At 43.7% G+C, this 72089-nt stretch overlaps 3 protein-coding genes and 1 long non-coding RNA gene across 4 annotated transcripts; 3 read left to right on the forward strand and 1 right to left on the reverse strand.

Moving 5' to 3' along the window:
* Nucleotides 1–3297: 3297 nt before the first annotated feature.
* On the reverse strand, nucleotides 3298–5419 carry LOC149979848 (uncharacterized). Its single transcript, XR_016484683.1, has 2 exons — nucleotides 4011–5419; nucleotides 3298–3907 (listed from the first exon to the last, which is right to left on the reverse strand). It is a non-coding gene; the product is annotated as an uncharacterized LOC149979848 (long non-coding RNA).
* On the forward strand, nucleotides 3603–22001 carry LOC110536339 (serine/threonine-protein kinase NIM1-like). The gene is made up of 5 exons (XM_036936246.2): nucleotides 3603–3829; nucleotides 3993–4105; nucleotides 19744–19863; nucleotides 20151–20299; nucleotides 20749–22001. The coding sequence occupies exons 1-5, from the start codon at nucleotides 3603–3605 to the stop codon at nucleotides 21502–21504; spliced, it is 1365 nt and encodes a 454-aa protein (XP_036792141.2). The 3' UTR covers nucleotides 21505–22001.
* A 5502-nt stretch (nucleotides 22002–27503) lies between these two features.
* Nucleotides 27504–34570, forward strand: LOC110536340 (cyclic AMP-responsive element-binding protein 3-like protein 3). Its single transcript, XM_021622081.3, has 10 exons — nucleotides 27504–28113; nucleotides 29281–29418; nucleotides 29672–30062; nucleotides 30517–30623; nucleotides 30897–30989; nucleotides 31408–31514; nucleotides 31708–31776; nucleotides 31904–31988; nucleotides 32666–32759; nucleotides 32987–34570. Exons 2-10 carry the CDS (start codon nucleotides 29281–29283, stop codon nucleotides 33406–33408), a joined length of 1506 nt encoding a protein of 501 aa, XP_021477756.3. The 5' UTR covers nucleotides 27504–28113; the 3' UTR covers nucleotides 33409–34570.
* Nucleotides 34571–36758: 2188 nt separating this feature from the next.
* Nucleotides 36759–39259, forward strand: LOC110536341 (growth arrest and DNA damage-inducible protein GADD45 gamma). The gene is made up of 4 exons (XM_021622082.3): nucleotides 36759–37707; nucleotides 37837–37938; nucleotides 38065–38275; nucleotides 38490–39259. Exons 1-4 carry the CDS (start codon nucleotides 37649–37651, stop codon nucleotides 38601–38603), a joined length of 486 nt encoding a protein of 161 aa, XP_021477757.1. The 5' UTR covers nucleotides 36759–37648; the 3' UTR covers nucleotides 38604–39259.
* Nucleotides 39260–72089: the final 32830 nt, after the last annotated feature.

A 72089-nucleotide genomic window follows, 5' to 3' on the forward strand; every position in this document is an offset into this window, starting at 1 on the left:
GTCAGATTTGAAATATTAGAAATGCACCTGTCCCACCCAAGCTCTGCGGAGTCTAGCATGTTTGGCATCACAGATGTGTGTCTCTTGAAATAGCGCAATGTCTGATTTTTCCTTTTTGAGAGCATATTTTATATTTTTCTGTTTAATTGCATGACCGAGCCCATGGAAGTTCCATGTCAGTAGATTTAAGGTACTAGTCAACGTCATCGTACAGTATTCAAACTTTAGTGCAAGTCAGCTCTGCGTATTCGTCGATAATAGTTACAGCTGCGATCACATAAAATGTAAATAAATGGTGTACATAAAATAGCAATCTCTGAACACCCCAGCCGAGTTCCCAACAACTCAGTCACAATTCGGTGTTCCAAAAAACGGGAACAGTTCGCCACGCACAAGAGAGAGAGTAAAAAAGTATCATCCTCTGCATTAAATGAGTGACAATGTAGCCTCCGTCCAGACCACACGAAAAAAGAGAGGGAGGAATAAAGTACATAAAATCAATATCCCAGCCTACAAATACATCCCCCATATGATATAGGCCGAATCATTTGGACTTAAAACACAGAAATTTGTGAGCAAAGATTTAATAGAACACAGTTATTCCTTCGCTCCGATATTCAAGGTCCTCTGTTTTCTTATCCAGATGCTCTATTTGCTATTGTTTCCATGGCATCTGCCAGTGAGCCTCATCCAGATACTGCACATGTATGGTTATCTTGTTGTTGATGTCAGGCAAGGCATTTTCCAGGGTTGTCACCTTGCCCCCAATCACACTGAGCTGAGAGTTAATGCCCTCTAGTTTGATGTTGAGTTCTGTACGTTGGGGTCTCAGCCCAGAAAGGATGTCTTCAAGAGAGGATTTTTTTTTAAAGGCACACGTAGCCTACATCTCAATACATACACACAAACTATCTAGGTCAAATAGTGGAGAGGCGTTGTGCCGTGAGGTGTTGCTTTATCTGTTTTTTGAAACCAGGTGGGCTGTTTATTTGAGCAATATGATATTGAACTGAGTTCCATGCAATAATGACTCTATATAATAACTTAATCCAGAATAGAGACAAACATGCTCACTGTCCATCACCAAGCAACCAAGTGGAGTTGTCAACCATACTCTAAACACAAACATTTCCAATTGATTTACTGAGGTGACTTTTTATATAATCTGTACTCTCCAGTGTATTAGCTGCTAAATAAAATGCATAAACAACTCATTTTCAGTGTGTGTGTGTGTGGGTGTGTGTGTGTGTTTGCGTGTCTGCCTATGTTTTGCACCACATGTGCCATGTCTGCACGCTCACATAAAAGGCTAATTTGCAGAACAGTGTTCGCTTTGTGCTGTAAAAGCGGAGGCCTCTTCTCTCTTGGCGAGTCCTTTTAGCCTCCCTCAGATCAATGGCTAGATATTCATGCCAGAGAGACACAGGAAGGCAGGGAGGTGTTTGAAGGTTGGGCAGACGGGAGAGCTCACAAAAGGAGGAATCACTTTGATTTGCTATGCTCCACCTCCACTACTCCCCTTCAGTCGAAACAAGTGATATCCTGTATTGCGATATCACTCATTATAATGAGGTGTTTATATAAGATTATTATTATTTAGATTTAGATTGGTTATGAATGCGGAATTGTACGACAGTTGTATATCCTCGAAATTCAAACTAAGATAGTCAATGCCGAGGATTGGACTGAAAACCTTCATATACAGGCATCCCTCATCTATTGACTTGGTGATTCCGCTTTGTTTTCTCTGTCTTCCCTCAGCAGCCTCCACTGACATTTAGGTAAGGGTAAAAGTGACTAGGCAATCATGATAGACAATAAACAGAATATCAGCAGAAAATAGTGAATATAAAGAAAATCCCTTGAATGAGTAAGTGAGTCCAAACTTTTGACTGGTACTCTATGTACTCCTAAACAAACTAATTATGCACATGCACTTATACTGTTTTGTTTGCTCAAACACCCCACCCCTGCTCACACACATGATTAACAAAGCCGGGATTTAAAGATGTAGTAATTGTCTTCATTAATCCCTACAGTGTGTCAGAGAGAAGAGAGGAGAGAGTGGGAGAAAAGTTCATTATTCAACTGACTTCATTGTTCAAGAGAGGGTTAACCTCATGGGGCATTTAAGGCAGTACCCCATGACAGCACCTTAACGTCAGTCATATCCCCTTACTCCATCCTCCCCCCTCCTTCCCCTGCCTCCCCACTACTCCCCCAAAAGTGGGCTATATATAGAATCAAAGAGCCAATTAAGAGCCAATGCAGCAGCACTGATGTGAGGGCCAGTGGACTGAGAAACTGTTGCTCGCTCTCGAACAACTAACAGTCTTTATTAAGCCATCCTCTGTTTCAAGGAACTGTCAGGGGTTCACCTTGAGGTCATGATAGGGGCTGTACCAAATGTTTGATGTATTATAATAATTGATTATGCTTATTTTGTATTAATAGAAGGGGAGGGGGTAAAATACCCCTCCCTCCTTACATTTATAGGGTCCTAGACTACAGATTAACAATATATATATTCATTAGAAAGGTTTAATATTGTTCCACAGTCTTTTCTAATCTCTGCCTCTTATAAAGAAACTGTCTGAGAAATGTGTGACTGTGAGACAGAACCATGCAGGGGAGTGTAAGAGATAAGAGACTAGTCAGACATTCCACTATAAATCAACTTGGACATTTACTGCTGAGCTTTTAGATAACACTAAAACTATTGTTTATATAGCTGTGTAGGCATGATTTTGGTCTCATGAGTGGAAGGTAATGACGTAGGCAGTGATATCACTAAGATATATGACTGTTGGAATAATAAAACAACTCGGACCCTTTTCTATTTTGCAGAACTTACTCGGAAACATGCGTGCTATGTTCCTGTTGTCAACTTCTGTCTGCAATTGCATTAATAAAGGTTTTTGAATGATTTAATTAAAGATATTGTCTGAATGCTAATTTCACCAATGAGCCAATGATTGACAAGGAACAAGGAACGAACCCCAAAATAATGATTTTGAGGAACAAGCTGTGCTTACAAACATTCTGGAGATACCTTCCTTGAACATTCTTGAGCTACGGATCAAAAACCAACATCAACTGCCTTGGTTAAGGCAGTATTTTCATACTGCAATCCATTGAAGGTCTGGAGAAATAGACTAGTAGCCTCTGTTTTGGGTTGGATCCTGGCTGTGACCCCATTCACCCTAGGGTTTCTTCGGGAGAGTTGGGATATGCAAGAAACACATTTCCAATTCACACATGAATGAAATAGGACAAATATAAGCACCCGCCAAATTATCATAAATGATTTATTATCTGTCATTGTATGGACACTCGGTGAAGCAGCAAAGCTCTCTACATGGACCCTATGTATAAAGGTGAGATTCCCACATTTAACATGTTTTTGGTGCGATCGTGAATACAATACAAGAAATTTGCATTTTGCAGCGCAGATAATGGGTTTGACAGGATGAATTGAACAGGGCTCTGGGTATTTCCCTCATCAACACAACAAGTTATTGTCTGTGTCTTCATCCATAGGTGCACCAGAACCCCTTCCAGCCATGAGCTAAGCCCTCCCTATCCTAGGCATCCTGGGTAGGATGACGGCTGTGTGCCCCGCTGGGGTGGGACCTGCTGGGGCTACAGTGGTGTGCTCCAGGGGGTCTGGGGCTGGGGTTTTGACTGGGAGCACAGCGGGTCAGGACAAGAGATACGCACGCTGGAGCCGCTTGGAGAGCTCGGACATCACTACAGATGACGAGGGGGTCCCTGGCCACCGCATCACCCCCCTGGAGAGGCTAAACCTGGACATGTGCCAGGACGACAGGTAGGGCAAGGATGACAGGTAGAGGAAGGATGACGGGTAGGAGCAGGATGACGGGTAGGAGCAGGATTACAACGCTCTCTAAGAAAAAAACATGAAAGAAGATTAATTACCACATGTATTGTTATTCTGGATCCTTTGTAAGTGCTGTTTATTTTATTAACAGGGTGGTCCGTGAGCTTACCTTGGGCCGGCGTATCAGCTTCTACAAGGTCCGTGGAGAGATCGGATGTGGAAACTTTTCCCACGTCAAACTGGGGATCCACGCCCTCACAAAAGGTAAGGAAGACACCTGCCAGGCAGGAAACACATTAACTGATATTTAACATAACACACACAGCCCTGCTATACTACAGATGCTCACCAAACCTTTGAATCTTCGAATTATGCATTCATGGACAATAAAAAAGTGAAAAGATATGTAGGCCGCTTGGCCAATCTTCACTAAATATGCTGGCTTGAGTTAAATATTTATTGGAATACCCAGCTCCTCTGCTGCAGCAAAATCTCAAAGCGTAGTGATGACTGACAAGCTGTTTTCATCAATGAGCTAATAATACATTTCCTTGGATAGCTGTTTGCTAATGAGCCAGTGGTTTGCCACTGGGCACAGACGTAATTTCAACATCTAGTTTTGATTTAGTTTTGGTTGAGTTGTCTACTAACGTGTATTCAATATGAAATCAACAAAAAAAATCTACGGATTTGGGTTAAAACGTTTTTAAAAATACTAAATTCCCTTACGTTGATAACTTTTTGGAATACAATCAGTTTTCCACATTAATTCCATGTCATAACATAGATTTTTTTAATGATGTGGAAACACTTGATTCAACCAGTTTTTGACCCAGTGGCCTGTAGTCTGAATCTGCCACAGAAAGACAGCCTGTCTGACTGCTGCCCTGGAAAATATGGATTGATTAGAGATCTTGTGTTTGCCTAGGTATGGATGGAATTCCTGCATGCTTCATCAAAGACTGAAGTGTGTTTTGTGTGTGTGCGTGTCACGACTTCCGCCGAAGTCAGTTCCTCTCCTTGTTCGGGCGGTGTTCGGTGGTCGACGTCACCGGTCTTCTAGCCATCACCGATCTACCTTTCATTTTCCATTTGTTTTCCCACACACCTGGTTTACATTCCCTCATTACTTGTCATGCATTTAACCCTCTGTTCCCCCCATGTCTGTGTGTGAAATTTTTTGTTATATAGTGCTTGTGCACTTTGACTGGTTCGCGACGGCTTATTTTGTACCCATATTTTGTTGTTCTGTGTGCTGTTGGTTTTGCTTATTAAACTGCTCCGGTTATTGCCCAGTTCTGCTCTCCTGCGCCTGACTTCCCTGAAGCCAGTCACGAACCCCTTACAGAATTTCACACCCGAATATGGAGTCAGCAGGAGCTAACTACCCACAAAACCCATGTGGCCAAGACCTACCTAAGTATGGTTCCCAATCAGAGACAACGATAGACAGCTGTCCCTGATTGGGAACCATACCCGGCCAAAAACAAAGAAATACAAAAACATAGAAAAAAGAACAAAGAATGCCCACACGAGTCACACCCTGGCCTAACCAAAATAGAGAATAAAAGCCTCTCTATGGCCAGGGCGTGACAGTACACCCCCCCCCCCCCCAAAGGTGCGGACTCCGGCCGCAAAACCTGACTCTCAAGGGGAGGGTGGGCCCTCTTTACGGCGGCGGCTCTGGTGAGGGACGGAGACCCTCGCAGCGGGCCCCGGACAGAAGGGCGACTGGCAGCTCCGGACAGGAGTGCGACTCTGGCAGCTCCGGACAGGAGGGCGACTCTGGCAGCTCCGGACAGGAGGGCGACTCTGGCAGCTCAGAGACAATGATAGACAGCTGTCCCTGATTGAGAACCATACCCGGCCAACAACAAAGAAATACAAAAACATAGAAAATGAACATAGAATGCCCACCCTAGTCACACCCTGGCCTAACCAAAATAGAGAATAAAACCCTCTCTATGGCCAGGGTGTGACACAGTTCGACACATACAACAACACAGAGTTACACATGGAATAAACAAACATACAATCAATAATACAGTAGAAAATTAGATATACAGCATGTGCAAATTAGGTAGGATAAGGGAGGTAAGGCAATAAATAGGCCATGGTGGCGAAGTTATTACAATATAGCAATTAAACACTGGAATGGTAGGATGTGGAGCCCTGGAGCCAGTGGGTTTGGCGACGAGTATGAAGCGAGGGACATCCAACAAGAGCGTACAGGTCGCAGTGGTGGGTAGTATATGGGGCTTTGGTGACAAAACGGATGGCACTGTGATAGACTGCATCCAATTTGTTGAGTAGAGTGTTGGAGGATATTTTGTAAATGACATCACCGAAGTCAAGGATCGGTAGGATGGTCAGTTTTACTAGGGTATGTTTGGCAGCATGAGTGAAGGATGCTTTGTGGCAAAATATGAAGCCGATTTTAGATTTCATTTTGGATTGGAGATGTTTAATGTGAGTCTGGAAGGAGAGTTTACAGTCTAACCAGACACCTAGGTATTTGAGGTTGTCCACATATTCTAAGTCAGAACCGTCGAGAGTAGTGATGCTGGACAGGCGGGCAGGTGCGGGTAGTGATCAATTGAAGAGCATGTATTTATTTTTACTTGCATTTAAGAGCAGTTGGAGGCCACGGAAGGAGAGTTGTATGGCATTGAAGCTCGTCTGTAGGTTAGTTAACACAGTGTCCAAAGAAGGGCCAGAGGTAATCAGAATGGTGTCCTTTGCATAGAGGTGGATCAAATAATCACCAGCAGCAAGAGCGACATCATTAATGTATACAGAGCAAAGAGTCAGCCTGAGAATTGAACCCTGTGGCACCCCCAATGCTGATGGAAAATGCAACAGGGACAACCAGGCCACTTCAACCAGAGAAAAATCTGCAGATACTCTCCATTACGTACGTACCCCAACCAGAAGCCATGGATTACAGGGTAGAGGGTAGAGGGTATAGCTGCCACTTTCAATGTGCGTCACTCTAACCTGGAAGCTTATAAGAAATCCTGCTATACCATACGATGATCCATCAAACAGGCAAAGCACCAATACTGGACTAAGATTGAATGGTACTACACCGGCTCCGACGCTCGTTGGATGTGGTAGGGCCTGCAAACTATTTCAGACTACAAAGGGAAGCACGGCCGTGAGCTGCCCAGTGACACAAGCCTAACAGATGAGTTAAATTACTTCTATGCTCGCTTCGAGGCAAGCAACACTGAGGCATGCATGAAAGCATCAGCTGTTCTGGACGACTGTGTGATCACGCTCTCTGACGTGAGTAAGACCTTTAAACAAGTCAACATTCACAAGGCCGCTGTGCCAGACGTATAACCAGGACATGTGCTCCGGGCATGTGCTGACCAACTGGCAAGTGTCTTCACTGACATTTTCAACATGTCCCTGATTGAATCTGTAATACCAACATGCTTCAGGCAGACCACCATAGTCCCTGTGCCCAAGAGCACTAAGGTAACCTGCATGAATGGCTACAGACCCGTAGCACTCACGTCCATAGCCATTAAGTGCTTTGAAAGGCAGGTAATTGCCCACATTAACACCATTATCCCAGAAACCCTAGACCCACTCCAGTTTGCATACCGCTCAAACAGATCCACAGATGATGCAATCTCTATTGCACTCCACACGGCCCTTTCCCACCTCGACAAAAGGAACACCTATGTGAGAATGCTATTCATTGACTACAGCTCAGTGTTCAACACTATAGTGCCCTCAAAGCTCAGCACTAAGCTAAGGATCCTGGGATTAAACACCTCCCTCTGCAACTGGATCCTGGACTTCCTGACGAGCCGCCCTCAAGTGGTGAGGGTAGGTAGCAACACATCTGATCCTCAACACTGGAGCCCCTCAGGGGTGCGTGCTCAGTCCCCTCCTGTACTCCCTGTTCACCCACGACTGCATGGCCAGGCACGACTCCAACACCATCATTACGTTTGCGGGCGACACAACAGTGGTAGGCCTGATCACCGACAACGACGAGACAGCCAATAGCAAGGAGGTCAGAGACCTGGCCGGGTGGTGCCAGAATAGCAACCTTTCCCTCAAAGTAATCAAGACAAAGGATATGATTGTGGACTACAGGAAAAGGAGGACCGAGCACGCCCCCATTCTTATCGACGGGGCTGTAGTGGAGCAGGGTGAGAGCTTAAAGTTCCTTGGTGTCCACATTACCAACCAACTAGAATGGTCCAAACACACCAAGACAGTCGTGAAGAGGGCACAACAAAATATATTCCCCCTCAGGAGACTGAAAAGATTTGGCATGGGTGTCCCTGCACATAGACTCTGTACCGGTACCACCTGTATATAGCCTCGCTATTGTTATTTTCTCTGTCATTTAAAAAAAAATGGTTGTTGTTTTCTTTACTTATCTATTGCTTACGTAATACCTATTTTTTACTTAAAAATTGCACTGTTGGTTAGGGCTTGCAAGTAAGCATTTCACTGTAAGGTCTACTACACCTGTTGTAATTCTGCGCACGTGACAAATAAACTTTGATTTGATTTTATCTGAATCTGGGTTAGTTTGGCAGCTGGGGTGAAAAAGGTGCGATTACGATAGAGGAAACCAAGTCTAGATATAACTTTAGCCTGCATCTCTGATATGTGCTGAGAGAAGGACACTGTACCATCTAGCCATACTCCCAAGTACTTGTATAAGGTGACTACCTCAAGCTCTAAACCACATATGTCAGAGTCAAGGCCCGCGGGCCACATCCGGCCCGCAAGAAGGTTTTTTACGGCCCCTGGGATGATCTTGATTTATTATTAGAACCGGCCCGCAGCAAGCCGGCAGCCCGCAGATCTTTTACACGCACCAATACTACATTTCCCACAATGCAAAGGTGACGCACCGAGCAGTAGGCTGCTTCATTTCAATATTTATTGGCACAGCAGTCGTCAGCATCACAGTAAAATTAACTTTCAGATACCCATCAAAAATGGCAAAACGGAAGGTGGATACTGAGAACCGGGGGTTTCAAACAAGGTGGGAGTCGGAGTATATGTTCACGAAGGTAGCTGGAAAACCTGTGTGTCTTCTGTGTGGAGAAAGTGTGGCGGTACTGAAAGAGTATAATCTGAGACGACATTATGAAACGAAACACGCGGACAAAAACAAGAATATGGACATGGAACAAAGGCTACAAAAGGCAGAGGAATTAAAACGAGGCCTCAAATCTCGACAGGCTCTGTTCAAAAAAGCCAAATCACAAGGCCAGGCTGCTGTCAAGGCCAGTTTTATTTTGGCAGAAGAGATCGCTAAATCAGCCCGGCCATTTACGGAGGGGGATTTCATCAAAAACTGCATGATTAAAGTTTGTGACGAAGTTTGCCCAGAAAAAAGGCAACTCTTTTTAAATGTGAGTCTGAGCAGAAACACCATTGCCGAGAGAGTAGACCAGTTGTCCATCAATCTAAAAGAGCAGCTTGTGAAAAAGGGAAAAGATTTTATTGCATATTCCTTGGCTGTGGATGAGAGCACCGACATTTCTGACATTGCCCAGTTGTCAATTTTCATCCGCGGAGTGGACTCCAACCTAAGCGTGACAGAGGAGTTTTTGGCTTTACGTCCTATGCATGGCACAACTACGGGGCATGATTTGTATGAAGAGGTGTCAAGATGTGTAAATGAGATGGAGCTGCCTTGGGAAAAACTCGTGGGTTTGACAACCGACGGAGCACCTGCGATGTGTGGACACAGGAGCGGACTGGTGGCGAAGATACGGGAAAAGATGCAAGAGGAAAACGCGACAGGTGAGCTGACAGCTTATCATTGTATCATACACCAGGAAGCGTTGTGCGGTAAAGCCTTGAAAATGGAGCATGTAATGAGCATCATCACGCGCACAGTTAACTTTATCAGAGCCAAAGGTTTGAATCACCGCCAGTTCAAGGCATTTCTGACGGAGTTAGAAACGGAGCATGGTGATTTGCCTTATCACACAGAGGTGCGATGGCTAAGCCAGGGAAAGGTGCTTCAAAGATGTTTCGAGCTTCGTGAGGAGATTTGTCTGTTCTTGGACAGCAAAGGGAAAGACACAACACAACTCCGAGACGAAATGTTTCTGTGTGAAATGGCTTTTCTGTGTGACATTACGAGTCATCTGAATGCAATAAACTTGCAGCTGCAGGGTCGGGATCGTGTCATCTCTGATATGTACAGTACAGTGAAGGCATTTAAAACCAAACTGACTCTGTGGGAGACGCAGATGCGGAAAGAAAATTTGAGCCACTTTCCCAGCTGCCAGACCATGAAAGAGAAGCTCTCTACCAGTGCGTTCCCGAGCACACAGTTGGCTGATAAAATAGGTATGCTTGCCGCTGACTTTCGACGCCGATTTGCTGACTTTGAAGCACAAAAAAGCAGGTTGGAACTGCTCGGTAACCCATTTGCTGTTGACGTGGAAAGCTCACCACCAAACCTCCAAATGGAGTTGATTGACCTCCAATGCAATGATGCACTGAGGGCAAAATATGCGGCAGTGGGTGCTGCGGAGTTCGCCCGTTTCCTCCCCGGCACAATGCCCCAGCTGCGCATCCAGGCTGCTCAAACGTTGTCTATGTTTGGCAGCACATACCTGTGTGAACAACTGTTTTCTTTGATGAACCTGAACAAAACATCACACAGAAGTCGACTTACTGCTGAACACCTCCACTCAATTCTGAGGATTTCTTCAGCTCAGAGCCTTACCCCGAACATTGATGAACTTGTGGAAAAGATGGGACACCACCAAGTATCACCCTCAACCTCAAACAAGTGAACATTACTGTGCAATCACATATTTAGAGTTTTTACTCAGTTCAAGTTTAAAAGTTAAAATGTAATATTTGTTTTCACTGCATGTTACTTCTCCTTAAACAAAGTGTTGTTTTTGATTAATAGATTTTTGCACTTTATTTTTTTGTATTTCAATCCAATTATATTTTAAAAATATTTCAGTTGAGTGGATGATAGAAAATTGCTATTATTGTTTTTTCTTTGAAGTAAATTTAGCCCACTTTTGCTAAAATAGAAAATATAGTCAGTCTACTGATGGTGCCTTGAATACCGGTTTCTTTCATTTAATGTTCATGTTATGGGGATATTTATATAAAGGAAATTTGTCTTTTGTGTCTGTTGAAAATTAAAGATTACTGACAGAGCCATAAGAAAATATTGCTTTATTTATCTGATCATATTGTAATATATTTGTTAGGTTTTCAGTAGGTTCAATTAGGTTCACTAGACTATATGCGTCATTTAAAAATTTTTCAATGAACATTCGAACAGTCCGGCCCTCGTCTTGTAGCTGATTTTTTTATTTGGCCCTCCGTCCATTTGACTTTGACACCCCTGCTCTAAACCCTCAGAGGTAGTAATCACACCTGTGGGGAGAGGGGAATTCTTCTTACCAAACCATAGGACCTTTATTTTGAAGGTGTTCAGAACAAGGTTACGAGTAGAGAAAGCTAGTTGGACTTTAAGAAAGCTTTGTTGTAGTGCATTTAACAGAATACCCGGAGAGGGGCCAACTGAGTATAAGACTGTATCTGCATATAAATTGATGAAAGAGCTTCTTACTGCCTGAGCTATGTTGTTGATGTAAACTGAGAAGAGTGTGGGGCCTAGAATTGAGCCTTAGGTTACTCCCTTGGTGACAGACAGTAGCTGAGACAGCAGATTTTCTGACTTTATACACGGCACTCTTTGAGAGACGTAGTTAGCAAACCAGGGCAAAGACCCCTCAGAGACACCAATACTCCTTAGCCAGCCCACAAGAATGGAATGGTCTACCATATCAAAAGCTTTTGCCAAGTCAATAAAAATAGCAGCACAACATTGTTTAGAATCAAGGGCAATGGTGACATCATTGAGGACTTTTAAGGTTTCCATAACCTGAACGGAAACCAGATTGCACACCAGAGAGAATACTATAGACATCAAGAAAGCCAGTCAGTTGATTATTGACAAGTTTTTCCAACACTTGATAAACAGGACAAAATAGAAATAGGCCTATAACAGTTAGGATCAGCTTGATCTCCCCTATAAATTATTGATGAACCGTGGCTGCCTTCCAAGCAATGGGAACCTCCCCATAAAGGAGAGACAGGTTAAACAGTTTGGAGATGATATTGGCAGCAACCTTTGTTACGGTGCGTGAATGAGGACCCAAAAGCGAATTAACGTAAACAGAGCTTCTTTAATAACAAAACAAAACGTAGGCTCAGATGGACCGGCAGGTTCCGACAGGACAGGACAAGGTTGCAGCAAACATGACGATAGTCTGGTTCAGGCATGAACAACACAAACAAGAATCCGACAAGGACAGAAGCAGAAACAGAGAGAGATATAGGGACCTAATCAGAGGGAAAAAAGGAACAGGTGGGAAAAGGGGTGACGAGGTAGTTAGGAGGAGACAAGGCACAGCTGGGGGAAAGAGGGGGAGAAAAGGTAACCTAACAACGACCAGCAGAGGGAGACAGGGTGAAGGGAAAGGACAGAAACAAGACACAACATGACAGTACATGACAGTACCCCCCCACTCACCGAGCGCCTCCTGGCGCACTCGAGGAGGAAACCTGGCGGCAACGGAGGAAATCATCGATCAGCGCACGGTCCAGCACGTCCCGAGAGGGAACCCAACTCCTCTCCTCAGGACCGTACCCCTCCCAATCTACGAGGTACTGGTGACCACGGCCCCGAGGACGCATGTCCAAAATCCTGCGGACCCTGTAGATGGGTGCGCCCTCGACAAGGATGGGGGGGGGGGGGGGGAAGACGAGCGGGGGCGCGAAGAACGGGCTTGACACAGGAGACATGGAAGACCGGGTGGACGCGACGAAGATATCGCGGAAGAAGAAGTCGAACTGCGACAGGATTAATGATCCGAGAAATACGGAACGGACCAATGAACCGCGGGGTCAACTTGCGAGAAGTGGTCTTAAGGGGAAGGTTCTGAGTGGAGAGCCAAACTCTCTGACCGCGACAATATCTAGGACTCTTAGTTCTACGCTTATTAGCAGCCCTCACAGTCTGCGCCCTATAACGGCAAAGTGCAGACCTGACCCTCTTCCAGGTGCGCTCGCAACGTTGGACAAAAGCCTGAGCGGAGGGGACGCTGGACTCGGCGAACTGAGATGAAAACAGCGGAGGCTGGTACCCGAGGCTACTCTGAAAAGGAGATAGCCCGGTCGCAGACGAAGGAAGCGAGTTGTGGGCGTATTCTGCCCAGGGGAGCTGTTCTGACCAAGACGCAGGGTTGCGAAAAGAAAGACTGCGTAAGATGCGACCAATAGTCTGATTGGCCCGTTCTGCTTGACCGTTAGACTGGGGGTGAAAGCCGGAAGAGAGACTGACGGAAGCCCCAATCAAACGGCAAAACTCCCTCCAAAATTGAGACGTGAATTGCGGACCTCTGTCCGAAACGACGTCTGACGGAAGGCCATGAATTCTGAAAACATTCTCGATGATGATTTGTGCCGTCTCTTTAGCAGAAGGAAGCTTAGCAAGGGGAATAAAATGAGCCGCCTTAGAGAACCTGTCGACAACCGTAAGAATAACAGTCTTCCCCGCTGACGAAGGCAGTCCGGTGACAAAATCTAAGGCGATGTGAGACCACGGTCGAGAGGGAATGGGAAGCGGCCTGAGACGGCCGGCAGGAGGAGAGTTACCGGACTTAGTCTGCGCGCAGACCGAACAAGCAGCCACGAAGCGACGCGTGTCATGCTCCCGGGTGGGCCACCAAAAGCGCTGGCGAATGGAAGCAAGCGTACCCCGAACGCCAGGGTGGCCGGCTAACTTGGCAGAGTGAGCCCACTGAAGAACGGCCAGACGAGTAGGAACGGGAACGAAAAGAAGGTTCCTGGGACAAGCGCGCGGCGACGGAGTTTGAGTGAGTGCTTGCTTTACCTGCCTCTCAATTCCCCAGACAGTCAACCCGACAACACGCCCCTCAGGGAGAATCCCCTCGGGGTCAGTGGAGGCTACTGAAGAACTGAAGAGACGAGATAAAGCATCAGGCTTGGTGTTCTTAGAGCCCGGACGATAAGAAATAGTTTATGTGTCGGGGGGCTAGGGTCAGTTTGTTATATCTGGAGTACTTCTCCTGTCCTATTCGGTGTCCTGTGTGAATCTAAGTGTGCGTTCTCTAATTCTCTCCTTCTCTCTTTCTCTCTCTCGGAGGACCTGAGCCCTAGGACCATGCCCCAGGACTACCTGACATGATGACTCCTTGCTGTCCCCAGTCCACCTGGCTGTGCTGCTGCTCCAGTTTCAACTGTTCTGCCTTATTATTATTCGACCATGCTGATCATTTATGAACATTTGAACATCTTGGCCATGTTCTGTTATAATCTCCACCCGGCACAGCCAGAAGAGGACTGGCCATCCCACATATGCTCTCTCTAATTCTCTCTTTCTTTCTCTCTCTCGGAGGACCTGAGCCCTAGGACCATGCCCCAGGAATACCTGACATGATGACTCCTTGCTGTCCCCAGTCCACCTGACTGTGCTGCTGCTCCAGTTTCAACTATTCTGCCTTATTATTATTCGACCATGCTGGTCATTTATGAACATTTGAACATCTTGACCATGTTTTGTTATAATCTCCACCCGGCACAGCCAGAAGAGGACTGGCCACCCCACATAGCCTGGTTCCTCTCTAGGTTTCTTCCTAGGTTTTGGCCTTTCTAGGGAGTTTTTCCTAGCCACCGTGCTTCTTCACCTGCATTGCTTGCTGTTTGGGGTTTTAGGCTGGGTTTCTGTACAGCACTTTGAGATATCAGCTGATGTACGAAGGGCTATATAAATAAATTTGAAAAAATAAATTTGAAATCACGAACTCGAAACGAGCGAAAAACAGCGCCCAGCGCGCCTGACGCGCATTAAGTCGTTTGGCAGAACGGATGTACTCAAGGTTCCTATGGTCAGTCCAAACGACAAAAGGAACGGTCGCCCCCTCCAACCACTGTCGCCATTCGCCTAGGGCTAAGCGGATGGCGAGCAGTTCGCGGTTTCCAACATCATAGTTACGTTCCGACGGCGACAGGCGATGAGAAAAATACGCGCAAGGGTGGACCTTGTCGTCAGAGAAGGAGCGCTGAGAAAGAATGGCTCCCACGCCCACCTCTGACGCGTCAACCTCGACAATGAACTGTCTAGAGACGTCAGGTGTAACAAGGATAGGTGCGGATGTAAAACGATTCTTGAGGAGGTCAAAAGCTCCCTGGGCGGAAACGGACCACTTAAAGCACGTCTTGACAGAAGTAAGGGCTGTGAGAGGGGCTGCCACCTGACCGAAATTACGGATGAAACGACGATAGAAGTTCGCGAAGCCGAGAAAGCGCTGCAACTCGACGCGTGACTTAGGGACGGGCCAATCAATGACAGCTTGGACCTTAGCGGGATCCATCTTAATGCCTTCAGCGGAAATAACAGAACCGAGAAATGTGACGGAGGAGGCATGAAAAGAGCACTTCTCAGCCTTCACAAAAAGACAATTCTCTAAAAGGCGCTGGAGGACACGTCGAACGTGCTGAACATGAATCTGGAGTGACGGTGAAAAAATCAGGATATCGTCAAGGTAAACGAAAACAAAGATGTTCAGCATGTCTCTCAGGACATCATTGACTAATGCCTGAAAGACAGCTGGAGCGTTAGCGAGGCCGAAAGGAAGAACCCGGTATTCAAAGTGCCCTAACGGAGTGTTAAACGCCGTCTTCCACTCGTCCCCCTCCCTGATGCGCACGAGATGGTAAGCGTTACGAAGGTCCAACTTAGTGAAAAACCTGGCTCCCTGCAGGATCTCGAAGGCTGAAGACATAAGAGGAAGCGGATAACGATTCTTCACTGTTATGTCATTCAGCCCTCGATAATCTATGCAGGGGCGCAGGGACCCGTCCTTCTTCTTAACAAAAAAAACCCCCGCTCCGGCGGGAGAGGAGGAGGGGACTATGGTACCGGCGGCAAGAGCTACAGACAAATAATCTTCGAGAGCCTTACGTTCGGGAGCCGACAGAGAGTATAGTCTACCCCGGGGGGGAGTGGTTCCCGGAAGGAGATCAATACTACAATCATACGACCGGTGTGGAGGAAGAGAGGTGGCCCTGGACCGACTGAACACCGTGCGCAGATCGTGATATTCCTCCGGCACCCCTGTCAAATCACCAGGCTCCTCCTGTGAAGAAGAGACAGAGGAAACAGGAGGGATAGCAGACATTAAACATTTCACATGACAAGAGACGTTCCAGGAGAGGATAGAATTACTAGACCAATTAATGGAAGGATTATGACAAACTAGCCAGGGATGGCCCAAAACAACAGGTGTAAAAGGTGAACGAAAAATTAAAAAAGAAATGGTTTCGCTATGATTACCAGAAACAGTGAGGGTTAAAGGTAGCGTCTCACGCTGAATCCTGGGGAGAGGACTACCATCCAGGGCGAACAAGGCCGTGGACTCCCTTAACTGTCTGAGAGGAATGTCATGTTCCCGAGCCCAGGTCTCGTCCATAAAACAGCCCTCCGCCCCAGAGTCTATTAAGGCACTGCAGGAAGCTGACGAACCGGTCCAGCGTAGATGGACCGACAAGGTAGTGCAGGATCTTGAAGGAGAGACAGGAGTAGTAGCGCTCACCAGTAGCCCTCCGCTTACTGATGAGCTCTGGCTTTTACTGGACATGAAGTGACAAAATGACCAGCAGAACCGCAATAGAGACAGAGGCGGTTGGTGATTCTCCGTTCCCTCTCCTTAGTCGAGATGCGGATACCTCCCAGCTGCATAGGCTCAGCACCCGAGCCGGCAGAGGAAGATGGTAGTGATGCGGAGAGGGGGGCAACGGAGAACGCGAGCTCCTTTCCACGAGCTCGGTGACGAAGATCAACCCGTCGCTCAATGCGAATAGCGAGTTCAATCAAGGAATCCACGCTGGAAGGAACCTCCCGGGAGAGAATCTCATCCTTTACCTCTGCGCGGAGACCCTCCAGAAAACGAGCGAGCAAAGCCGGCTCGTTCCAGCCACTGGAGGCAGCAAGAGTGCGAAACTCAATAGAGTAGTCTGTTATGGATCGATTACCCTGACATAGGGAAGACAGGGCCCTGGAAGCCTCCTCCCCAAAAACAGATTGATCAAAAACCCGTATCATCTCCTCCTTAAAGTCCTGATACTGGTTAGTACACTCAGCCCTTGCCTCCCAGATTGCCGTGCCCCACTCACGAGCCCGTCCAGTAAGGAGAGATATGACGTAGGCGACACGAGCAGTGCTCCTGGAGTAAGTGTTGGGCTGGAGAGAAAACACAATATCACACTGGGTGAGGAACGAGCGGCATTCAGTGGGCTCCCCAGAGTAACACGGCGGGTTATTGATTCTGGGCTCCGGAGATTCGAAAGCCCTGGAAGTGGCCGGTGGATCGAGGCGGAGATGGTGAACCTGTTCTGTGAGGTTGGAGACTTGGGTGGCCAGGGTCTCAACGGCATGTCGAGCAGCAGACAATTCCTGCTTGTGTCTGCCTAGCATCGCTCCCTGGATCTCGACGGCTGAGTGGAGAGGATCCGAAGTCGCTGGGTCCATTCTTGGTCGGATTCTTCTGTTACGGTGCGTGAATGAGGACCCAAAAGCGAATTAACGTAAACAGAGCTTCTTTAATAACAAAACAAAACGTAGGCTCAGATGGACCGGCAGGTTCCGACAGGACAGGACAAGGTTGCAGCAAACATGACGATAGTCTGGTTCAGGCATGAACAACACAAACAAGAATCCGACAAGGACAGAAGCAGAAACAGAGAGAGATATAGGGACCTAATCAGAGGGAAAAAAGGAACAGGTGGGAAAAGGGGTGACGAGGTAGTTAGGAGGAGACAAGGCACAGCTGGGGGAAAGAGGGGGAGAAAAGGTAACCTAACAACGACCAGCAGAGGGAGACAGGGTGAAGGGAAAGGACAGAAACAAGACACAACATGACAGTACATGACAACCTTAAAGAAGAAAAGGTCTAAACCATCTGACCCAGATGTTTTTTTAGGGTCAAGATTCAGGAGCTCCTTTAGCACCTCGGAGTCAGTGACTGCCTGCAGGGAGAAACTTTGTAGCGGGGCAGGGGAAAAAGAGGGAGAAGCATCGGTTGATAGTCGCAGTAGAAGGGGTGGGAGATGAGGAAATGTTGGACAAGCAAGGAGGCATGGCTGAGTCAAATAGGAATCCTGACTTAATGAAGTGGTGATTAAAGAGCTTAGCAATGTGCTTCTTGTCAGTAACAACCACATCATCAACATTAAGGGACATGGGCAGCTGTGAGGAGGAGGGTTTATTCTCCAGGTCTTTAACCGTTTTCCAGAACGTCTTGGGGTTAGACCCACAGAGGGAACTGCTCCTTAAAGTAACTAACTTTGGCCTTCCGGATAGCCTGAGTGCACTTATTTCTCACTTGCCTGAACGAGATCCTGTCAGCCAGAGTATGCGTGTGCCGAGCCAAGCGTCTTCGACAGAGGGGATGAAACTGATTCTATACCATTTTACAGAAGCCAGTTCATGAACGAAGGCTTTCTCATTCAAGATTTTTAGCAAGCGTCTAAAACAAATCAGGACAGGTCGTTTCACTGAGCAGCCATTACGAACACAGGCTAAAACAGTGAGCACTATGATCATTACAGAAAACACCAGACTGATATATATCAGGATTATTTGTGAGGATAACATCACAGGCTCCCGAGTGGTGCAGTGGTCAGAGGCACTGCATCTCAGTACATAGAGGTGTAAGTGTCACTACAGTACCTGGTTTGAATTCAGACTGTATCACATCGGGCTGTCTCATAGGGCAGCGCACATTTGGCCTGGGTTTGGCTGGGGTAGGCTGTCATTGTAAATAAGAATTAGTTCTTAACTGGCTTGCCTGGTTAAATCAAAAAAGGAGATTATAATCTTTGGAGTTATATTTTGTGGGATTGGTAATAGTCTGAGAAAGATTTTAGGGAGTCCCATTGCTCTAGGACTTGGTCAGGTGGTTTAAGCATGTCCCAGTTTAGGTTACCTATTAGGACAAATTCAGACTTAATGTAAGGGGCCAGGAGAGAGCTTAGGGCAGGTAGGGTACAGACCAGACCTGATGGAGGACGATGGCACCCAGCAACAGTCAACAAAGAGCTATTTGAAAGTTTAATGCTTAAAAAGAGCAAATCAAATTGTTTGAGGACAGACTTGGTGGAGATAACCAAGCACTGAAGCTGATCCTTGGTAAAGATTGCCACCTTTGGAAGATTTGTCTTGTCGAAAAAGTTTATAACCAGAAAGGTTAAAATCAGTATTCAAAACACTCTACCACGTCTCAGTAATGACCAACACATCTGGATTGTAGCTGTGAACCCACACTTTCAATTGATGCATTTTAGGTAATAAGCTTCTAGTGTTAACATGCAGAAAATCCAGGTTTTTACGAGAGCAAAAATCAGTGAAGCAGATATGATAACAAGTCAGAATTGGGGCTAGCAACAGTAGATGGGCCAGGGTGTACATACACGTTTCCAGATATCATCAACAGTAATATTATGACATGTGGGTATTTATGTTTGGCTTGAAACGTTATAGAATGGAAATGTTTTATCAGCCACATAGCTTGCTAATGCATAGAGATATATAAATATGAAGTGTGTGTTGACATCCACAAAATATTGAACCGTTTTATCTATAGAGAATAAAACACCATAAGATAAAACAGGAATATCTCTTTATTTTTGCCTAACTCTTCTCTCAAGGCCTGCCTTTTATTTCTACATTCTATGTTGACCTTAGGTATATAACAAAGGCTTAACGCTGACCCCAGGGAGAGTAGCTGCTGCATCAGGAACAGCTAATGGGAATCCTAATAAATAAATTAACATTTCCCTTTGTCCTCCCTCAGACAAGGTGGCCATTAAAATCCTGGATAAGACCAAGCTGGACCAAAAGACCCAGAGGTTACTATCCAGAGAGATATCCAGCATGGAGAGACTGCAACACCCCAACATCATACGCCTTTACGAGGGGGGTCACACGCACGCACGCACGCACGCAAACACACACACACACACACACACACACACACACACACACACACACACACACACACACACAGCCTCCCAGACCTTGTTAAACATCTATTACTGATAAGTAATGAGTTACACAAAGCATGGTCAGAAACTAATGCCATCAGTGCAGTGCACTTTTAAACAGAGTAGTGTCATTAAACAGAGTAGTGTAATTAAACAGAGTAGTGTAATTATCAGTAGATGCCTTGATCATCCTCTCTGTTTCTTCCTGGTGGGTGGCAGGTGGTGGAGACATTGTCACGGTTACATCTGGTGATGGAGTATGCAGGCGGAGGCGAGCTCTACACCAAGATCAGCACAGAGGGGAAACTGTCCGACATAGACAGCAAGATCGTCTTCTCTCAGATCCTCTCAGCTGTCAAACACATGGTATTTTTCTGGAAACCACGTGTTTGATATCATTCCACTGATTCCGCTCCAGTTATTACCACAAACTTGTCTTGTCTTGTTTTCTTACACACCTGGTTTTCATTTCCCTCATTAATTGTTGTGTATTTAACCCTCTGTTCCCCCCATGTCTTTGTGTGGAATTGTTTGTTGTAAGTGCTTGTGCACATGTTTACTGGTGGGTGTCAAGTTTTGTACCCATGTTATCTATTTCTTTATGCCGTTGGTTTTGCGATTAAACTGCTCCGGCTATTACCCAGTTCTGCTCTCCTGCGTCTGACTTCCCTGCCACCGGTTACGCACCCCTTACACCTGTTCTCCCAAATTAAGGTGCCACCAACCTCCTGTGATTGAATGTCATTTAAAGAGTGAGATGTATTTACAGTATATACCGGTGTATTAACCAGATACATCTTTGACCTGCCCCACAGCATGACAACAGCATCATTCACCGTGACTTGAAGGCAGAGAACGTCTTCTACACCTGCAGCACCTGTGTCAAGGTGGGAGACTTCGGATTCAGCACGCTAAGCCGCCGCGACGAGACTCTCAACACCTTCTGCGGCTCCCCGCCCTACGCCGCGCCAGAGCTCTTCCGGGACGAACACTATCTGGGCATCTTCGTAGACATCTGGGCCCTGGGCATCATGCTGTTCTTCATGGTGACAGGAAGCATGCCCTTCAGGGCGGAAACGGTTGCCAAGTTGAAGCGCTGTATCCTGGAGGGGGCCTATGTGCTGCCCTCCTGGATACTGGAGCCCTGCCAGAGGCTGATCAGAGGCATCCTCCAGCCTCAGCCCTCAGATCGCTGCAGTGTAGAGCAGATAATGGGCTGTGAGTGGCTGCTGTGTGTAGACTTCCCCCGGGCCATGGAGCCCTTTAAACTGGACCCGTCCTATCTGGCCGAGAGCACACCTTCAGAGTTGGAGGAGGATGAGGCGGAGGTGAGGGGGGCACTGGAGACACTAGGGATCACCACGGAGCATATCTTGAATAATCAGGGGAAGGACTGTAGGAGTTCTATAACAGGTGTTTATAGGATTCTGTTGCACCGTGCGCACAAGAAGCGGGCAGTGGAGAGCATGCCTGCAGTTATGCATGTGGTCGGGGCCAGAGTGAGTAAAAAGGACCGGCTGAAGGCGTACCGCAGCTTACAGCACACCTCCAAGCTCTGTGTGATTCTGTGATGAAAAGCCTTTACTCCTATAGTTGAACTTTATTGTATTTTTTGTCAAACGATTAGAATGTATGTTACTGTGAATGAGGAATGAGATGGTGAATTTTAAATCACTTTGATTTCTGCCTTGAATGTTGATCGGCAAAACATTCATCTCAGATACGCTAAGAAAGACAAAAAAAGTTTTCAAGTTGGGATTCAAGTGAGTATTTGTCTTTGTGAGAATATACTTTAGCCTGGGTGCCAGTCTTTCCCTAATTTATCTCACAAGAAAAGGCAAACATGTAACATATGGTTATCCAGCAGACATTTTTCTCCAAAGGAACCTGGGCGATTCCAGCATTATGTTCATAATACTTGCTCACAAAATCACAACTTAAATGTCTCACAGAATGGACAAACTAAATATAAATACAATTTTGATGTGTGTGTCTATATTACCCACCAGGGGGAATGTACAGTGCCTTGCGAAAGTATTCGGCCCCCTTGAACTTTGCGACCTTTTGCCACATTTCAGGCTTCAAACATAAAGATATAAAACTTTATTTTTTTGTGAAGAATCAACAACAAGTGGGACACAATCATGAAGTGGAATGACATTTATTGGATATTTCAAACTATTTTAACAAATCAAAAACTGAAAAATGCGTGCAAAATGATTCAGCCCCTTTACTTTCAGTGCAGCAAACTCTCTCCAGAAGTTCAGTGAGGATCTCTGAATGATCCAATGTTGACCTAAATGACTAATGATGATAAATACAATCCACCTGTGTGTAATCAAGTCTCCGTATAAATGCACCTGCACTGTGATAGTCTCAGAGGTCCGTTAAAAGCGCAGAGAGCATCATGAAGAACAAGGAACACACCAGGCAGGTCCGAGATACTGTTGTGAAGAAGTTTAAAGCCGGATTTGGATACAAAAAGATTTCCCAAGCTTTAAACATCCCAAGGAGCACTGTGCAAGCGATAATATTGAAATGGAAGGAGTATCAGACCACTGCAAATCTACCAAGACCTGGCCATCCCTCTAAACTTTCAGCTCATACAAGGAGAAGACTGATCAGAGATGCAGCCAAGAGGCCCATGATCACTCTGGATGAACTGCAGAGATCTACAGCTGAGGTGGGAGACTCTGTCCATAGGACAACAATCAGTCGTATATTGCACAAATCTGGCCTTTATGGAAGAGTGGCAAGAAGAAAGCAATTTCTTAAAGATATCCATAAAAAGTGTTGTTTAAAGTTTGCCACAAGCCACCTGGGAGACACACCAAACATGTGGAAGAAGGTGCTCTGGTCAGATGAAACCAAAATTGAACTTTTTGGCAACAATGCAAAACGTTATGCTTGGCGTAAAAGCAACACAGCTCATCACCCTGAACACACCATCCCCACTGTCAAACATGGTGGTGGCAGCATCATGGTTTGGGCCTGATTTTCTTCAGCAGGGACAGGGAAGATGGTTAAAATTGATGGGAAGATGGATGGAGCCAAATACAGGACCATTCTGGAAGAAAACCTGATGGAGTCTGCAAAAGACCTGAGACTGGGACGGAGATTTGTCTTCCAACAAGACAATGATCCAAAACATAAAGCAAAATCTACAATGGAATGGTTCAAAAATAAACATATCCAGGTGTTAGAATGGCCAAGTCAAAGTCCAGACCTGAATCCAATCGAGAATCTGTGGAAAGAACTGAAAACTGCTGTTCACAAATGCTCTCCATCCAACCTCACTGAGCTTGAGCTGTTTTGCAAGGAGGAATGGGAAAAATTTTCAGTCTCTCGATGTGCAAAACTGATAGAGACATACCCCAAGCGACTTACAGCTGTAATCGCAGCAAAAGGTGGCGCTACAAAGTATTATCTTAAGGGGGCTGAATAATTTTGCACGCCCAATTTTTCAGTTTTTGTTTTGTTAAAAAAGTTTGAAATATCCAATAAATGTCGTTCCACTTCATGATTGTGTCCCACTTGTTGTTGATTCTTCACAAAAAAATACAGTTTTATATATTTATGTTTGAAGCCTGAAATGTGGCAAAAGGTCGCAAAGTTCAAGGGGGCCGAATACTTTCGCAAGGCACTGTAATCCCCAAAAAATGGACTTCTAAATATTAGCATGTTGGAGAAATAAAGCAAATAAGAAGTGTTCTGGATGTTACATGAAACGCACAACCCACTGGGTACAGACATCAATTCAACATTTATTCCACGTTGGTTCAAAGCCATTTCTTTGAAATGATGTGGAAACAACATTGATTCAACCAGTGTGTGCCCAGTGGTAAGCTTCTTGGAAAGATTAAACACATTAGCAAACTTCTGTGAGTTTGTAAGTCTTAGGTCAAAACATGGTTAGCCATTTTGAAGGAAAGGTTTGGCTGAACATAAAAACAATAATTTTGAAAATATTACAATTTTCATGATTAGCTTAGGGTGGAAAACGTATCGTTATGGATGTTACAGAGTCTGAAGTAGACATTCAAATCTTAAAGATTTCTTGATCAAAATCTATCCCAACACATTTGTTGTCATATGGAATGTTTTTAAAATGTCAGCAGAAGGCATAGTACATTGGGATTGCGTAATTACAGGTAACTTGAATAGTATAGGCAGCACCACACCCTAAATGTAATTATTTTAAGGTAGTTTAAAAGAATACCCTTTCTGGTAATTGTGTGTATATATATATATATATATATAGTCGATATGTGTTATTTCATAGTTTTCATGATAATTCTACAATGTAGAAAATAGTAAAACTAAAGAAAAACGCTGGAATGAGTAGGTGTGTCCAAACTTTTGGTTGGTACTGTATATATATATATATATGAAAGCAGAACTAGGTAATAGCCGGAGCAGTTTAATCGCAAAACCAACGGCATAAGGTTACGGCATAAAGAAATAGATAACATGGGTACAAAACTTGACACCCACCAGTAAACATGTGCACAAGCACTTACAACAAACAATTCCACACAAAGACATGGGGGGAACAGAGGGTTAAATACACAACAATTAATGTTGTAACCAACGGTTGGTTACTTTACCAGTATGAAAACTATGAAATAACACATATTGACTCATGTCGTAACTTAAAACAATTTTAACAAATCAAAATACATTTTATATTTGAGATTCTTCAAAGTAGCCGCCATTTGCCTTGATGACAGCTTAGCACATTCTTGGCATTCTCTCAACCAGCTTCATGAGGTAGTCACTTGGAATGCATTTCAAATAACAGCAGTGCCTTGTTTAAAGTTCATTTGTGGAATATATTTTCTTCTTAATGTGTTTGAGCCAATCAGTTGTGTTGTGAGAAGGTAGAGGTGGTATACAGAAGATAGCCCTATTTGGTAAAAGACCAAGTCTATTATGGCAAGAACAGCTTAAATAAGCAAAGAGAAACGACCGTCCATTATTACTTTAAGGCATGAAGGTCAGTCAATCTGGGAAATGTCAAAAACTTGAAAGTTTTTTCAAGTGCAGTCTCAAAAACCATCAAGCGCTATGATGAAACTGGTTCTCATGAGGACCACCACAGAAAAGGAAGACCCAGAGTTACCTCTGCTGCAGAGGATAAGTTCATTAGAGTTACCAGCCTCAGAAAATGCAGCCCAACTAAATGCTTCACGGAGTTCAAGTAACAGACACATCTCAACATCAACTGTTCAGAGGATACTGCATGAATCAGGCCTTCATGCTTGAATTGATGCAAAGAAACCACTACTAAAGGACACCAATAATAAGAAGAGACTTGCTTAGGCCAGGAAACACGAGCAATGGACATTAGACCGGTGGAAATATGTCCTTTCATCTGATGAGTCAAAATTTGAGAGTTTTGGTTCCAACCGCCGTGTCTTTCTGAGTAAGTGAACGGATGATCTCTGAGTGTGCGGTTCCCACCGTAAAGCATGGAGGAGGAGGTGTTATGATGTGGGGGTGCTTTGCTGCTGATACTGTCGTGATTTATATAGAATTCAAGGCACACTTAACCAGCATGGCTACCACAGCATTCTGTAGCGATACACCATCCTATATGGTTTGCGCTTAGTGGGACTATCATTTGTTTTTCTACAGGACAATGACCCAACACACCTCCAGGCTGAGTAAGGGTTATTTGACCAAGAAGGAGCGAGATGGAGTCCTGCATCAGATGACCTGGCCTCCACAATCACCCGACCTCAACCCAATTGAGATGGTTTAGGATGAGTTGGACCACAGAGTGAATGAAAAACAGCCAACAAGTGCTCAGCATATGTGGGAACTCCTTCAAGACTTTTAGAAAAGCATTCCAGGTGAAGCTGGTTGAGAGAATGCCAAGAGTGTGCAAAGCTGTCAACAAGGCTACATTGGCTATATTGAAGAATTTCAAATATAAAATATATTTTGATTTGTTTAACACTTTTTTGGTTACTACGTGATTCCATATGTGTCCAAACTTTTGACTGGTACTACATACATATATATACACACACACTACTGGTCAAAAGTTTTAGAACACCTACATTAGGTTACTACCTAATTCCATATGTGTTATTTCATAGTTTTGATGTCTTCACTATTATTCAACAATGTAGAAAATAGTAAAAATAAAGAAAATCCCTAGAATGAGTTGGTGTTTTTGACCGGTAGTGCATATCAAAAGTAACCTTTACCAGTTGAATGTAGAATATTTTCTGAAATATTGCAATACAATATGCAAATGTAACAATATACATGTGCCAATCCACTTTTCTGAACACTTGATGAAGTCAGTATTTTTGGGTGACTTTCATTTGAAAAAGACACCAAGACTATTCATAGATTTTTGCTAAATTCTTCTCATCTTTCTATCTAGAAAACAGTACTGAAATGTATGAGAAATGCACTTTAGAATATATTTTCAGAGAGAATCTTAGCTAGAACACATCATTTTCAAGATCATTTTCGACAACAAATGCTTCAGTAAAAATCTGAAGAATACATCTGAGAACAAGCACACAAAATGTGGGATATGCACAAGCTTCTGAAGCTAAGACAATGTACATCAATATTCATCACATCCACAACAGTTACGTATATCACATAATGCTAAAAAAGGATACTGACAATGATGCCGCAATCAACCCCATAAATCTGATGCTGCAATTTCATAAATATATACATATTTTGACTTAACTAGGCAAGTCAGTTAAGAACCAACTCTTATTTACAATGACAGCCTACCCCAGCCAAACCCAGACTCCCAATCACAGACAGATGTCATACAGCCTGGATTTGAATCAGGGTTGGTAGTTACACCTCTTACACTGAGATACAGTGCCTAAGACCACTGCGCCAATCGGTAGCCCAATCAACTACATGAAGTGACTGAGCCTTGGTAACCCAGATGTAGCATTGTTGAATGCAGAGTCCAAGCTAATGAGAATGAAGAATGTGATGATTTCTGTCTTGAATGTTCTATTGCACATTTCCATGCCTTTGTTTTTCTATCCAGTTACATTAAGCCAGCACCATGACTCAATAGAAAATGTGATCTTCTATTTCATAAATGCATGTCAATATAATGCTTTGCACTCATTTTCCAGGAATCATGATATAGCCTGAGTGCCGGTCTGTTTGCGCTAAAATGCTTTGGCTTGACGATGAATAATGTAGTTGCCAAGAGCACAAACAGATCTGGGACCAGGCTAGAGAACTCCAGGTCAATGGTTGAAATTAACACATTGGCCTATTGGCCTGGTTGGGTTGAAAGTTACTTCGTACACCATACCTGTCAACTCCAAGGATTAGATTTTTTGATTGTCATTATGCCATATTGTTGCCCTATATGTCTTGTTAAAATATTAAATACAATTATGAAATGCTACGTTTGTTCTCTTGTAATGTTTTGATAAACTTCACTTGTGTTTTTTACTAAACTTTTTGTAAAGTTCCTCTGTGGTTAATGGGTTTATATTATGGAAAATAAAGATGCTGTACGTACCGAGATAAGAAACGACCCTTGTCTTACTTTCACTTTAATAACCACAACAGGCCTTAGTCGAATTATGTCGGCTGTAACCTGTGAATGAAACTGAGGAGGACATGAAGCATAAGGACAAGGAATGTGATGATTTCTGTCTTGAATGTTCTATTGCACTTTTCCATGACTTTGTTTTTCTATCCAGTTACATTAAGCCAGCACCATGACTCAATAGAAAATGTGATCTTCTATTTCATAAATGCATGTCAATATAATGCTTTGCACTCATTTTCCAGGAATCATGATATAGCCTGACCATCGATTCTCCATAAGGACAAGGGCGAAATCTTACGCACGCTAATTTGTATGCCCTCTTCAAACATTTCAATATTTTCTGAAGAAACTAAAATGTCGAACATGAGAAATGGCATTGTGTCATATCAACATCAAATTCATGAGCAGCACACACCATACTACATTTCCCATAAGGACAAGGGCGAAATCTTACACACGCTAATTTGTCTTTACTGATGACGCAATATCTGTCTTGTTGGAAGGTGATTTAATCTGGAAGAGTGTACGAGACAGAAATTTGGAAGAGACAACAACAAAAAAAAATTGCACTGACTCACACGAATGCTATCCTCCTACCTTATCAGGCTGTATATTGAGAAAGGTAAGAACATTTGAGGCATGAGAAATGAATGCTTTTTATTTGATTCGTAAACGAAAACATACAACGACCACGCCCTCTAAGCAACATTTGTTCATAGGAATCTATCGTGTTTGCTATCTAGCTAAATTAACGCGTTAGCTGCTGTCTGATTTTTTTTTTCTTAAAACAAACCATCTCATTGTTATATCTGTGGCGGAGGTGTGCAGTTAATTATGACCATCGATTCTTCATATTTAATGGAGATGTAATTTATCAAATTGGTTGGCCATGGAGGATGTATTGCATTGGCTGGTCAGCTATGCAGAAAATCATATTTTTTCAAACAAACTCTTGATTAGCTACATTAGCTATCTTGCTAGCTAATCTGATTGCCCAGTGCCTACCTACTAGCTAACTACTCATCCTTGTGTCTGTCACTGTCAGTGCATCGTGTCTGTGCAAACAATGCTCTTGTAGCTAGCTAGGTAACGTTAGCAAGATAAACTACCAGGACAATGACAATGTAACGTAAACTGGATACCCAGCTAGCTAACTTGCTAACCTCCAGCCTACTGGGTACAGAAACTGGTGTTACAATAGTTTACTAGCTCGATTGACAGCATTATGGTATGTAGCTAATTAACTTGAAATGTAACTACTTTGTCTATATTTGAAGTGCAGTGTTCTATACTAACATTTGAGCTCACTCGGGCTTGTTTTGTTGATTCTCGTGTGACAAAAGGGGAAAGTGGGCGGGGCGAAGTATAGGAATGAGCTCGTTCATGGCGTGATGTCTAGAAGGGATACAGCTTTTGTCAAAATGTACTTTTCGTAGCAGGTTTAGGAGAATTTACGCAGCAGGTTAGAAAAAGGGTAAAGAGTTAGCGAAAATGTATAAAAACAACGTTTGACGTAAAATTTGACAAAAGCTGTATCTCACCTAGACATGACCCATTCATTCATCTGCTGTATACTGTGTGGCAACTGCCAAACGCTAGGACGTGGCAACTCTCAATGCAATCTCTTTTAAAAATACCTCCTGACCAGAAATTACATGTAACGATAGTTATAATTCATTTATATGGTTTAGGGTATTCCTATTTACCTATTACTTTAACAAATAAATTAGTTCTGTCTCAACATTGTTTTTCCAGAATTAATTTATTTATTGCTGGTTGTGTTTGCCAGATGTCAGTCACTGAGGATGTTCCTGATATGGATGGGGCGGATCTTCTGGGGATCCTGTTCCAGGAAGGAGAGCCGGGAGCTAATGACCCCTTCTTCCCATATGGAAGTGGGCTAGAAAACTGGCTCTCTGAGCAAGATGTATGTCTCCCACTCAGGAATAACACTGTTTTATGTTTACTAACCGATAATAGTTTGATGATTGGCAGGAAACAAACCTTTAATTTAATTGCATGTTGTACTAGTAAAGCAGAAGTAGTTTATTATCAAATTACATCAAAATGTGACATACTTCCTTATTTTATAGCAGGTAAACTCTATTTCACAATTGTTCTTTGTGGGATAAACAAGTAATCTTGAATCGAATGGACACTAACTTCCTGCTGTATTGTAGATGCTGACAGGCATGGACACTGAGGACTTCCTGTCCAGCTTGCTTGAGGGAGAAAACAACATTGCCACCTCCTGTCCCTCCCAATCTCCACTGGGCAGCGATAGCGGCATCTCTGACGACAGCAGCACTGGCGGCATAGTCGGACAGAATTTCCTGGCCTTCACCAGCTCCCATGGGAGTGACGGTGACCCTGCGCCCAGCCCAGGGTACTCCCTGTCCAGCCCAGACTACTCCAACAATCCCCTGATGGCCCTGGAGCTCCAGGCTGAGTACCCTCAGGCCCTGACTGTGCAGACAGACCACAGCTACTATCTGCTCCAGGAAGAGGACGTGGATGCTCTACAGAGCGTGAGGGCAGAGAAGCTGGATATGGATGTCTTTATTGATCTGGGTAAGTGTTGATCTAGACCTTTACACTTGGCTAACAGGTTCATAGCTTTGGGTGGTATGAAGGAGTAGTTGCATGACAATGAAATGTCTATTGACAGTTCAATTAATTGGATAGTTTGTTGGTAGTTTGAGCATCTGCAGACTAACTCTAGGGGGCTACACATGACATATGAAGGGGTTCCCAGGTGTCTAACCTTACACCGCCCCCAGCCCAGCTGGTCATGAATCCTGAAGAATGTAGCACGCCAGCCAATCAGCAATCAGATGTTCAGTTAGGTGGTGCCGGTCTTTATTTTCCCCATGCTTTTGAGATTAAGTTCAGACGATTTGAGTTCAGAGTCACTTGACTCATCCTTGGATTAGAACATTTCACAGAAATATCCTTGTAATGTTCCATAACTTTACTGTTCATGTGAGACCATAAAGATCTGGTGTTGTTCTCTCGTGTTCATCAGACGACCTGGACAGTGAGGGGATGGAAATGGAACAGGATTATTCCAGTGAAGAACTACCCTGCGCTTTTTCCATAGGGGACTCGACACAGGACAACCAAGCGGATCTGGTGAGTTTCACATCATCATATGGGTATTATAGATGAGAAAAGCAGAAGCACTATTGTCAAACCCAAAGATCAAACAAGTATTTAATAGGCTTGTCAAACTTATTCTCATTGTTTTAATAAGAATGGCATTAACTGTGCTTGAGTTCATGAACAATTAAAATTTCACAAGACATAATCGTAGTTTTGTCGGCACCCAGTGGCAAAGTTATGTAACTGTGCTGAAGATCTGTTGAAGGCCTCGTCTCTGAAAAATGTCTGTTTTCTTCCCTGCAGTTCCAGTTCAAGAAGATCGTCCTGACTGATGAGGAAAAGAGACTTCTTGCTAAAGAAGGAGCAGCCATACCGTCTTGCATGCCTCTTACTAAGGTAATTTCCTCCAGTTATTACAAGTGGTTGTTGACACTGGAGACCACCGAAACCATTGAGAACTTTGGTCCAAATGCCATACACTCCTTAAGAATGACAATGCCAGATTCTGGTGTTATCCAAGGACAGGGCAGACAATGACTAATGACGTTCACAACGGAGATGTGACACTAGCTACTTTGTAGCTACCTTAGTACTGAGGCTGCTAATATCAAGGGATAGCCAATGACTAGTGAACAGAAGATGTCTTTTTAAATTATTCAAATGACTCCTGTCTCCTGCAGAATCAATTCCAATCACACTAAATGAGAAACCTTCCCAGACAACTTGTTTGTCTCTAGCAGTGAGACTGCAGACTGCTCCTCAGCACTGTGTACATTACCATGTCAAGTGAGTAGTCTGTCTCTCGCTGTCTCAGACTGAGGAGAGGACACTGAAGAGGGTGAGGAGAAAGATCCGCAACAAGCAGTCTGCCCAGGAGAGTAGGAAGAAGAAGAAGGTGTATGTGGATGGCCTGGAGAACAGGTCAGAGAGAATGGATGGAGAGATCTCTGAAAATGAAATCAAAGGCACACGCAGTGCATTAGTCATTATATGATTTAAACTATTTCACTTCACCAATGTTTAGCCTGCTGTGTCTTCATTGGGTCAAAAGGTGTTTGTTTTAAATAAAGTTTGGTTGGTTGACTGAGTGTATTGCTGATTGATTGGTCCCTAGGGTTTCCATCTGCACTGCTCACAACCAGGATCTGCAGAAGAAGGTCCAACTGCTGCAGAAACAAAACATGTAAGACGCCACTACTGCCATTACCATGATTATGGAACCACTATTCGTATGTATGATGCACATCTGAGAATGAATGAATGACGTTTGTAGACGATTCTGATGGTTATTATTATTCTCCCCTGTCTAGGTCTCTAATAGAGCAGCTGATGAAGCTGCAGGGCATGATGAAGATGTCTACCATGAAGACAACAACCACCAGCACATGTGTCATGGTAAGAGGACTAACACACAGAGTAGAGCTTAACCCTCACACCACTTCATGGCCCCTGTTTTGCATGCTGGGAATTATAGCTTGTAGTAATTTACTGGTACTGAAAGAATCTCACACAAGTTTGTCTGCAGATGTATTTGGTTGTCAATATTTTCCAAATTGAAGTTAAACCTTGTTAACTGAGGTGGCTTGCTACATCCCGTTCTTTCAGGGTGCCAGCCCAGCCTGTATGGTGACATTATTATAACTGATTTGGACATTATAGTAATATCAACCCTGATTGAGGCTTGATTATGTTTTCATATGATGCTCCAGATGGTTGTAAGTGTCTCCCTCTTTAGGACCAGGAGAGCCTGTACTGTACTAGTGTACTATTGAGGCTAAAGCCATTATTGTCCCACTGCCAAATAATGGTATGTTGGAACAATAAACCAACATGTACTTATGCTTTAGTTAATGAAGACTGGAGCCTTGCTTGGGTCTCTAATGAGAATAATGATATTCTTATACAAGACAATGTTATTTTAGCATAAAAACGAATGGAAGATATAAAAAAGTTACGCAAATACGTCTTGCATAATTATTTGTAGACGGATGTATCTCATGTATTGGGTTTGTAAGTCTAGGTTGCACACACATTTGTCAGCTTTCTTACAGTTTTCTCTTCTCTCTGCTCAGGTGTTCCTGCTGTCTTTCTGCCTCATCGTCTTCCCCTCTGTCAACCCGTTTGGCCGCAGCCCTGGACAGAAGGAGATATACACCCCCTCCTCCGGTAAGTTAAAAAAACAAGGATGGTCTGAAATGATAAAGCTATTTAATAATAATATGAACAAAATGTTATTCTGTTCAAAATAGCTCTTCTTTTTTCTTTAAAGTAATGTTATGTACACAACAATAAATAACATCTAAAATTCATCAAATATTCCCTTTCTCTTCCCGTTATTAAGACGAGTAATGTATTTAAGATTGGAGCAGATGTTAAACCTTTCCCCTCTGTAGTTGTCTCCAGGACCCTGCGCTCTGTTGCTGTTGATGACACCCCAGACCCTCTGCCCCTGGATTACTCTGAGCCTGGAGAGGGAGTAGATGACGCTGAGCCTCGCAGTCTCCTCCTAGTGGCCAAGGTGGAGAACACCAAGGCCATGTTCACTGGCGGGCAGAACCACACACCAGACTACCAGAAAGTGGAGCAGTCTGAGTCTGAGAGTGGGTTTAACAGCAACTCGTCTGCAGACTTCCCCAGTCCTGGTCAGGCTGAGCTGAAGCCGGGGGCCGGACCCGTGGCTGGGGGCCTGCAGGAGGGATCCAGGGATCCAGTGGGAACGGCTGTGGCTTATGAGGTTCCAGGGACCAAGGAGAACTGGACTGACAGGAAGCCTACATCTATCATTATACAGCAACACCGCTCGGACGAGATGTAAACAGAAGAGCTGGTGGTGAATGAACTAAAAAAGGGAATGGTGGGAGAGGGGTATTTTAAAGGTTTCAGTTATTGATCATGTTAATTGAACGTTGGTGGATGAAGAGAAAAGGGTATTGGGATGTTTTTTTATTATAGTATCCTCTGTCTCTACCTGATTGTCCTCCTCCTCCTTGTGATACTACTGTTCTTCTTGGAGCACTTTGTTCTAATGCCTTGTTCAAGTGCTAAAATGGACTACTGAGATTTCCATTGTTATGCATAGTCATCCTCTCATCGAGGGGGAAAAAGCGCACTATGAGAATGAGTAGTAATGTGTAGACATCCCATGATTGCTGAATACTTTCTAAAACCTGAATTCTCTATTGAAAAACAAAACAAACTGACAACAGTTAATTCTGTCCACCTGTATGGTGCATCTCCAGTAGGTGTATGATATGTACCTTGCTAGCGATTTACCAGTTCCTTTCATAGTGGTGTTAAGTTCTCTGTTAGTTTGAACAGTCAGCATCCATAGTATAAATGCATTCTCATGATTCTAGATCAAAACTGTTGATCTGTATACACTGCTTTAGCCATTGCAGGACATTTGGCCAATTTAGATTTTGTTAAATATATATGTATTTCCCTTGTAACAAGGGTATTTGTGCTTTCTTTGATTTGTTTTGTGTACAAATTTAAATATGTCATAGTGCTCTAATTCCCATTTTCAGGAGCCAGTTGCTGAACCATTTTTCACTAGTTTAGACCTTTTTAGTTACGAGCTGTTTCAGTCCTTTATCCAGTGGTTCATAGTCTGGGCCTGTTTTTACCCCTGGTTATCTTTCAAGTGTGTCATATGGAGAGGTGAACATTTAACATGTTAATTCAGTGTTGCAGTTTAACTATACTCAAATGTAATGACCTGTCAGTCCATTCAGCGAGGCATTTATGTTAGGGTACATTGTGTATTTTCTGGGTTATCAGTCATTTATTAAGTCTAAATGGTATTGGAACATTTTGTTATTTTTGTACCTATCAAAGAGATTTAATTTGGATTAATCGGGTTAAAAGAAATCACTAATCCCGGTTTGAAATGTAAATCGGACGGAATGATTAATGTACGTTTTCAACTCTTATTGTTTGACACTGATCGTCATTAAAAGTCCCTTTTTTAATTCAAATGATCTCCAGTTTCATGCTGAGTTGGGTGCTGTTCGGAAGGGCGCTGTTCAGTGGCAGTGGTGCTGAAACTGCCGATCAGGTAGGCCTTCTGTCCGTGGTGCTGCAACGTTGTTTAGCCTGTGTGTGCCATTTTGTAGGGGAGAACTGGGTTACCACAGGTTAGAAATTTTGTCTTGGGGCTTCCCCCAATGCCTAGTTGATTTTGTTGGATCTCTTCCACAGGAGGACACGAACCGGAGTCCTGTCCCCCGGCTCTTGCCTTTTTTATGCAAGCCACCCCACCTCTCAGTAAAAAAAAATGTAGTGGCCCCCTTTAACGGTGGAGAGAAATGTACATTTTACAGTTAATTTCCTGCAATTCTACTCATTTTGGCACTGGGTTTAGAGAAAGCTTTGCAGTTTTAAAGCCAGTTTACTGAAATTCTACACATTTTGTAATGACTCATGCCAATATATGTGTGAGAATGTTTAACAAAATCAATGAGGGCCCTCTGCAAGTCATGGCCCCTGGGCATGTGCTGTATGGTATTCGGCCATAATTACTACAAGTTTACATAGCTGGCTAGACTAACTACCAATCCCCCCCAAAAAAATGTTAGCTGAAATGGCTAATTGACTGACTCAGTTACTGACAAGATAACTGCTGATGCAATATCACATTTTTAAATTGCACCTGGTGTATACTCTTCTTACTCTCAATAGTAAATTGAGATTAAGCCAACTGAACTCCATAAGTGACTGCTTATGCCTGGAACCAGGTGTGGAGGCAGGAGGAGACGTTATGTTTAACCTTCAGGCTACCTATCACCACCTGGCTTCTATTTGATTTTTGGGCTGCTAATCTCATGAGGGCTTTGAATTGACATTGACAAATTGTTATTATTTGATGGTTCCATTTTTGTTTTAGTCAATTGGGAAATAAGAGTTATTGGGCCAACTATGTTTTTAAGTTAGACATTCAATTCCATTTTTTAAACACAGTATACATGTTGAAATTCTTCGAACAAATAGACTGATATTGAGGCTATCATGTCAACGGCTGCCATTCATCATGCCAAACATTTTCAAGTTTGGTTTGACCATGTCAGCAAGGGATTGCAAGAGCACAAACAGATTTTGGACTGCTAAAGCTGGCCCAATTTTCAACATTTTTAGGCTACTTCACTTGAAAGGTGATGGAGTGATGAAAGGATCTATGATGGTGGATGGAGGGATGAAAGGATCTATGATGGAAGGATGAAAGGATGTATAATGGTGGATGGAGGGAATTAAGGATAGTGTGTGGTAGCATCATTGATTCAACACTCATAACAAAAGAGAGAATAATAGCACCTGATTATCCCTTTCTGTAAGGAATATGACTTATAATGGAGTGTCATCTTGACTGGTTATATAGGGGAATGGTCATTCTCATGTACTACCACCAAGGGGCGACTTCTGCACAGTTTTAGCATTATGCATCCTTTGACTAATACCCAACGCCGTGTAAAGGGTGGCCTGCCCATGTTAGCTTATATTGTATATCAGATCTGATCATAGTTACTGTGTTATAACACTTTATTATAATAACCATAAATGAATCCTATGTATTATCTAATTTTCTATTGGTGTGCGTTTGAGAAGCCTAATCAGATTAAATGTGCGTAGGCCTGTAGCCTCTGGTAGACTAAGCGTTTGGAGGCAATCGCAGAGACAACTGACGATGCACTCTATGAATAGGTTAGGCTAAATTAATATTTATAAAGAAAACATAAAAATAGTCCTAGTGGAGTCCCTATAGGATTAGCCCTAAATTGCATTCCAATTTCAGTGTGCCAGAGCTACTAGTTAGGGGTCGATTCCATCCACAATGCTGATTATCAGCTTTGTAGCGTGATTAACATTTACAGGAAATGTTCCCGCATTAGCGGAGACTGCATTCACGGTAAATGCTGCATATGTCGGAAATGACCTTTAAATTTCAAGCATGCTATTAATGCTGAACTTTGGCGAGCCAGTGAGATTTGTCTGTCAAGTCTTTATTCATGCTCTGACAGATTACTGAAAAGAGTGTGGATAGGTAAAACGTATCAATCAAACAATCAATCAGAATGATAAAAAGCACCACTCTTTATGAGCGCATGCATCTGTCCGCATCGGTTTCAGTTGCCTCCCACCACACACACAACACACACACACCCTGCCTCCACCGAGCCCCGGTCCTCATCTTGAAAGAACAGGAGGCAGGTGGGGCACGCGCCTATTATTCTGTCAGAGCCGCCTTTGTCTTGGCGATAAATCGCCACGCGCCAAGAAGGGCAATTATATGCTTGCTCCCTCCGACGCGAAACAAAACACAGGCGTGTGCCGGGTGCAAGCTGTTGTCTTCAGCTTGTCATTGTCCAGTGAAAAAAAACGTTTATTTTTCAGTAAACGGCACTGCTAAAATTTGTCTTGGAGCCAAGAACAACTTTGTGGAACTAGATATGGCATACATTTTATATTTGAAGTTGCTGTAAGTAGCCTATATCAACATCTTTACAACGTCTGGTTTTAGTGCAATCGTTAAAAAAAATCGTCCATGACCATTTGCATAAGTAAAAGCATTGCACATATAAAACAAGGTGGAGGCTAAGAGGCACTAAAGTGCACACATGTCCAAGGAGTGCATAACAATTATACAACTCAACAAAATGTAACAGGTTAGAAGGTTGAGTCAGTTACAGCTCCTCGAGGCTAGTTGCTCTTTGCGGTGATTTGTTTTCAAATCGACAGAAAAGGGGGACTTTTAGTTTTTCACAGTACTGATGTAGACATCAAGCCAAGAGTGAGGTGGGGGAGATTTCTTGTAATCCTACCCCCACTTGGGGTCGTCAAGAAACGCTACTGTAACACGTTGGAGTCGTCACATACCCAAAGCACATCACTACAGTCAGGAGGGGAAAACCACGCCTCTTGCCGAGAAATTCCGCTGACCTGATATATAAGCATTGAAGCACTGCCATACCTCAGAATAACGCAAGAACTACTGGAGAACAACGAATCTGTATATATCTGTCTATTCTTTAACAATCCCGATACACACTTGGATTACAATCATGACACTGGAACTAGAAGAGATCTTTGGACAGGAGAGCGCACTCGACGCCACAGATAGGTAAATGCACATTTTAACATTCTTAATAAGAATGCAAACCTAGGCTACTGTAGTCGGAAATGTTTGATAATGTGTTACTTACTATGTAATGACTTTATAATAATACCGGTGTCTTTTTTTCGTCTTCAGAGTGCAAAGTGCAGGCACAGCCCTGGAGGAGTTGTTGGTGTCTGCAAAGAAGCAGGACTACCTTACCGTTGGAGTCTATGAGTCTGCCAAAATTATGAATGTGTAAGTACACTCCTTTTGTTTTATATGTCATGCAGAATAATTATTCATGCACAGATATGCTACATAGCCAAGTCTACAATTGCATAGGACCGGCTTCTAAACAGCTAATATTGTTTATGCCAACAGTGATCCAGACAATGTGGCATTCTGCGTTCTGGCGACAGACGAGGAGTACGAATGCGACATCGCTCTCCAGATCCACTTCACCCTCATCCAGGCTTTCTGCTTCGATAACGACATAAACGTGGTACGCGTTAACGATATCGAGCGCCTGGCTGAACTCGTGGGCACAGAAGAGGCCGGCGAACCCAAGGACGCACATTGCATTCTTGTCACGGTACGTCCTGATCTACCGTTTTGATCACGAGTCACCCAGTCAGCATATTTTCCCCATGCGCATAGTTATTGCGTATAACAGTCGCCCTGTGCGCTGTCAACGCAATCTGTCAATGCAATCATAATGTCAATCATTTAATCTAATTCGATATTATATAGTTTAGCTGTCTACCTGATGTCATTGTCATGATTCTAATCATCTCTCTTTCTCACAGAGCCCTGGTGCTGAGTCATGGAAAGACCCTGCTCTGGACAAACTGCATCTGTTTTGTGAGGAGAGCCGCAGTGTGTATGACTGGGTTCCCACCATCACTCTCCCTGAACGCTGAACAACCAACCCTCTGCATGCTTCATTTGTTGATGATGAAGATGATGAAAAGAGCATAAAATGACCGGAACCTCAGGGTTTGAAGTCTGCCTATTGGAATACACGGCTGTGGCTGTAACCCAGGACTTAATGTGCAGTCTGGGATGGCAGTGCAGTTTCTGGATTACCCCGTGGAGGGGTCAGGGCTCACATGTGGACTGGCTCAGGTGTATGTGGACTGGGTCCTTGTCATGTCATTAAAGCCTGGACCAGGGTGAGGAGTTGAACTGGACTGGACTCTGCAGTACATAGATCATGATCCTATAGCTGCTCTGACAAGGGCCAATGGTAAGGGGTGAACTGAGGAGATGGTCAGAGAAAGAAAGATAAGGGAGAAGAAACGGATGAGTGAAAATTTGTAACATGATTGGATGTAAGGTGGTGGCAGAAAGACACGTGAAAGAAGGTGAATAACACAAGAGAAAGGAAAATATTGGACTTTTCCAAAGCCAATGGGCAATGCTCGGATTGAAACTCAAACATTCATTTTCTTAACATTATTATTTTCTTTATTATTTTTGCTGTCAAATGATGCAAAAACACATGCAACATTGTTCTGTTTGTTATGAAACTGTAAAAGCATTTTACACAATTTCTTAATAAATGCTTTAAACTTTACTCAAGTTCTGTGCAAAAGTTATTGTCCTGTGCCGTCATCACCAGGGATGAGCAGTTTGCACTCATTGAACCCAGTCTCTGATAGAGTGGAATCTGATAGGATGAACCTGCTGCAGAGTGGCTTCTGATTGGACAGAGATAGCTGAGGCAGGAAGTGTGGCACAAAGAACCCCAGGCTGCAGCAAAGAAAGCAAGAAAGAGAGAGAGAGGGGAAGGGGGTGGGGTGACAGAGAGAGAGAGTAACAGAAGGAGAGGGTAAGAATGGTAGAGGGAGGGAGTAAGGGAGCACGGTTGCAACACAATAGCAGTTCAGATACATGCTTTTTCAGACAGACTTTCAGACTTTCCCATCCCATATACCAGCTGCTTACTGCGACACCTTGCACAACCGCCGGAGCCAGGAACCAGGGCTGGGGGCCAGCGGGCTGGGGGGTTAGAGGGCTCGGGGAAAGGGGCTTGGGCCCAGGCCTCTCTTTTGTCTCTAGAGCATGATTTCTGCACTGTCAGCGAGGGGCTGGTGGTGCGTATGTGTGTGGCTGGGGAGTATTGTGTGTCCAGGAAAGTGTGCAAACTGGATTTTGTGAAGAAATCATGTAGTTAACTTGCAAACACTATCTATAACTGACAGGGATTGAATGCTTTTAGGAAATAGCAACTCACACTTGTACATCCTGAGTGACAGGTTTCACAGACGCTGTAGCTATTGCAAAAGAAAAATGAAATCAAGGAAAGATTCAAACTTTTTCAAGAGGGAAAGTGAGTGTAGCTCTGAGTAATCAGCACGTTGTTCCAGTAAAACACACACCTTGACATGACAGGAAATGATATTTAGAGTCACGATTGGGGCTTGTTACTTGGAAAGCAGGCCAGGCGGTCACAGGAAAGGTAGTTGAGGTGTGGGCTTGAGCTGACGCGAAACAATGTTCCACATGAAAGAGTCTGGCTATTTCGCATTATATGCTAGGTAAACAGAATTGCCTTGGCTAGTAGCTTTTCATTGATTACTGTTGGAAAGCTCCCTGACCCAGTTTAGATGGGGGCGTATGCGATTGCCTTTAGTAAAATGTTAGATCCAAGGAGAATAAGCTACCTTTCTTGGAAATTAGACAGTATCTTAACAAGACCTATCAAGTTGAAATGGAAACAAAGGATCACTGCTACTGTTGTTGGCTGAGTGGAGAAACAGATCCTTTGTGCCAAGAAGAAAAATGTGTCTGTTTGCCTCCTCTTTTTACAGGTGCATCATGTGGCCAGTGTGGGGAAGAAGTGTCTGTTGGCTGGAATATAGAGCTCCAGCTGGAGAACAGACAGACAGGCTGTTTTTGTGGTTTACTAAAAGGTTCCCTCCTCGTGCTGCTTTCCGTTTTGTTCCTCTAAACCCCCTGCAGCAACAGGCACCCGTTAAGATAGACACATACTGACTGTCTATGCTGAAATCTGTGCTAGATGGAGAGAGAAAATTAAGAGAAAGTAAAACAGAGATGGAGAGTTATCAGCCAATTGGTTAGTCCAGAAACTGTTCAGGGGTCAACTGTAATACTGGTATGTATTCTTGGCTAGGTAGAGCACCCTGGTTCTTCTCATATGTGCTTTAGCCAACTTTACTGACTATTGTTATCATGCCATTCTTGTGAGATCGGTTAGGCTAAAGTACATAGACATCTGGGAGCAGGTAGGCAGACAGGTTAGAGGAAAAAGTGGCTTCCCACTCCCTGCTCCTCCTTCCTGATATTAAACACCAAGCCAGTGGCATTCCAACTGTCCCCTGGTTTAATGCCATGAGGCTGAGCTCATGCTGGCTGGTTATGTGCTGCTAATCTACGCAGGTGTCCCATACTGTAGAGAAGGGGCTGTACTATGGAGCTCTGCTTACTGGCATACAGGCCCTGGTTCACTCCCCTGCTCCTTGTTTTGGATAGGGAATAATGATTTCACTGTTAACATGGTGGGGACTGGGGAGTCTACTTACTTTTCACTGTCTGGTTCTAAGTAGATGTTTTCTTATTTAATACTTATTTTACCGGGTAAGTTTACTGAGAACACGTTCTCATTTACAGCAACAACCAATTGGAAGCTGTGGATGATGACGACCAGATTGGTAATTTAGCCAGGATATTAGGGTTAGCACTCCTACAATAAGTGCCATTGGCTCTTCAGTGACCAGAGAGTGTCAGAACACCCATTTATCAGACTACTGCCCTCCAACACCAGAAGAAAGATTGCCTCCTACTGGCTCTCCAGCACCACCTGGTATCCCATCCAGGACCAACCCTGTTTAGCTTTAGAGGCAAACCATGAGTGGTATGCAGGGTGGTATGCTGCTGGTCAGATTTAAAGGTAGAGGTATAGGTAGAGGTAGAGTTAAATGTATAGATAGAGGTAGAGATAGAGGAGGAGTTATAGGTATAGTTGGAGGTATAGATATATGTAGAGATATAGGTAGACAGTATTTAGAGGTATATATAGAGGTAGAGGTATAGGTAGAGGTAGATGTATCATTAGAGGTAGAGGTATAGTTAGAGATAGAGGTAGAGGTATACAGTAGTTAGAGGTGTATATAGAGGTAGAGGTAGAGGTATGCAGTAGTTAGAGGTGTATATAGAGGTAGAGGTACAGGTAGAGATATAGGAAGAGGTATATGTAGAGGTATAGGAATAAATAGTGGTATAGGTTTAGATAGAGTTATAGATAGAGGTAGGGGTATAGTTAGAGGTATATATAGAGGTAGAGTTAGAGGTAGATGTATAGTTAGAGGTATATGTATAGTTAGAGGTATATATAGAGGTAGAGGAATAGATAGAGGTAGGGCTGTATTTGACCTGAAGGGAGGAGGACCAAGAGCAACAGTGGGAGGAGGAGGAGGGAGGGGGCATATGAGAATGGACTCATTGTAATGGCTGAAATTGAATTAATGAAATGTAGGCAAACGTGGTTTCCATATGTTTGATGTGTTTGGTACCATTCCATTGATGCCATTCCAGCCATTACAAGGAGCGCACGCTCCTATAGCTCATTTCCCACCAGCCTCCTCTGGATGACACATACTGAAGGTCTTGTATTAGATCATGGTCTTTGGTCTAGTCTTCATTAGTGGTCTCCAACTGCGGACAAGCAAACAGCAAAATGCATGAAGAATGCACACAGCATAACACAACCTCAAACAATCTCACTAGCAACTAAACAGTACACGTTCACATTTGAAGTTTGTTGTAGTGCATTTTATACATGGTCCCAACCCATTTAACACAGATCTAAAACATTTAAAACAACTAAAACATAATGGTATGAAACACAAAAAAATGTGACGCATTGAGATAGACATGTCTTACTGTGAACCCAACCCAGCGTAGGCCAGGTCCTAGTACCTTGAGGTGCTGTCAGGCCTTGAGGTGCTGTTGATCACATTAGTCTGGGGGTCCAGGCCTCTTCCCTAACGTATGCTGACATGAGATAATTGTAAATGAGAGAGCGCTCCTTAAATATCCTAGGGAGGCCACACCGCCAAGCCACAGCCTGGTTTAGCCTGCCTCTCCTGGTATGGGCACACAGCTTGGCAGCAGAAGCATGGAGAGGTTCGGGGAAATGGAGACATAACTGAGATATACAGTATAGTTTTGCTAACTGAGTTTTATACTGTTCATGGGTGCTAATGGAGTTGGGTGGTGCAAACACGTAGTTGGGGGAAAGCAGTTATTTTCGTGAAGGAGAAAGCGCCAGCCACAATGCAGAAAACAGCAGCCTTTTCCTTAACCCCACCCTACACCTCTCCCCACATACAACCCATATTTGTCAGTTTATCGTGGATGCCAGTCATGCCTTGGCAGGGATATGCTAAGCATTCTCCCAGATATGGGATGCAGAGCAACACTTAGCATAAATTCTCACACATTACTGACATAGTTGACCTTAGCCCATCAGGAACACATGTCTCTAGGACATTCCAGGAATCCCTAGTCCCCAGCCACTCATGGCCATAGGTGTAGGTCCTGGGGTGTAATGCCATAGACTGCTGTTGTAACGGTTGACCATGAAATTGGCTCATCCACATACTGTAGAAGACAGCTGCCCTGCAGATGCAGTCTGTTGATTCATTTGCATATTCATTTGATGACAGGTTCTGGTGTCTGGGTATTCAGACTTACAGGCAGGCAGATTGGCTAGTTTAAAAACTGGTGGGATGGAAGGAAGAATAGATAGATACATTGCATTCGGAAACTATTCAAATCCGTTGACTTTTTCCACAGTTTGTCACGTTGTTACGTCTTATCAATCTACCCCATAATGACAAAGCAAAAACGTTTTTTTTTTGACATTTTTGCTAATTCATTTAAATTTAAAACTAAAATATTACATTTACATAAGTATTCAGACCCTTTACTCAATACTTTGTTGAAGCATATTTGGCAGCAATTATAGCCTTGCGTCTTCTAGGGTATGACGCTACGAGCTTGGCACACATTTATTTAGGGAGTTTCACACATTCTCCTCTGCAGATCCTTTCAAGCTCTGTCAGGTTGGTTAGGGAGCATCGCATGAACAGCTATTTTTAGGTCTCTCCAGAAATGTTCATCAGGTTCAAGTCTGGACTCTGGCTGGGCAACTCAGGGAAATTCAGAGACCTGTCCCGAAGCCACTCCTGCGTTGTCTTGGTTGTGTGCTTAGGGTTGTCCTGTTGGAAGGTAAACCTTCACCCCCAGGTCCTGAGCACTCTGGAGTAGGTTTTCATCAAGGATCTCTCTGTACTTTGCTCCGTTCATCTTTCCTTTGATCCTGACTATTCTCCCAGTCCCTGCTGCTGACAAACATACCAATAGCATGAGGCTGCCACCACCATGCTTCACCGTAGGGATGGTATAAGGTTCCCTCCAAATGTGACGCTTGGCATTCAAGCCAATGAGTTCTACCTTGGTTTCACCAGACCAGAGACTCTTGTTTCTCATGGTCTGAGTCTTTAGGTGCCTTTTGGAAAACTCCAAGTGGCATGTGCCTTTTACTGAGGAGTGGCTTCTGTCTGGCCGCTCTACCATGGTTGTCCTTCTGAAAGGTTCTCCCATCTCCACAGAGGAACTCTGGAGTTCTGTCAGAGTGACCATCGGGTTCTTGGTCACATCCCTAGGACCAAGGCCCTTCCCCACCAATTGCTCAGTTTGGACTGCTGGCCATCTCTAGGAAGAGTCTTGCTGGTTCCAAACCTCTTTCATTTAAGAATGATGGAGGCCACTGTGTTCTTGGGGACCTTCAATGCTGCAGACATTTCTTGATACCCTTCCCCAGATCTGTGCCTCGACACAATCCTGTCTCTGAGCTCTACGGACATTTCCTTCGACCTCATGGCTTGATTTTTGCACTGACATGCACTGTCAACTGTGGGACCTTATATACATGTAGACAGGTCTGTGCCTTTCCAAATCATGTCCAATAAATTGAATTTACCACAGGTGGACTCCAATCAAGTTGTCGAAACATCTCAAGGATGATCAATGGAAATACGATGCCCCTGACCTCAATGTTGAGTCTCATAGCAAAGGGTCTGAATACTTAAGTAAATATGGCATTTCTGGTTTTTATTTTTAAGAAATTTGCACAAATTGCTAAAAACGTGTTTTTGCTTTGTCATCATGGGGTATTGTGTGTAGATTGACGCTAAGTTTTTATTTATTTAATCCAATTCATAATAAGGCTGTAACTTAACAAAATGTGGAAAAAGTCAAGGGGACAATCATGCTACTCACAACTGCTATCCAGGAGTTTCATCCTGTGGGCTACATTTTCATGATCAGTGGTTTTACGTTTGTGTCGGTAAATTTAATAGTGAAAGAGAAAATATTTCTGCATTTCCCGCTGTGTAAACACATTGCAAATAGGCTCAGGATAACTCCTCCTGATAAAGTTGGGTAGCTGATATTCAGAGCTTAAATAGCGAAATTGAGTAGTCACAGGAATCAAGACTAATTAAGCCAACGCAACGGCCTGTTTTACAAACAGTGGGCTTACCACGCAGGCCAACACGGTTGGCTCCACCCCAGTAAGGACGTATCAACACAGATGTCTTTTGGACGTCTTTTTTTGGTCCTGTCCGGACCGGCCATCTTTTGTTTTTTTTTGTGTTTTACTAACGGTAGGCCTACCAGATAGATGGGCATTCCTAAAATGTAATTTCAGTTGACACTGTAGGCCAGGGATGGGCAATTCCAGTCGTCTAGGGCCTGGTTGGTGTCACACTTTTGCCCCAGCCCCAGCTAACACATCTGACACCAACAATCAACTAATCACGATATTCAGGTTAGAATGCAGTTTGTTTCATCAGGTGTATTAACTAGGGATGGGAAAAAAGTGTGACACCACTCCGCCCCCGAGGACTGGAGTTGCCCATCCCTGCTGTAGGGAATTAGGGGAGCGATGATGCACTGGCTCCTCACACAAACAGCTTATTTTTCATCAAGAGTGTGACAAGAGTGGACTGTGAAAGCATGCAAAATAGATTGATGTACCACTGGGCCATCACATATTGTGTAACAAAGTGTGGAAGGGTGTATGATCTTTAGAACATTCCCTCCTGAACCATGGTTACATGATTACATTAATGATGCTAGGCCCCACTTGCCACGTGAACAACATCATCTCTACAGGTCAATCACCTTTCAGAACAGTCCGTGGACTAGCACATAGTACTGTGAGAGGACAAGCAAACAGAAGCTGTGTTCATACTCACACACTTCTTCCCTAGGGAGAACAGTGGACTACAGTTATCACCACGAGCATAGTGACGTTTAACAAAAACAGTAAACTAGTGTTGGCGCCAAAGACAATATCAAGATACATAGAATAAGTGTTTTTATTTGATAATTTTCTCCCATGCATGACTTAATAACAAAGTGTTTAAGAGTCGAGAGAGACGTGTGAAACATTTAGAATTCCATCATCCCCCAAAAGATAAACTGAGGATAACATTTGGGTTTTGCTTATAGGGTAAAGTATGGGAGAAATGTTTTTCAGGTTTTTGGAGGAAATGATGCAATTGCCCCTCTTGGTTACACATGTGCATTTTCCATAGCAACAGATCACATTTGCCCTAGTAACATACCAAGGTGTCCCTAGCAACAGTGCTTCATCTTATTCTCTCTCTCTCTCTCTCTCTCTCTCTCTCTCTCTCTCTCTCTCTCTCTCTCTCTCTCTCTCTCTCTCTCTCTCTCTCTCTCTTTCTCGCTCTCTCTCTCGCTCTCTCTCTCTCTCGCCTTCAGACAGCACAGCTAGTTCAAGCAAAACAAGCCCGGTGTTTATGGTTTCTCTGCTGCTAATGAAAAACAAAATAAGCTCTTTTTGTTTTGATGGTGTTACTTAATCTGTTGGGAAGGATAGAGAGGGGGAGGGGCTGAAGTGGTAGCAGCCAATCAGATCACAGAATCAGGCTCTGACAAACTCAAACACTGGTTGTTTGCTGTTGGTAACAGAGATGCGATTGGCTCAAAATGGTCTTGCACAATTGGATAGGTGTCCCAAAGTGTGTGGGTATTTTGAGCACTGTTGTGATTGTGTTTATCTAATGCACTGGTGTTTAACACAACAATGACTTGCATGGCCTATGGAGCCAGAATGTCCTGTCAATGGCAAAAGCATTGGGCAGTCTGGAGAAGATGTGACGTTAGTGGTCGTGTGGGAGAGAGTGTGTGTGTGTGCACGCGTACGTGTGTGTGTGCATCTACTGCATACCTCAACTGACGCATGACCACTATTGACTTTTCATCTCTCTGCAACACAAGGTCATGTTGCATGGGGCCTCCCTCTAAACGTGATCTCTCGTGTTCGTGTTCCAGTTCCCGTCAATATCCAACAACTTCGCACAGCCATTGAACAGGACTGGAACAACATTCCACCGGCCACAATCAGCAGCCTGATCAACTCTATGCGAAGGAGATGTGCCAAATGGTGGACACACCAGACACTGACTGGTTTTCTGATCTCCGCCACTACTTTTTTAAGGTATCTGTAAGCAACAGATGCATATCTGTATTCCCAGTCGTGAAATATATAGATTAGGGCTTAATTTATTTATTTTTAATTGACTGATTTCCTTATATACAGTAGGAACTGTAACTCAGTTAAATAATTGGAATTGTTGCATGTTGCATTTATATTTTTTCTCAGTGTATGTATGTGACTCGTTTCAGGAAACTAGGCATATGTTGCGCATCACTACTTCACAGGAGAGGCATTTGAGCGTAAATGTCTTCTGTAACATTTTAACTTTCATTTTCTTTAATAACAAACTTGTATGCCATCTGTAAATACAAATACAAATTACGAGTTGGTTTAGCCACGGAGAAAGTCAGGAACCTTCACACTAGCCATGATTGGCTGAGATCATGGGTGGGTTGGGGATGCCGAGAGATGAGTTTGGATTCGTCTGCTATGTAGGACGCTTCTGTCTATAACATAAGCTGCTCAGTATGTGTAGGTAATGCGGCTTTCTAACGCGGTTTCTTTGAAAGATATTAGGAAGAACTGCAAAAAACACCTGTCTCCGGATTACATCTTCAAACTAAGAGCAGCTGTGGCATCCATGACAGAGAGAGAAAAGCATGTATACGGGTAAGATAATCTAGCTAGCTACATTTTCAGTTATTGTACGTTTCTATTTTTGTCAGAAAGTAATTTACATTGCAAGTTAAAGCGTACTGTTAGCTAGCTAGCTAACATTAGCTGGCTGGCTCGCTAGCTAACATTATGTGTATGATCTTGTGTAGTAATATTATTTGTATCTCAGAGCCATTTGCATTGCTAGTTTAGCCCAATGTCAGCTAGCTAGCTAATATTGAATCTAGTTGGTTAGCTTTAGCTACCTCTAGATTCATGCAGTCTAGTAACATTATGAATTGGCATTATAGTTAATTGTTTAGCTAGCTTCATGTCTAAAAATACTCCACTATGCAAGTAATAATTTCACTGTATCGTTTACACCTTCTGTATCCTGTGCATGTGACAACTTAGATTTTATATGATATAGTGTGTGTTTACCAGAGACGGTAATGTGAAGAATAACATGACGTTAGGCCAACGAGAATATAACGTTAGGCCAACGAGACAGTGTCTGTCACGGATCCCTCCAGAACTTTCATTACACACACCTGGCCCCTATTCCCACTGATTGTATTCGTATATATGTGCCCTTTGGTCTCCATTGGGGGGTCGATTATTGTTACTATGTCCGTTGGTGCGTGTGAGTACCTGTGCTGTGTGTTTTGGGCTTTCGTGCCGTTGTGGATTGTGCAGATGATTACGGGTCTTGTCCTGTGTGATAATCATTGTGCGCTAGTGTTATTTACTCCCCTGTCTTTACACGGCACGCAATAATTTGCGCTTAATAAAAAACCCTATTACGCATTCCTGCATCTGGCTCCCTATCCTTCATGCCAACGTGACAGTGTCCAAGTTCTAAAATTCTCCAGTAGAATTCCCTGCTTTTATTTCATCACACTCACAACCGTAAGACATTTTCTGTAATTAGCTCGCCTTTAACTTGTAAATAATGATATTGTTCTGAGTTTCTTTTCCTGTAATAATCCATACAAATTAGCTAAAGTTAAGATGCTGTCAGCTATATGAAATGGTCATTATTTGAACTGGCTAGTCAGCTAACTTAAAGTTAGCTAGCTACAGTGCCTTGCGAAAGTATTCGGCCCCCTTGAACTTTGCGACCTTTTGCCACATTTCAGGCTTCAAACATAAAGATATAAAACTGTATTTTTTTGTAAAGAATCAACAACAAGTGGGACACAATCATGAAGTGGAACGACATTTATTGGATATTTCAAACCTTTTTAACAAATCAAAAACTGAAAAATTGGGCGTGCAAAATTATTCAGCCCCCTTAAGTTAATACTTTGTAGCGCCACCTTTTGCTGCGATTACAGCTGTAAGTCGCTTGGGGTATGTCTCTATCAGTTTTGCACATCGAGAGACTGAATTTTTTTCCCATTCCTCCTTGCAAAACAGCTCGAGCTCAGTGAGGTTGGATGGAGAGCATTTGTGAACAGCAGTTTTCAGTTCTTTCCACAGATTCTCGATTGGATTCAGGTCTGGACTTTGACTTGGCCATTCTAACACCTGGATATGTTTATTTTTGAACCATTCCATTGTAGATTTTGCTTTATGTTTTGGATCATTGTGAAGACAAATCTCCATCCCAGTCTCAGGTCTTTTGCAGACTGCATCAGGTTTTCTTCCAGAATGGTCCTGTATTTGGCTCCATCCATCTTCCCATCAATTTTAACCCATCAATTTTAACCATCTTCCCTGTCCCTGCTGAAGAAAAGCAGGCCCAAACCATGATGCTGCCACCACCATGTTTGACAGTGGGGATGGTGTGTTCAGCTGTGTTGCTTTTACGCCAAACATAACGTTTTGCATTGTTGCCAAAAAGTTAAATTTTGGTTTCATCTGACCAGAGCACCTTCTTCCACATGTTTGGTGTGTCTCCCAGGTGGCTTGTGGCAAACTTTAAACGACACTTTTTCTGGATATCTTTAAGAAATCGCTTTCTTCTTGCCACTCTTCCATAAAGGCCAGATTTGTGCAATATACGACTGATTGTTGTCCTATGGACAGAGTCTCCCACCTCAGCTGTAGATCTCTGCAGTTCATCCAGAGTGATCATGGGCCTCTTGGCTGCATCTCTGATCAGTCTTCTCCATGTATGAGCTGAAAGTTTAGAGGGACGGCCAGGTCTTGGTAGATTTGCAGTGGTCTGATACTCCTTCCATTTCAATATTATCGCTTGCACAGTGCTCATTGGGATGTTTAAAGCTTTGGAAATCTTTTTGTATCCAAATCCGGCTTTAAACTTCTTCACAACAGTATCTCGGACCTGCCTGGTGTGTTCCTTGTTCTTCATGATGCTCTCTGCGCTTTTAACGGACCTCTGAGACTATCACAGTGCAGGTGCATTTATACGGAGACTTGATTACACACAGGTGGATTGTATTTATCATCATTAGTCAATTAGGTCAATATTGGATCATTCAGAGATCCTCACTGAACTTCTGGAGAGAGTTTGCTGCACTGAAAGTAAAGGGGCTGAATAATTTTGCACGCCCAATTCTTCAGTTTTTGATTTGTTAAAAAAGTTTGAAATATCCAATAAATGTCGTTCCACTTCATGATTGTGTCCCACTTGTTGTTGATTCTTCACAAAAAAATACAGTTTTATATCTTTATGTTTGAAGCCTGAAATGTGGCAAAAGGTCGCAAAGTTCAAGGGGGCCGAATACTTTCGCAAGGCACTGCAACTAGCAAGCTAGAAACAAATGCAAATCTTTGTTTAGAAAGTGTTGTGTTCATGTTTTTTGTGTTTATACAAGATTGATGACAATAGAATGTTCATGATGTAACTGGGACAGCTGGATTCAGACATCTTGATAGACATAGTATAAACCAACCTTTAATCTTGATATATCTGGTTGTTTAGTACACTACAGTACTCACTCTGTTTAGCACATGAGATAGGTGGGTGGGGTGGGGAGATGGGTGGGGCTAAGGCTTGTGAACAATGCTGAATGGGTGTAGACAAAGAAGAGCTCTCCAGTAGGTGTAGCAAAACATTCATCTGCATTTTCTCAAAAGCAGCATTACAGAACTGTAGTGTATGAAAAAACATTTTCTATCTCCGAGTATCTACTTTTATCCAATGTACAAAACACAATTTCACATGTTGCTACATAGTACTGAATTGAGCCAGTCAGTCACATATTTAAAACTGTCCATGGAAGTTTTTGTAGGTCAACTTTCTTTTGTTTTTATTCCGTTTTGAATTGTTTAAAAATAAGGTATTGTTTTATCGTCATATTACATCTTGTCTTCCAAATCTTATGGTTCCCAATGCATATTATTATCCACCATAGATCTTTAGTATTGTCATCCATGTGAGTATCAAAAACATGTGAGTATCAAAAACACAGTAAAAGACTGATTTATACATACATGAAAATCAATACTTCTATCAGATCCCATATTTCTTTAGTTCTGGAGTAGTTCAATAAAACGTGTTCTAAATTCTCTTCATCACTACGATTTGGCATAGGACAAAATGGACTTTTAACAAAACAGCTCCAGCTTCACTCCAGAACGCTCTGGTAAACGTCATACAGAATGGTATTTTCTGGCATTTTCTGACAATTGTGTACTTTTCTATACATTCTTTAGTTTCTGCTGGGGTCAGGTGCACACATGCGCTGTGTGCGACTTCGCCACCGTACATTTCATCAGATATCAATTTATAAATAGTTTCAGTTAATATTTAAATGTTGAAAGTCGTCAGTAAAGTTGCCATAACACAACCTGTGATGAGGTGCATTTTTTCTTGATTTTCTACATATTTTTTTCCCCCACAAAGACATTGCTGACACACACTGTATTTGACACATGCACTGTTTGTTTACATATTTACACAGAGTTCCTTGCGTAGCCTAACTCTGCATTCCGATGATGCTTTGGAGACAGGGCTCTGACAGCGGCCAATGGGCAGAGAGGATTATAATGAGTGTGTGTGAATAGGTGGAGAGAGTGTGTGTGAAACAAACAGCTCTATCAAACAGCATATTGACGGAAGCTGATTTTTAAAATCTGCTTTTATCTGTCACTTTCTCATTGAAATGGTGTAACTTTTTTCTAAATAAATCAATATTGTTAGTACAGCTGTCCCCAATAACCGTCCCCACAAACTGTCTGTATATTGCCTATTTATCTCATGAACACACACAGTGAAGCATTCATATTGACTCTGCAATAAGAAAAGAGGATATTACATACAACCCGTTAATCAAACAAGCAGCAAAACTTCCTTATGGGCAGAGTGGATTATTCATCTGACACATGGTAATCAAACAATGTTATCTGTTCAGTTGTGATTACACTATTAAGATTAAAATACTTGGGATCACCCAGACAAAGAGTGATCTGCAACTGAGGCTTGTCATGTCTGGGGATTTGCTTTGACGTCTTCTGAGCTAATTAATTATCACCTGTCAATCAAATGAAGATCTAGAACTGTCACGACTTCCGCCGAAGTTGGTCCCTCTCCTTGTTCGGGCGGCGTTCGGCGGTCGACGTCACTGGCCTTCTAGCCATCGCCAATCAACTTTTCATTTTCCATTTTTTTTGTCTTTGTCTTACACACCTGATTTCAATCCCCCAATTACCTGTTCATTATTTAACCCTCTGTTCCCCAATGTTTGTTTGTGAGTGATTGTTTCTATGTAGGAAGGTCCGTTATTGTGGGCTCTGTTTTTGTGTTGCATTTATTATGTTGAGTAAATATGTTTATTTACTCATACCTGATGTCCTGCGCCTGACTCCTATACACCAACTACACACAGACTTCGTTATAAAAACTTTGATGTCTTTGTGTCTGTTGGTGTCTCTGCTCTGTGTTTAAGTTTTGAGAAGACTTCATGGCAGTTGTCTTGGTTGTGTTTTTCAGCTTTCTTAACAAGTGTAAACATGCAGTGTGTGAATATATCTGTATGCGTGTATATATGTGTGTGTGTGTGACAGGAGAGCCCTGTGGTTTCAGCCACACAGGATGCAGCTGCAGATAGTTTGAGTGTATGTGCAACTAAAGCATGTACTGTGTGTGTGTGTGTGTCTGTGTGTTTGTCAGCACGTCTTTGTGGATTTTGCCTTTCTCCAAATGTTGCTGTCAACATCAATACCAATTGTTTTGTCTTGTCTCTCTATGCCCCATGCACTGTCTCCTCTCAATTTAATTCAATTCAAGGATTTTATTGGCATGAAACATATATTAACAATGCCAAAGCAAGTGAAGTAGAATTAACAAAAATGAAATACACAATAAAAATGTACTATAAATATTACACTCACAGAAGTTCCAAAAGAATAAAGACATTTCAAATGTCATATGTCTATATATAGTGTTGTAATGATCTGCAAATAGTAAAAGTACAAAAGTGAAAATAAATAAACATATGGGTTGTATTTACAATGGTGTTTGTTCTTCACTGGTTGCCATTTTCTTCTGGCAACAGCTCACAAATATTGCTGCTGTGATGGCAAACTGTGGTATTTCACCCAGTAGATATGGGAGTTTATCAAAATTGGGTTTGTTTTCAAATTCTTTGTAGATCTGTGTAATCTCAGGGAAATATGTGTCTCTAATATGGTCATACATTTGGCAGGAGGTTAGGAAGCGCAGCTCAGTTTCCACCTCATTTTGTGGGCAGTGTGCACATAGCCTGTCTTCTCTTGAGAGCTAGGTCTGCCTACGGCGGCCTTTCTCAATAGCAAGGCTATGCTCACTGAATCTATACATAGTCAAAGCTATTCTTTAGTTTGGGTCAGTCACAGTGGTCAGGTATTCTGCCACCGTTTACTCTCTGTCTATCGCCAAATAGCATTCTAGTTTGCTCAGTTATTTTGTCAATTCTTTCCAATGTGTCAAGTAATTCTTTTTTGGTTTGGTTGGGTCTAATTGTGTTGCTGTCCTGGGGCTCTGTGGCGTCTGTTTGTGTTTGTGAACAGAGCCCCAGGACCAGCTTGCTAGGGGACTCTTCTCCAAGTTCATCTCTCTGTAGGTGATGGCTTTGTTATGGAAGGTTTGGGATTCGCCTCCTTTTAGGTGGTTGTAGAATATTACAGTTATTTTCTGGATTTTGATAATTAGCTTGTACCGGCCTAATTTTGCTCTGCATGCATTATTTGGTGTTTTACATTGTACACGGATGATTTTTTGCAGAATTCTGCGTGCATTCTCAAATTGGTGTTTGTCCCATTTAGTGAATTATTGGTTGGTGATCGGACCCCAGACCTCACAACCATAAAGGGCAATGGGTTCTATAACTGATTCAAGTATTTTTAGCAAATTTTATGTTCCTTTTGATGGCATAGAAGGCCCTTCTTTCCTTGTCTCTCAGCTCGTTCACATCTCTCTCTCTCTCTCTCTCTCTCTCTCTCTCTCTCTCTCTCTCTCTCTCTCTCTCGTAATTTGGCCCTAACTTACTTCGAGGTGTGCCTGACAGAGAGAGAGAGAGAAAAACAGCAGAAGGAGCGTAAAAAAGAGAGGGCAGTAGTAATATAATAAGTAAATTTGCAGCTTGGTTTGGCTCTCTGTCCTCTGACAGTCCTCTGAAACAAAAAAGTAACCACTAGCTGAGTGACTCCTGGGCTACTTAGTCTACCCAGCAACCACACTCTACTCCTCTCCATCTGCTGAACCACACAAAGGAACAGAGAAAAAAATGTGTGTGAGTCTGTGCATGTGTGTGTGTGTGTGTAGATGGGCAGTGTGATGCTTATTTATGATGATCAGTATGTGTACTTGGATTACATGTGTAGTTTGTGTATGTGTGTGTGCCCATGTGGCTGAATGGATAGGTCTAACAGGACAAAGACTCCTAAGTGAAATGGTCAGGGCAAATTGGCTTCTGACCTTCTGACCTGCCCCTGACCTATTTCCCTCTCCTTCTCTTTCTTGCTTTCATACATTATGTCTCTTTCTCTTTACCCTTCTCAAAATCTCTCCATCTATCCATGCACCATTCAGCCAGGGAGGCTGCCCAAGCCCTCACCAACCTCCTGACAGACCCACCAATGCCTTGACACCCTCACCAACCCCCAGACACCCCTAACAACCCCCAGACACCCCCACCAAACTCCTGATACCCCCACCAACCCCAAAGACACCCCCACCAATCTCCATGACACCCCCACCAACCTCAAGACACCTCAACCAACCCCAGACATCCACACCAGCATCCTGACACCCACACCAACCTCCCGACACCCCCACCAACCCCTGACTTTCTACCAACCTCCTGACACCTCCACCAACCTCTTGACACCCCAACCTCTTGACCTCTTGACAGACCCCCACCAAACTCCTGATACCCTCACCAACCCCCAGAGACCCCCACCAACTCCCGGACACCTCCACCAACCTCCTGACACCCCCACCAACCCCCAAACACCCCCATCAACCTCCTGACACCCTCACAACCTCCTGACTCCCCCACCAACATCCAGATACCCTCAACAACCCCCTGACACCCCCACCAACCTCCTGACACCCTTACCAACCCCCTGACACCATTGTCAACCACCTGACACCCTCACCAATCTCCTGACACCCCCACCAACCTCCTGACACCCTCACCAACCTCCTGACACCCTCACCAACCACCTGACACCCTCACCAATCTCCTGACAACCCCACCAACCTCCTGACACCTCACCAACCGTCTGACACCCTCACTAACCCTCCGACACACTCATTGCATATTCACTCTTCAACTCACTCACCGTAACCCAATGAAATCGCTCCCCCTCCATCATTTGTACATCCTGAACACCCCCATCACCATCCAGTCACAACTCATGACTGACTATCTATGTAAGTATTCCAGATGGATTTGGGTTTCTGTCTCCAACTGGAGTGTGTCTGTCAGTCTGTCTGGAGCCTGGGGCAGCCACATCCGATGTCTCAATGCTTAACATGCTCCTGCTCTTAAAGAGACCTCAACCAGAGATGTGCCCCCTACAAAGAGACATACACACACACGTGCATGCACACGCACACACACACACAAATTAACGCACACACACACAGGCTGAGTTTACACAGGCAGCCCAATTCCACCAATTGGCCTTTTGACAAATCATATCAGCTCTGAAAAAGATCTGATATGAAAAGACCTGATGTGATGAGTCAAAAGACCAATGTAGCCAAGGAGACACAACTGGCTGGGATACAGAGGCATTGAGAATCTCAAAGGTTGCGTTTACACAGGCAGCCCAATTTTGATATTTTTCCAAATTACACACAACCACACACTCACACAACCACACAATCAGCCATTAGCCCACAGCACACAAACACACGCTCACACTTTCATCAGCCACTCTTCCAGTCTCCATAGCTGCTGTTGTGTGCAGTACTTAGTATTCAGCTCCTCTACTATTCAGAATATACACACTCTACCAGAGACAAAACTAAATAACCAATCACAGACACAGCCTATTGGAAGTTAAGCCAATAAGAGAGCAATAGAGCTAACCAATGACGGAGCCAGCAGCAGACCTAGGCAGCTAGAGATTGAGGCACAGCACGCTTTGAGCCAATCTGAGATAGCGAACAACGGAAAGAGCTAGCCAATCGGAGAGGATTTCTTTGCTGTTGCAGCATGAGTATCTGACCAGACAGAGAGAGAGGGAGCAAGAGAAAGAGAGGAGTGAGTGTTATTGTGTACCTTATAGTCGATAGTTAGAATGGTGAGCGTACTTTACCACTTCCAAAATGTGTATCTTTCTACAAAACACCCAAATACTGCTTTCAAAATGATTCTGAGTGTAAATGTGATTGATAATGTCTATGTACGCATGCAAATGTGTGTAAATGCACGAGTGGATATGTCTGTGTGTGTGTGTGCGTGTGTGTATATATGTGTATGTGAATGTGTATGTGATGGTGTGTTTGTTTCATGGTGTCCATGTCGCCGGTGACCTCAAACCCCGTCTGGTGAACAATAACAGAGGGAAGCGTATCATTGAGACACGTGCTGCCAACTGTTGCTGAAACTCAGTTAACATAAAACCACTTTACTGACTGTGAAATGAACCCCCCCCACCACCCCCGACACACTCCAACAGCCCCCCCCCTCTCTTGACCCCTGTCCTGCCTCCATCGTCCCTAATTGATAGGATGAGGTGGTGGAGGGGTGTGTGTATGTTGTGTTGTGTTATGTGTTGTGTTGTGCGTATGTGTGTGTAAGGACAGCTGGGTGTCTGGCAGCGTCAGTAGCAGCTGCCCCAGGCCTGAACAGTGCAGATTAGAGGGCTGAGAGCACGTGCTGCCTGCTTTGGAGACCAACAATGGATGAACGGAAGGGGAGTCCTTATCCCTCCCTCTGCCTCTCTCTCTCTCTCTGTCTCTCTGTCTCTCTCTTGCTCTGCCCCTCTCCCCCTCTCCCCCTGTCTCTCTCTGCCCCTCTGTCTCACTGTCTCTCTCTTTGCAGAAGAGAAGAGTTAGGAATAGAAAGAAGATAGCCATTGATAGATAGACAGAAGAATAGACAGAGACAGAAAGGGAGATAGACAGAAGACACAGAGGGTTTGGAGGATAGAGGGATGTAGACAGAGAGGAGAGTTGGGCCCCTATAAGGTGTTGAGAGGGCCATGGTGTTACTCCTGCAGAGAGATATTTGAGCAGGTTCCTTTCACAAATAAAGAGTCTGAAAAATAAAGAGGGGCGAGGCGTGCATGTGTGTCATGGGGCTAAGGGTTTTGGGTGGGTCTGCACAGACATGAAGAGCGGCACACTTCAACCAAAACGTCTCTTTTGCTAATGAAAAGAGTGTTCTGGATGAGGGAGTGATTTAGGGGTGGAGAAAGGAAGGGGGGAGGAAGACTTTCCCCACCTAGAGAACATATCACGTGGCTGTTTTGTCCATGCCAATCTATTACAACACAAAAGGAGTGCTGAGTCATGAAGGAGTCATCATGTTCTTCAAAAGAGACTGATATTTACCCTGCAATACAGTGCATTAGGCTGCATGCTCATCTGGCTGGCTCATCCTGAAATCTCACAATAGAAAGCTATTCTGACCATCTGGCACAATCAAACACATGTCTCATAAAGGATACAGGGCACTGTTCCATGCTAGAAAACCCCAGTGGTCTATGGTGCCAATGGAGCATGGAAAATGCAATGAGAAATTGTAAACGCATTGGAGCCGTGAAAGTGTTTGCAATTTGAGTCATCCTAAAGGTTATATGCAATCTATGATACAGTAACTCGAAATGGAACTTCCTGGAAAATGTCACACTCACTTAAATGTTGACTGATGCGAAACATTTGTGCTTCTCAGGTTAGAAACATAGTCACTCATACAGGGTCATCCAGGGTAATTCAAGGATTTGGCCTTAAGTGTTGGTGTGTGGTGTATGTGGTTGGACGCATGCAAACAAACATTCTGCTCTCCACCTCCTACTTCTCCTTCTTCTCCTCCCACTTCATCTCATCCCCTCTTCCTCATCCTATTCCAGAGCCTTCTTCCCTCTCCTCTTCCTCCTCCTCTTTCATCTCAACATTCCTCAAAAATCCCGCTCTCTAGGCCTCGCCTTGTTGTCTGATGCACAGTGACAGACCCATTGAGGTTGACATTGTCTCCCGTGACAACTAACAAGCAAATGTCTAATTAGTGCAAATTATGCTCCAATGACTCAAATGACGGTTGATTCTGTCAGCCAATTTGTCTCTCTTCCTCTCTCTTTTAATCAGTGGATTTGTGCTGCAGTATGTAAACTGGTATTTCTTAAAGATTGTTTTATACATCTTTATGAGGCTAATTCTGTGACTGACTGTTCTGTTTTGCACAGTCACAGAGGGACACATATACAATGCATCAGTTGGGGTCTTGATAGTATTTGACCCTACAATAGTAGCAGTATAAACTTAAATTTAGCCAACTGGAAAGAGCCAAGAATGGTCAGATAACCCCCCACCCCCTTTCAAGCCATGGGTAAATTAGGAGCATGGAAACTTACAGCGGTTTGATGGAGTGGTTGTGGTCCTAGAAACCCCCAGGGGATTCTGCCTGGCTGTCCAGTAAGGATGTTTCTGCCTGGCTGTCCAGTAAGGATGTGTCTGCCTGGCTGTCCAGTAAGGATGTTTCTGTCGGTCTGTCCAGTAAGGATGTTTCTGTCGGCCTGTCCAGTAAGGATGTTTCTGCCTGGCTGTCCAGTAAGGATGTTTCTGTCGGCCTGTCCAGTAAGGATGTTTCTGCCTGGTTGTCCAGTAAGGATGTTTCTGTCGGCCTGTCCAGTAAGGATGTTTCTGTCGGCCTGTCCAGTAAGGATGTTTCTGCCTGGCTGTCCAGTAAGGATGTTTCTGTCGGCCTGTCCAGTAAGGATGTTTCTGTCGGCCTGTCCAGTAAGGATGTTTCTGTCGGCCTGTCCAGTAAGGATGTTTCTGTCGGCCTGTCCAGTAAGGATGTTTCTGCCTGGCTGTCCAGTAAGGATGTTTCTGTCGGCCTGTCCAGTAAGGATGTTTCTGTCGGCCTGTCCAGTAAGGATGTTTCTGTCGGCCTGTCCAGTAAGGATGTTTCTGTCGGCCTGTCCAGTAAGGATGTTTCTGCCTGGCTCTTCAGTAAGGATGTTTCTGCCTGGCTGTCCAGTAAGGATGTTTCTGCCTGGCTGTCCAGTAAGGATGTTTCTGCCTGCCTGTCCAGTAAGGATGTTTCTGCCTGGTTGTCCAATAAGGATATTTCTGCCTGGTTGTCCAGTAAGGATGTTTCTGCCTGGCTGTCCAGTAAGGATGTTTCTGCCTGGCTGTCCAGTAAGGATGTTTCAGCCAGGATGTCCAGTAAGGATGTTTCAGCCTGGCTGTCCAGTAAGGATGTTTCAGCCTGGCTGTCCAAAAGGATGTTTCTGCCTGGCTGTCCAGTAAGGATGTTTCTGTTTCGCTGTCCAGTAAGTGTGTGGTTTGCTGCACCTGGTCAGAGTGTGAAATGCCAAACTTCATTGCACCTGTAATATGTCTGTAGATCTATTTGAATGTTTCTTAACAGTAAAAACATGGGATCTGTTTTTTTTCACTCTGTTTGCTCTTTCGAAAAAAGTGTACTTAACACTCCTTGCTTGGCTGAAAATGATCAAAGTGGCTTTGATTTTGTCATTATTTTTAACAAGCTACATTTCTAGAGCTTTTGCACTGTTTTAAGTCTTGGTAACTCACCTAATCCACTACCAATGAGATATACACTATATTTACACAAGTATGTGGACACCCCTTCAAATTAGTGGATTTGGCTATTTCAGCCACATCATAGAGTGATGAATTACATTTCACCATCTGGCAGTCCGACTGACGAATCTGGGTTTGGCGGAAGACAGGAGAATGCGACCTATGCATTGTGCCAACTGAAAACTTTGGTGGAGGAGGAATATTGGTCTGATGCTGTTTTTCACGGTTCGGGCTAGGCCCCTTAGTTCCAGAAAAGGGAAATCTTAATGCTACAGCATACAATGACATTCTAGACGATTCTTTCCCCAAACTGGCAACAGTTTGGGAAGGCCATTTCCTGCGCAGCATGACAATGTCCCCGTGCACAAAGGAAGGAAATATAAATAGTTTGTTGAGATCGGTGTGGAAGAACTTGACTGGCCTGCACAGAAACCTGACCACTACCCCATTGAAACCCTTTGGGATGAATTGGAACACGAGCCAGGCCTAATCGCCCAACATCAGTGCCCAACCTCTCTAATGCTCAGAAGGGAAGCATGCCCCTGCAGCAATGTTCCAACATCTAGTGGAAAAAGCCTTCCCAAAAGAGTGGAGGCTGTTATAGCTGCAAGGTGGGGACCAACTCCATATTAATGCCCATGATTTTGGAATGATATGTTCAATGAGCACGTGTCCACATACTTTTGTAATGTGTTGTAATAATGTTGCATAGATGTGCCCATCATTGGAGGAGGAATACCATCATGCCTTACACCTGACACATGTCACACTGGATGACAGTTATGTAAGAAAACACTTAGCATCAGACGACACAGACAGACAGACAGACAGACAGACAGACAGACAGACAGACAGACAGACAGACAGACAGACACCTGTGTCTGGTACAGTGGTTTACAATAGAAGGGTTTACGGGCTGCTTAGTTTGCTGCCTTAAGTCATTGTAAAGACACCAGACTGTCAACTTTGTTAGCATGCGTGTGTGTGTGTGTTCATAAGGTTTTCACAGTATATGCAGCTGTCTGTGACTCCTTTCATGTTCTCCAGAAACTTTTCCTTTGAGCTGCTGGACAGAGAAGGGCACTCACTGTATGTTTCAATGTTGTGTGTATTCTGTTGCTCTCCAGGACTGTTGTTTCATTTGGAAACACTGTCAGTATCAAAGATTGTATATAGTCGCTCCTGATGAGAATCTTATATACTGTACATGTCACTGGATGGACAGTAAGGCAGTCAGGTAGTCAGTGCTGTCATCTAGTGACCAGTCTGGACAGGCATGCAGATACAGGAACAATGTCAGGTGGGCGAGCAGACAGACTGCCAGCCAGATACGGAAACCCCATCAGGTGGGCGAGCAGACAGACTGCCAGCCAGATACGGAAACCCCATCAGGTGGGCGAGCAGACAGACTCTGCAACCAGTCAGATGGTTATCAGGCTCTCTCTGAGCATTGTGTGTTATGAATGCAAACATAAGAGACAGGAGAACAGACTGTAAACAGACACACTTTTGAAATATAGATTGCGTTTTGAGTGTGTGTGTGTGTGTGTTCATACAGGGCAAAAAGCACCATATGGCAGGCCTTGTAGCTAAATATTTCCCTTTGTATTGTGTGTGTGTGTGTGTGTGTGCGTGTGCGTGTGCGTGTGCGTGTGCGCGCGCGTGTGTGTGTGTGTGTGTGTGTGTGTGTGTGTGTGTGTGTGTATGTGTGTTCAAACACAAAGAACATTATGCTGGCAAATGAATGAATAACTGGGGGTTGCATGAGAGAAACGTAAGTATATGTTTCTTATACCTCCACATCTAACAGGTGAGTTTATAGAGTGAGGTAGAGTGTCTTATACCTCCACATCTGACCGGTGAGGTTATAGTGAGGTAGAGTGTCTTATACCTCCACATCTGATCGGTGAGGTTATAGTGAGGTAGAGTGTCTTATACCTCCACATCTAACAGGTGAGTTTATAGAGTGAGGTAGAGTGTCTTTTACCTCCACATCTAACAGGTGAGTTTATAGAGTGAGGTAGAGTGTCATATATGTCCAGATCTGACTGGTGAGTTTATGGAGTGAATTAGATTGTCTTCTACATCCACATCTGACCGGTGAGTTTATAGAGTGTGGTAGTGTCTTATACCTCCACATCTGACCGGTGAGTTTATAGAGTGAGGTAGTGTCCTATACCTCCACATCTGACCGGTGGGTATATAGCGTTAGTTAGTGCCTTATATCTCCACATCTGACTGTTGAGTTTATAGAGTGAGGTAGAGTGTTTTATACCTCCACATCTGAACGGTGAGTTCATAGAGTGAGGTAGAGTGTTTTATACCTCCACATTCTACTGGTGAGTTTAGAGAGTAAGGTAGAGTGTCATATATGTCCAGATCTGACTGGTGAGTTTATGGAGTGAATTAGATTGTCTTCTACATCCACATCTGACCGGTGAGTTTATAGAGTGTGGTAGTGTCCTATACCTCCACATCTGACCGGTGAGTTTATAGAGTGAGGTAGAGTGTCCTATACCTCCACATCTAAACGTTGAGTTTGTAGAGTGAGTTAGAGTGTCTTCTACCTCCACATTCTACCGGTGAGTTTATAGAGTGAGGTAGAGTGTCTTACATCTTCACATCTGAACAGTGAGTTTATAGAGTAAGAGTGTCTCACATCTTCACATCTGAACGGCGAGTTTATAGAGTAAGATAGTGTCTTATTTCTCCACATCTGAATGGTGAGTTTATAGAGTAAGATAGTGTCTTATTTCTCCACATCTGAACGGTGAGTTTATAGAGTGAGGTAGAGTGTCTTATACCTCCACATCTGACCGGTGAGGTTATTGAGTGAGGTAGAGTGTCTTATACCTCCACATCTGAACGTTGAGTTTATGGAGTGAGGTAGAATGTTTTTTTACCTCCACATCCGACTGGTGGGTTTATTATTTTTTTTAACTAGGTAGGCTAGTTGAAAACAAGTTCTCATTTACAATTGCGACCTCGTCAAGATACAGCCAAGCAGTGCGACACAAACAGCAACACGGAGTTACACATGGAATAAAACAACATGCAGTTAATAATACAATAGAAAAAGTCTATATACAGTGTACAAATTAGGTAAGATAAGGGAGGTAAGGCAATACATAGGCCATACTGGCAAAATAATTACAATATAGCAATTCAACACTGGAGTGATAGATGTGCAGAAGATGGCGTGCAAGTGGAGATACTGGGGTGCAAAGGAGCAAAATCAGTCAAATAAATAGTATGGGGATGAGGTAGTTGGATGGGCTATTTACAGATAGGCTATGTACAGGTGCAGTAATCTGTGAGCTGCTCTGACAGCTGGTGCTTAAAGTTTGTGAAGGAGATATGAGTCTCCAGCTTCAGTCATTTTTGCAGTTCGTTCCCGTCATTGGCAGCAGAGAATTGGAAGGAAAGGTTTCCAAAGGAGGAATTGGCTTTGGGGGTGACCAGTGAAATATACTTTGGGGAGAACAAGTATTTGATACACTGTCAATTTTGCAAGTTTTCCTACTTACAAAGCATGTAGAGGTCTATCATTTTTATCATAGGTATACTTCAACTGTGAGAGACGGAATCTAAAACAAAAATCCAGAAAATCACATTGTATGATTTTTAAGTAATTAATTTGCATTTTATTGCATGACATAAGTATTTGATACATCAGAAAAGCAGAACTTAATATTTGGTATAGAAACCTTTGTTTGCAATTACAGAGATCATACGTTTCCTGTAGTTCTTGACCAGGTTTGCACACACTGCAGCAGGGATTTTGGCCCACTCCTCCATACAGACCTCCAGATCCTTCAGGTTTCGGGGTTGTCGCTGGGCAATATGGACTTTCACTCCAGGACCTTGAGATGCTTCTTACGGAGCCACTCCTTAGTTGCCCTGGCTGTGTGTTTTGGGTCGTTGTCATGCTGGAAGACCCAGCCATGACCCATCTTCAATGCTCTTACTGAGGGAAGGAGGTTGTTGACCAAGATCTCACGATACATGGCCCCATCCATCCTCCACTCAATACGTCCTGTCCCCTTTACAGAAAAACATCCCCAAAGAATTATGTTTCCACCTCCATGCTTCACGGTTGGGATGGTGTTCTTGGTGTTGTACTCATCCTTCTTCTTCCCCCAAACACGGCGAGTGGAGTTTAGACCAAAAAGCTCTATTTTTGACTCATCAGACCACATGACCTTCTCCCATTCCTCCTCTGGATCATCCAGATGGTCATTGGCAAACTTCAGACGGGCCTGGACATGCGCTGGCTTGAGCAGGGGGACCTTGCGTGCCCTGCAGGATTTTAATCCATGACGGCGTAGTGTGTTACTAATGGTTTCCTTTGAGACTGTGGTCCCAGCTCTCTTCAGGTCATTGACCAGGTCCTACCGTGTAGTTCTGGGCTGATCCCTCACCTTCCTCATGATCGTTGATGCCCCACGAGGTGCGATCTTACATGGAGTCCCAGACCGAGGGTGATTGACCGTCATCTTGAACTTCTTCCATTTTCTAATAATTGCGCCAACAGTTGTTGCCTTCTCACCAAGTTGCTTGCCTATTGTCCTGTAGCCTATCCCAGCCTTGTGCAGGTCTACAATTTTATCCCTGATGTCCTTCCACAGCTCTCTGGTCTTGGCCATTATGGAGAGGTTGGAGTCTGTTTGATTGAGTGTGTGGACAGATGTCTTTTATACAGGTAACGAGTTCAAACCGGTGCAGTTAATACAGATAATGAGTGGAGAACAGGAGGGCTTCTTAAAGAAAAACTAACAGGTCTGTGAGAGCTGGAATTCTTACTGGTTGGTAGGCGATCAAATACTTATGTCATGCAATAAAATTCAAATGAATTACTTAAAAATCATACAATGTGACTTTCTGGATTTTTGTTTTAGATTCCTTCTCTCACAGTTGAAGTGTACCTATGACCTCTACATGCTTTGTAAGTAGGAGAACCTTCAAAATCGGCAGTGTATCAAATACTTGTTCTCCCCACTGTACCTGCTGGAGCGCGTGCTTTGGGTAGGCGGTTGCTATGGTGACCAGTGAGCTGAGATAAGGTGGGGCTTTACTCTGCAAAGACTTATAGATGACCTGGCAAGTGGGTTTGGCGATGAATATGTAGCGAGGGCCAGCCAACGAGAGCATACAGGTCGCAGTGGTGGGTAGTATATGGGGCTTTGGTGTCAAAACAGATGGCACTGTGATAGACTGCATCCAATTTGCTGAGTAGAGTGTTGGAGGCTATTTTGTAAATGACATCACCGAAGTCAAGGATCAGCAGGATAGTCAGTTTTACGAGGGAATGTTTGGCAGCATGAGTGAAGGATGCTTTGTTGCAAAATAGGAAACCAATTCTCGAATTTTGGATTGGAGATGATTAATGTGAGTCTGGAAGGAGAGTTTACAGTCTAACCAGACACCTAGGTATTTGTAGTTGTCCATTTATTCAAAGCCAGAACTGTACTGAGTAGTGATGCTGGACGGGCGGGCAGGTGTGGGCAGCGATCGGTTGAAGAGCGTGCATTTAGTTTTAATTGCATTTAAGAACAGTTGGAGGCCACAGAAGGATAGTTGTAACGCATTGAAGCTCATCTTGAGGTTAGTTAACACAGTGTCCAAAGAAGGGCCAGAAGTATACATAACGGTATTGTCTGTTTAGAGGTGGATCAGAGAATCACCAGCAGCAAGAGCGATATCATTGATGTACACAGAGAAAAGAGTCGGTCCGAGAATTGAACCCTGTGGCACTCCCATAGAGACTGCCAGAGGTCCGGACAACAGGCCCTCCGATTTGACACACTGAACTCTGTCTGAGAAGCAGTTGGTGAACCAGGCGAGGCAGTCATTTGAGAAACCAAGGCTGTTGAGTCTGCCGATAAGAATGCAGTGATTGACAGAGTCGAAAGCCTTGGCCAGGTCGATGAATACAGCTGCACGGTATTGTCTCTTATTAATGGCTGTTATGATATCGTTTAGGACCTGGAGCGTGGCTGAGGTGCACCCATGACCAGCTCGGAAACCAGATTGCATAGGTACGGTGGGATTCGAACCGGTCTGTGATCTGTTGGTTAACTTGACTTTCGAAGACCTTAGAATGGCAGGGTAGGGTAGATATAGATATAGATATATTCCAATCTTTGGGGGTCTCAGACGGTACAAGAGGTTAAACAGGCTGGTAATAGGGGTTGCAACAATTTCTGCTGATCATTTTAGAAAGAGAGGGTCCAAATAGTCTAGCCCATCTGATTTGTAGGGGTCCACATTTTGCAGCTCATTCAGAACATCAGCTATCTGGATTTGGGTGAAGGAGAAATGGGGAGGCTTGGGCAAGTTGCTGTGGGGGGTGCAGGGTTGTTGACCAGGGTAGGGGAGGCCAGGTGGAAAGCATGGCCAGCTGTAGAAAAATGCTTCTTGAAATTCTCAATTATTGAGGATTTATCTGTGATGACAGTGCTTCCTAGCCTCAGTGCATTGGGCAGCTGGGAGGAGTTGCTCGTATTCTCCATGGACTTTACTGTGTCCCAGATCTTTTTGGAGTTTGTGCTGCAGGATGCAAATTTCTGTTTGATAAAGCTAGCCTTTGCTTTCCTAACTGCCTGTGTATATTGGTTCCTTACTTCCCTGAAAAGTTGCATATCGCGGTGGCTATTTGATGCTAATGCCGTACGCCACAGGATGTTTTTGTGCTGGTCAAGGGCAGTCACGTCTGGAGTGAACCACGGGCTATATCTGTTTCTGGTTGTAATTTTTTTGAATGCGGCATGCTTATTTAAGATTGTGAGGAAAGCACTTGACAAGAATAACCAAGTATCTTCTACTGACAGAATGAGGTCAATATCCTTCCAGGATACCTGGGCCAGGTCGATTAGGAAGGCCTGCACGCTGAAGTGTTTTAGGGAGCGTTTGACAGTGATGAGGGGTGGTCGTTTGACCTCAGACCCATTCCGAACGCATTACAAACGCAAGCAATGAGGCAGTGCTAACCATGTGGTTTAAGACAGCAGAGGTGTATTTGGAGGGCAGGTTGGTTAGGATGATATCTATGAGGGTGCCCGTGTTTACGAATTTGGTGTTCTACCTGGTAGGTTCATTGATAATTTGTGTGAGATTGAGGGCATCAAGCTTAGATTGTAGGATGGCCGGGGTTTTAAAACCTCTCTGGGATAGGCGGGACTCTTGCGTCCCACTTGGCCAAATGCCAGGGAAAATGCAGAGCGCCAAATTCAAATAAAATACTATAAAAATCTAACTTTCATTAAACCACACATGTAAGATACTAATTAAAGCTACACTCGTTGTGAATCCAGCCAACATGTCAGATTTCAAAAATACTTTTCGGCGAAAGCATAAGATGCTATTATCTGATGATAGCACAACAGTAAACAAAGAGAGTGTAGCATATTTCAACCCTGCAGGCGCGACACAAAACGCAGAAATAAAATATAAATCATGCCTTACCTTTGACGAGCTTCTTTTGTTGCCACTCCAATATGTCCCATAAACATCACAAATGGTCCTTTTGTTTGATTAATTCCGTCAATATATATCCAAAATGTCAATTTATTTGGCGGGTTTGATCCAGAAAAACACAGCTTCCAACTTGCGCAACGTCACTACAAAATATCTCAAAAGTTATCTGTAAACTTTGCCAAAATATTTCAAACTACTTTTGGAATACAAATGTAGGTATTTTTAAACGTTAATAATCGATCAAATTGAAGATGGGATGATCTGTGTTCAATACAGGAAGACAACAAACTGACTCTACCTTTCGAGTCATGCGTCTCTCTCAAGAAGTCCACTTCAAGTGACACTCATTCACGATGGCCGTACTTCTTCATTACACAAAGGAATAACCTCAACCAATTTCTAAAGACTGGTGCCATCCAGTGGAAGCGGTAGGAACTGCAAACAAATCCCTTAGAAATCTGGTTTCCCAATGAAACTTAATTGAATAGACTAAAAGATCTAAAAAAATATAAAAAATATGAATGGTTTGTCCTCTGGGTTTTGCCTGCTACATAAGTTCTGTTATACTCACAGACATGATTCAAACAGTTTTAGAAACTTCAGAGTGTCTTCTATCCACATCTAATAATAATTTGCATATCTTATATTCTGGGGATGAGTAGCAGGGAGTTGAATTTGGGCACGCTATTTATCATTTATGAAAATGCTGCCCCCTAACCCGAAGAAGTTTTAAGCATGTCCCAGTTGAGTCTTAATTTCCTGTAGCAGTCCTCGGGGCGGCAGGGTAGCCTAGTGGTTAGAGTGTTGGACTAGTAACCGGAAGGTTGCGAGTTCAAACCCCCGAGCTGACAAGGTCCAAATCTGTCGTTCTGCCCCTGAACAGGCAGAACCCACTGTTCCCAGGCCGTCATTGAAAATAAGAATTTGTTCTTAACTGACTTGCCTGGTTAAAAAAAAGAGCCAGTTTCATCATAACACTTGATGTTTTTTGCGACTGCTAAAAAATTCTGTATTGACTGATCTTCATGTCTTAAAGTAATGATGGACTCTCGTTTCTCTTTGCTTATTTGAGCTGTTCTTGTCATAATATGAACTTGGTCTTTTACTAAATAGGGCCATCTTCTGTATATCACACCTACCTTGTCACAACACAACTGATTGGCTCAAACGCAGTAAGAAGGAATGAAATTCCACAAATTAACTTTTAACAAGGCACACCTGTTAATTGAAATGCATTCCAGGTGACTACCCCATGAAGCTAATGGAGAGAATGCCAAGAGCTGTCATCAATGCAAAGGTTGGCTACTTAGAAGAATATCAAGTATAAAATATATTTTGATTTGTTTAACACTTTTTTGGTTACTACATGATTCCATATGTGTTATTTCATAGTTTTGATGTCTTCACTATTATTCTAAAATGTAGAAAATAATAGAAATAAAGAAAAACCCTTGAATGAGTAGGTGTGTCCAAACTTTTGACTGGTACTGTATATTAAGTACCCATTGATTCTAAATGTATCATGAGCTTAGTACCATGGTGAGTCCTTGCATCTATAGATCTGTCTATGAACTTGAGAGTGGTTATATTTCTCCAGGCCCATCCTTTAGCTTTCTACAGAAACTTTTAAGTAAGGGGCATAACTGTTTTAAAGTTATTTAACCAACCTCCGCCGTGGCTCACTCTCACATTATGCCGAAAACACACAGTTTCCGACATAATGTAGCTCCAAACGCAATAGGGAGATGCTGGACGTACCCCACAAGTACCCCTGTGTGAAATTCTGTTACCCGAGTTGATTCTGCCACAGGTACAGTAGTATCTGAAGTGTGTGTGTACGTCTCTCTCGCTCTCTCTCTCTGTCATGTGTGTGTTTGTCTGTCTGTGGGTCTGTGTGTGTGTGTGTGTGTGTGTGTGTGTGTGTGTGTGTGTGTGTGTGTGTGTGTGTGTGTGTGTGTATGTGTGCAGCAGATGCCAGGAAAAGTGTCTTGTTTGAAGGTGAGTTCCAGAGAGAACAGAAAAGAGTCTGATAAGTCCAGGCTGACTCACCATGCTGTCATACTCACACTCTGGGACAACTGCAGAGTAAGGCGAGAGAGAGAGCGAGAGAGAGAGAGAGAGAGAAAGAGAGAGTAAGGCGAGAGAGAGTAAGGCGAGAGAGAGGGAGAGAGAGAGAGAGAGTAAGGCGAGAGAGAGAGAGAGAGAATTAGTCATGTTCATTCCAGCATTCTCTTCTCTGTTTTAAACATAACTGTATGATGTATTTTAAGAGTTTTTGAGGAATGTTTCAGGGAGTTTTTCTCTTTGTGAGATAGAGAGATGAGTGTAATTTAAGTCTGCACTTAAATTTCCAAAAGGACTTCACAGATGACATTATGGCTGATAGGAATGTTTTTCTTATCTAAGTTCAGAAAACAAAAGATAGATACATCTTTGATCAAAAACATGAAGTTGCCAGGATCCAGGATCAGCTCATTCCTCCAACGTTAACCATTGGGGTGGGGTGGGGTGCAAAACTGGCCTTAGATACAGTAAGTGTCTAGGGGCATTTGGCTCTTAAGTGGCCCACCCATAGGCAACTATGCACAGCTGAGTAAATTACACATGGGTCACACTTCATTTTCAGATCCTCACCATTTCTGTCTACTGTGTTACTGAATGGACAGCTTTTAAAACACATAAAAAAGTAAGGGTTTCATTGAAATGGGACCACTTTTCACCACTTCAACCCTTCAACTGTGCGTGTGGTTAACCCAGATCCCCTTGATGAAAAGCCTGCATCAGCAGAGAAGGGGTGGGTCAGTTCCTGTTATATTCAGCTTGCCAACTCTGTCAAGCGATAGCGTATACATCCGTCTGTATGGGTCAGAGTGAGAGAAGGCCTGGGAACCTGCTGCTGTTGCTCACATGGATGAACTGGGGTCAACTGGGTCCACTACCGTCTGTATACTGAGCTCAGTAACCACATCAAACACAACAGGTGTCTCCCTCGCTTTCTCTATCTTTTTCCCTCAAATTTTCTCTCACTCCCTTGCTCTCTTCTGTGCTGTGAGAAGACGGATGGACGAGGTCTGTCCTTTGAGCTGGATGCCAGACCAAAGCAGGCGAAGGATAAAGAGTGGAGAGGATGTATGGGTGAGAGCAGAGTGCATGTCTCAACCCATAGCACGTATTGTACCAGCTGTACAGTACTGCAGGCCAAGGAAGGCTGAACTGAAGTCACAGAGGTCAAACACAGTTACACATACACACTCTCCCTTTCACAGTCAAGCATACACCTGCTTCACCACACGCACCTCACACACAAAGACACACGCATACAAATACACTTCTTCTCTTGCACAAACATAAACACATAGTTTACGTGGGTGTTACAATCAATTTGCCAGACTGGGAGCTTTCCTAGATGATTCCTTTAAACAAGGACATGTAGTTCCCAACATCAGCATGTCATAAAGGACACATAACAGTTACTGTCATGTCCTTAATGTAATCCTCAGGATACTTCCTTCCTCCTAGGCCAGACAACCAGTAGAGGCACTTACCCACTAACCCACACTAACCCCATGCTGATCACACAGACAACACAAACTAACAGGGACCGGTTCAGGAACATTATCACAACCAGGAAATAGTTGCAAAATTGACTCTACTACCCCCCCACTACCCCCCCTGGCCTCTGTACTTTGTTTTCTGTCCCCTGAGCCTTTGGGGGTGCAGCGAGTCATTGGGTTTCATAAACACAGACTCACTGGAGGTGACAGCTTTCCCTAACTCCCCTGGCTTTGACATGGCTAGACACATGGTGCTAACCGCCACCAATGGGTGGTTGGATGGATGGATGGTTAGTTGGTTAGTTGGATAGTACGGGTCTCACAGGGGCAGTTTTACAGTCTTCCCCTCTCTCTCTCCCTTCATCCATCTCTCGCTCTTTTATCCTTTTCTGTCTTAAGGTTCGTGGCAGCTGCCCCATGCGTGTGAAATCCTCCAATCCCTGCTGGACAGGTAGCGCCACATGTGAGGCATTAAAGGACTCTCAGAGCTCTGCGTCCCCGGTTACCAGCTGCACGCGACAGCTGCCCAGGAAAATATCTGCTTTCATGTGGTTTTTCTACTGTTGGTTTTGGATGCGTAGTAAAAAAATATATATTTATAATTCCCCCACCCGACTTATGAGACAAGGACAGTTTGACTGTCATGGACAGAAGGACAGTTCACTTGTGTAACCGACACCAAGCTTTGCACACTGACTCATCCAGCACAGCATGTTAAAGGAAAGAAAAGCCTCTGACTAAAACAGCTCTTACACTCCTCTTCTGGAGGGAAAATCCCCTGGGTATAATCTTTTGAAAAGACAAGACCTTACTCATATAAATGTCCTACGACATCGAAATAAAGAAAACTTAGTGTGTCTTGCTTTTTCCAAAAGAGGTCCTTCAGTGATATACTGTACTTTAACAAGATTCAATGCAGTTAACACATCATCTACCACCTGTAAACAGCTCTGTGGTCTTTAACTGGGATAGAGTGAGGTAATCAGGAAAAGAATGAGTGGTAGTCAGATAAGGAGAAAGAGAGACATCAGACAGGATGCCCTTGTTACCC

Source organism: Oncorhynchus mykiss, chromosome 11 (assembly GCF_057628025.1).
Source record: "Oncorhynchus mykiss isolate SJ-2025 chromosome 11, ASM5762802v1, whole genome shotgun sequence".
Taxonomy (NCBI): domain Eukaryota; kingdom Metazoa; phylum Chordata; class Actinopteri; order Salmoniformes; family Salmonidae; genus Oncorhynchus; species Oncorhynchus mykiss.

Coding starts and splice junctions, on each gene's coding strand:
- LOC110536339 (XM_036936246.2), top strand. CDS start 3,603: ATGACGGCTGTGTGCCCCGCTGGGGTGGGACCTGCTGGGGCTACAGTG. Junction 3,830..3,992: donor GACATGTGCCAGGACGACAG/GTAGGGCAAGGA, acceptor TTTTATTAACAG/GGTGGTCCGTGAGCTTACCT. Junction 19,864..20,150: donor CAACATCATACGCCTTTACG/AGGGGGGTCACA, acceptor CTGGTGGGTGGC/AGGTGGTGGAGACATTGTCA.
- LOC110536341 (XM_021622082.3), top strand. CDS start 37,649: ATGACACTGGAACTAGAAGAGATCTTTGGACAGGAGAGCGCACTCGAC. Junction 37,939..38,064: donor TCTGCCAAAATTATGAATGT/GTAAGTACACTC, acceptor TTATGCCAACAG/TGATCCAGACAATGTGGCAT. Junction 38,276..38,489: donor CACATTGCATTCTTGTCACG/GTACGTCCTGAT, acceptor TCTTTCTCACAG/AGCCCTGGTGCTGAGTCATG.
- LOC110536340 (XM_021622081.3), top strand. CDS start 29,281: ATGTCAGTCACTGAGGATGTTCCTGATATGGATGGGGCGGATCTTCTG. Junction 29,419..29,671: donor ACTGGCTCTCTGAGCAAGAT/GTATGTCTCCCA, acceptor GCTGTATTGTAG/ATGCTGACAGGCATGGACAC. Junction 31,989..32,665: donor CCACCAGCACATGTGTCATG/GTAAGAGGACTA, acceptor CTCTCTGCTCAG/GTGTTCCTGCTGTCTTTCTG.